We start from the raw sequence: 72,089 nt of genomic DNA, 5'->3' as shown, positions 1-72,089 counted from the left end.
GGAATTCCACAAGTGTGTACGAGTCAGAAAAAGAAGTCAAATGGAAGTAGTTGTGAAACTGCTCCATCTACTTTTATCATCCACATGGAAAAATGCACAAAAAGAATAGTAGGCATACACTGTAAATATTAAGTCCTAAACTTGTCTGTTTTTCATAGTTTTTAAGGATGTGCACATTCAGAAGGTACTCCATTCTATGGAAGTACTGTCTCTTTTAAAGTTGGAATGTGTTGTTTTTTTTTTTTTGTTTTTTTTTTTTAACCACAAGAAAAAGTACAGTTTCCCAGGTTTTTACTGGAAAAGTTTTCTTGGGAAAATATTCATTTCCAAAGCGTTGTTTTTACACTTTCGGTTCACTGGTCATATGACTCTTAAAATGCTTTAATAGTGTTTTTACTCCATGAATGTTTCCAATAATTTAATCCATTCTATTTCCTACAGTATCTCCTTTTAAGGACAAGTATATCAATAATGCTTCTGACTTTCTGTAATCCAAATAATTTCTTTTTTAGATTTTCTTCTCAGTTGGGACATTCAACACAAGACTAATTGTTTATTCCTTCATCTCAGAGTTTTCTGAAAATGGTGCTGCACAATAAAACCCAATCAATAACCCAGTAAACATTAGAGACACGGAGAATTTTGCACAACATTTTAAGTTCCTACAACTTTCTTTTCTAATGAGGTTAGTAATCATCTGCTACATTTTCCAAGACAAAAACTTTATACATATGTTTTGTGTACAACACCTGCCCTACAGAGATTTTTTTTGTATTTATTTTACTAAAATGAGAGTTCTGTGTTCTGTGACAGGCTGTAAAAGCATACCCATAATCAAATGTTATTACGTATGGCTCTCAATAAAGACCCTAAAAGTATCTATTTATAACAGTAAACTATTGAAAAACCTTAGCATTTTTAATAAGGTTGCAGAAATCTTTATCAAAAACTGCATGTGGTCTTCAATGCAGAGTAGATAAATTGTTCAGCTCAATTGTTCCAAAACTTCTGTGCTTTTTTGCTACAATCAGCCCTCTGTATTTTTCAACTACTATTGGAATTCAGGAGCTAATACACTTTATGGTTTTGCAGACTGCTTTGGGAACTACTAGTTCATCACTTCAAAATTTAATTCCTCCTATCTACACAAAGACAAAAATCAGGCCTCCTTTGCTGTCTTTTCTGATGCTCCATTTATAGTATAAGCTACCAAAATAGCTTTAACATGTCTGTTGTACTTGGTCCTTATTTAGAACGTTCTGACTGTAAATTGTTGTCAATTGTTAAATTTAATAAGAGTGATATCTAGTCATGTCAAATAAGATCTGGTCTTTTTTGTGCAAGGTACAAGAGTGCCATTAAGCAGTCTTTCTGCTGATGAGTTCGCAAAGTGTGGGAGTGATGTAGAGATGCAGTGACTCATGTGATATCAGTCAAAAGGCCAGCTTCAGAACCAGCGACAAAAGCAAGTTTCTCGAAGCCAAGACCAGGCTCATTGTACTTTTCTGCTTCCACATCACATTGAAACACAACTGTAGTCTAACTAGAAACATCTGGCTTTAAAGCAGCATTTGCAATTATTGATACTTAAACTAAAGATACATTCTAAGATGGTCAAAGAAAATTTTGGTAGGCCTATCACCTATTGTCCTCACAAAGGTCCTTTGCTTAATACCGAGTGAGGGAAGTGGTGAAGCTGCTTCTTAGCTGTTTATAAAGGAAACCAGAAGATACTTTGATAAGATGCTATCTTCTTTCCTTCCTCTCACTGTATTCACTGTTCAACGGGGGAATTTTAGCTTTTGTTCCCTGTCCTATACAGTAGTCAAAGGCTCTAAAGGGGGGACCTCTCTAGCCCACAAGATGAGACCAACACTCCTTAATTCTCTTGTTCTTTGTAAGATTAGAGATACTTTAGTGACATATCCAATATCTATCTGATGAAAATTGTTACCAGAACGTTTCAATATCAATCTCCCTCTCTTTCTCTGTAAATAAGTTACAGATAGAAGCCAACTGACAGCACTTGACAACATGGAGCACTGTGCCAGAACACAAACCAATAAAGTTTCCTCTTGAATGTGACAAAACGCTTATTTTAAGCATACTGAGACAATGAAGTGCTGATTAATAAGTAGCATGTTCTTGTATGACACTTATGAGTGTGTAGTGTTCTGCTAAACATAGAAGATGCTGAAGGTATGCAATCACAAGTACAAAACCTGCTCCACACAGCTGTACTGAAAGTTAGCTCTGAACACACATTAATTCCAGTAACAGTGTATCTTCAGCTATGTGCAGGATTGACCCACTGTCACTGACATATTCTTAAGAACTTACTAAGAATAAATGCATGTGTAAGGTTTCTCAGACATACCTACATGGTCTGCAGTCATGTCTTTGACTGCTGCCTTATCTGGGTACAAATGAGTGTATTGATTATTCAGGGACTGCTGCTGAGTGATTACTTCAGATTTAGCTAGAAATTATGAGGCTCTATTAGCATCATATCACACGTAATTGCACGTTAATACAATGTTCTGTAGAAATTAACATGGAGAGAGCTGAAAATAATACTCACCCACAGAGTCTAAAAATAAGCAGCAAAACTTCCCCTCCTCGCTTCTTTCTGATGCTTGTTTCCCCTCAGGTGATAGCAAAATTCTCCTTTCCGGCTCTCCTGAAATGCATCATGTGCTCTGGGTCACAGACAGTTCTGAGAAACCTTGTTTATGCAGGCTTACACTTTTGGGATGTACTGTGTGATGCAAATTAAGGGTCTTTTTATTAGACCAAAATAACCAACAGAACACACCGCTGTAACATGACCTCCAAGAAACACATTTAAGTACACATAAATAAGAAGCATAGGCACAAGAGTGGTATGCACTAATTACAGTAAACGTGGTGTTTTCAGCTGCACTACCATGAAGAAATATACTACTTTAGAGTATTTTTGGTGTGACAGAGTCTGTTTAGTTCAGACCTACACCTCAGCCCATTTCAGACTTCTAAAAAAAAAACCAAAAACAATTAACGTACCAGAAGCTTATTGAATATTGATTGTTTCAGGCAATCCAATGTAATGTTTTTTTTTATACAAACATAGTAATTTTGAGAACAAAGGATTTTTAAAATCAGCAAAAAGGATACTCATTTTGGAGGAGCAGAAACTATTTGCAGTCCCTACTGAGTGGACAAGCTTTCCCACAGGATGACAAATGGAGAAGAGTCCAGATGAAAGTGTATGATGATGAGTAGTAAAAATCCTACAGAGTTTGGGGGTAATTGATACCTTTGTAGTATTGATATGTCCTCAGGCATATACTTTATGAACTACATTCTTCAAAAACACCTTATGAGGCAAATATAATGAGCTTCCATCCCACAAAAATAAAAAGTAGCGTCATAGGTGTAAGCACAGATGGAGCTGGTTCTAGAAGGGGGATGAAAAAGCTGAAGATCTGGGATCATGCTCCAGACTCGCTACTTCTGTGGTATTTAATTTAGAGCTTTTGCTGGAGGGAGGGGAGAAGAATCAATTTTTCATTACACATTATGCATATATGCATGCAGTCCCTGACATAAAGCTTTCCCAACCTGGTCTAAGACCTACCTCAGTGCACGCAGTAAAACTCCTCATGCCTACAGGACTGAAGCAGAACTCCATGGTGATGATTTTCTGCATGGAGGGCACACCGCACCCCATAGGAAGAATGTCACGCTGCCAGATGCATGCTCCATTACATTCTTCTAGTCCTGAAGGAAAAACACTTTACGTTCAGCATATATAATATTCCTGTTAATGTGAGACAGGAGACTGGCAATACGCCACTAACAGAGCCAAGAGATGGAAAAAACAGTGAGCTAGTAGAGCCTCCCAATCTGAAGCAGACAGACCTATTGTAAGTTGTCTCCATCCTAGGGGCTGGATGGTCCAGGCTGATTTATGAGCACAATATTTACAACTAACACACATGAAATACATTATGGGTAGAAATAAATCTCCTAACATGCAGAGAGAACAGTTAAGATAAAAGAATGCATATGGTAAACTAGGTGAATGTTTGTCATTAGAAGTGTGGTACTAAAGCCAGAGCACGTCTTTGGGGCAAAGGATACTGTACGTTTGCACTAATGTTTATCAATACTTGGGAAGACATGAGATGTTAGGCAGACTTCTCCTTTTTATTTTTTTTTTTCCTGGTGAATTCAAAGCTGATGAAAGGCACTGTGTTGAAAGCCTCTAGGAGTAAAACGCTGCATTAAAGGAAGGTTAGCCTTCTGCCTAATCAAAGACCCAGAGAAAAACAGGCCAGAATTCAGGTCCCAGGTCTTGTGTTATCTCAGGCAATATCCTTAATTTCTGTGCACCTGTTTTCCACCTCATAAACAGGTATAAGTACGAAAGAGGATAAGAATGGACTACTTTGAGACCGAAAGGGATCCCCGTAATTAAGTACTCTGGCTTACTGCATCACACTTGAGGCAGTAGAAGTTCCTTGACTTAATTTCTAAATGAAATCATTATTGATGTGTAAGCTCGTCAGAAAAATGACCATCCCTTACTATATAATGCAACTATAAAATGGGGATGTCAATCCTAGTTTCATTATAACTATAAAAAAAAAAAAAAAAAAAAAACAACAACTCCCAAAAGAACTGATGACAATTTCCTGCTGATCTCTGCTGTCTTTTGAACCTTGTACAGCAGACTTCTTCAAGCAGGCTCCCTAAATCTTTCTTGGTTTTAGGAGGAATGTGAGACAGTTCTGTCACTTGAAGTCACCTATGTTTGGCATTTCTGCCTACAAAGCTCCATTTATGATAGATCTTACATCATCATGTCCAGCCAATCCAATTGGGCCCAAAGAGTTGCCTGTAATGCCCTGGATTCAGCTCTTTCTTTAACACTATGGCTTAACAGAGCCAAATTTTTTGCACCGCTTCATGATGTTGATTCTTGCCCAGTAGGGTTTCAGAGAAGCTAACCAGCTCACTTTATGCATGTTAGAGAACAGCCACAGAGAGCTGTGAAGCTGCTACTCTTCCTCACAATCAACCTTCAATGTTACCTTCTAATACAATAGCTAATTACAATACGGCGGGACTTATTAATGAAGAACAGGATAATAATGGAAGCACTTGTACAAAACAGTAGTTATTCTGCTAACTAAACACACCTCCTGTCCTAAAGCAGCATTGTGACCTGTTGTTGCACCTACTCCACATCCTCTTGCACAGAACTTTCCACTGATTAAAAAGAAGCTGTCAAATTTACACCAGATCAGCACAGATTAATTGAAGGAATGGCAAAGCAGATTTGGGGAGCAGGAGATGTCAGCTGGGGAAAATTCTCCAAAAGCAGCCTAACTCTAAGCTTACTCATGAAAGGAACAGTAGCATGAAGCTCCGGTTTGACAGCAACATTGCTTGGATGTGACAGGAATGCATCATCTTCTGCTGTTTTCTTTTTTCTTTTTTTACTGGAAGTAGTCTAAATGGTTTTGATTTACAGATGCTAGGAGCTGCAATGTGACAGCAAAGGCAAAAACCTACTTTAACATCTTTAACTAGGTGTCACAGTCCTGTTAGTACAAGATATAATCCAAGCAGAATGACCTTTCACATTGACAATGGCACAAGATAGTTTCAGTTCACTGGGCATAAAACAATGTAAATAACCCAAGCTCAGGTCAGCCTGAGTCTGATACAATTAAATAAGTGACATCTGGAAACGGGAAACTATAGCTCTACTGTATTGTCCTGTCAGGTCTTCTAAATGAGTCCCAGTTCGTATTTCTTTTATCGAGTCAAGCTCTAATGAAGGAGATGAGAACAAGTATGAAAAAGGACAGAATTTAGGAAGAGGAGGGGGGACATCCTATGTATTTCCAAGAGCTTTCTGTAATGCAGCATAACTACCACAACTCCAGATTGCAATCAAAGTACACTCTGCTCAGTGAGAATATTCATGGATTGCATTCTTGGTTTGGATTATACCTGCAGATTTAATAGATTCGCTTTCTAAAACACTACCTAGTACTTCAGAAAAAAAAATAAATCACAGAACTAACTAAACCTATTATCCACATTTGTTTAAGCAAGAAATATTCTTCCGTTCAATTACACATTCTCTTTAAAGCTTATTTTATACACCATCCCAGTTATGGATACCAGCACACCACATTAACTAGCACTGGCATTTTTGCCCCACTGTTTTGTGGTTTCATGCCTGTAAAAGAAGACATGTGATCTTCTGTAATTACTACTGCTATTACTTATGGATTTTTTTTTTTTTGTGTGTGTGGAGCCCTTAAGTACATTGATTTCAGATGAAGGAATGATGCAGAGCAAACAGGAAGAATCCAAAGTGCTATAGGCTACAATACTGCAAGACACACTTAAAAAAGAAAGATAGAAATGCGAAGACCTCAAGCCATTTTTGATCCTAAATTCAGAGCCGAAGTCCTTTAAAGTGTGGGGTGATTATACAACTCCCTCAACAGAATTCGAGGCTGGGCCACAGAATCCAGGGCTTCATGCCATCAAACCTAATCTTTGTTTGAGATCTGAAACATTCTCTCCAACAGTTTTCAGTCACATTGCAAAATTGTAGAGGAAGATGAAAGGCAGATTCTCCCCGCCTCTCTTACACTAACCCCAGGGCCTAAAACATCAGGACTTGATTTAACCAGACACACACTGGGCCAGAAAAATGATGAGTGATACCAGGACATGACTGAGACACAGAAGACTTCATCTGATTCACAGTTTTCCAATACAGTCATTGGATCTTCTCAGAACCTTGGGCAGATTGTGCCCAAATTAGCCAGCCAAAAAGCATCCCCTCGCTGGCCAAAACAACAGCAGAGTCAGCAGTCTCCGTCAGTCAAAAATATTTCTTCACAGGGGAGAAGCATGCTCGTTACTAAATAAACAGCAACTTCACAGCTTCAAAAGGGCAACAAACATCTCAAGAAGCTCAGCCCTCGTGGGCCTTCTCCCTCACCAAGCCACTATTGACAAAAAGGCCTCTGGGCTGCCAGCTCAGCAGCCAAACGCTCCCCAGAGTTTCTCCTCCACCAAATTTACTGTCCCACCGTGTACTGCATAAAAGCTGGGCCAGGTGAAGTCTGCTGGTTCCCAAACTGGCTTCTTAAACTTCTGTTGAACCAAGAATAGGATAAATCTCCACAGGAAAATTAAGCGGGGAGATTATAACCCTTACAGCCTGACATCTGCCAACCATTCTCCATGAAGGAGGCATGCGTTCCAATGTCTGGAAATCAATACCTAATTAATTCTTTATCCAAGGTAACACGGCACAGATTACAGCTGCTAGCTCCCTTGGTTTCTGTCTGCATAGGAAAAATAAGAGTTTTATTTCTGAGAAACAAGGAAGAAGATATAATGGTTTGTTCTAGTGACACCGTTCCTTTCCTTCTTTGTTCCTTCATGTCAGTACGGCTCCTCAATAATTGGGTCTGATCTAAGGAAGAACTGAGTGTTTGAGCTATAGTCCAAGACATTTCTTCCCTGATCTCCCTCTGCTTCAATTCCCCAAACAAAAAATGAGGTCACTGAGTGACTTTTCCATATAAGCTGTGCAACCTGCCTTGTTCATAAACTCTTTGCATTCTACATGGTGTCTACATGTAAACTGCATTGCACTGAGGCAACAATCTCAGCCTGAGACACCCAATTTAATCTTAACACAAATTAAAGTGGTCATGTCACAGAATTATCTATTTGTTTACAACTGCAGTAGTGTAACAAGAGTGCCATTGTTACTTTGGGGGGTAGTTGTGCAAGCTTCTTGTCAATTTGGTTCAGGCTGTCTAAACCGAAGCCACACGACTCTTACCATCTTTAGCCGTGGACGGTAACGATGACTGCATGCACCATTTTCTGTACGTTTACTTTAGGCCATCAGCCAAGAGCAAAGCAGCCTTCCTTCAGCACACCTCCTGCAAAGAGGACACAGGAAGAAAAATGAACAAAGAAAAATAAAAGGGAAAAAAAAACACAACATCATTTGCAACATCTTTTCGTGCAATAGTAACAGGCTTTTGGTGCCATCATCAGCCATGGCATTTCATTCACACAAAACACTTGTGGGCACATCACATATGCTTTTCCACTCAACGTATTTTTAAATGTTTCCCAGGCAACTGTTTCAATACAATATGCCTCCTTGGCAACCCGGTACCCACAAATGCCATGCCACTCTCCCTCTTTTTAGGTCTTCTCATCTTGGCATATAAAAATCCAGTGGCTCGATTTTCAATGTGCAGCCACCCAGCTACTGATCTGTCCTTACACGTGAAAAGGGAAGGCTGAATGGAAAAGATGAGCAGTGCTCTCGACTCTGGACATTATCATATGCAAGCTCTGGTAAGCTACCAGAGGAAGCGGGTTTCAAAGCTTCTAACTGAAAAGACTATGTCACCTACCACTAAAATTAGGGAGAGCTTACAAAACCATCTCCATTCATCTGACTTTCTCTGGAACACCACCGAGCCTTCTCAAAGTGAAACTGCGTGTCATCTTTGGTCTCGTGACCATGCCAGAGGAAGTATTACACAGCATTCGTAATTCTGTGGCTTGAATTGTAATATAACAATGAAAATAATCACATTTTTCCATTTCACTACAGCTAGAGAAATATGACTGAGTTACTCTTTCCAGTGCTACATTTGCTGCTGCTCAGCTGTATAGGATATAACCCTGGCAAGTCCTTTGGCTGCAGAAGCTTTCACCAATGCTCTACATACATACTTCAGTCTCCCTTATAATATCTTTAGGGACATTTTCATTTACAGCATTTGGCAGAATGGACACACTGATTCTTGAGTAAAGCCACAGAATATTTGACAAGAACAAAAAACTGCCAACATACACTCCTAAACCAAGCATGGGTTAGACATAGGAATCAGAACACAACAATGTTCAGTTTTCTAGCAAAGCACAATTTATCCTTAACATTCTCCTCTGATCCTGGAGCTATCACTACAGAACCAAAAATATTTTAGAAGGACCAAAACTATCTGATACCATCAGTCACTATAAAAAAGACTTTTAATAAAACTGCATATGCTTTAGCCTCAAAGTAGCACATTAAAAATATATATTTATATACATATATACATATATTTATATACAGTTCACACATGCAATTACATCAGGCTCTGAGAGAAACCCAGCAGAAACTATGGCATCTCTTCTTCATTGATTACTCCATAACAACAGCTGAAAATTACAATTTTTCCAGGCTATAAAATGCCTAACACTCCAAATTCTACACCGGCAGCAAAAATCTCATCCCTGTCTGTGAGTTGTTGTATCTGTAATAGAGACCCTGCATTACCAGGCTTTCTAATTCTTCCCAAATGCAGGAGCTCTCATTCAATGTTGCAGCTGTTGGGTAGGAAATCAGAAATAGCAGAAGGCGGATTAGTTGATAATGTACCAGTTCTTCCCCAGCAAATGCTGCCACCTGCGTTTTACACTCTCCTCTTTCCCTCAACCCAGGAAAAGATCACTTGGTTTGTTTGGCAGGCAATTTATAGGCTTTAATGATTGTGGAATTGCAAAAGGATTAGAATTTGTTATAATAGCCCCTTCTTCCTGAGAGCAAAAGTTAAAACTGAGGCCCAATTTACAGCAAAAACCAGGGAACATGTAAGCAAAGATTAAGCGTGTGCAGCTTGATGAGACTCTACAGGGAGTAGATAACTACACATGCTGGCACTCCATTTACAAGGAAATCCCTAAAGATAATCTGCAGAAGCATTCTAGCCTCCAAAAGCTCAAATCCTTTGACCATTGGCTAAAATCCAGTCATGGCTGCTGATGATAAAGCCGACTCTTTGCATTTTTATGAGAAGTTTTTTCTAAGATTACAAAACATTAGCATTATTAAATTTAGCAATACCCAAAATCAAGTGAGAAGCAATAGGATTTCCATGTCAGCAGAAGAAACTATAGAAATGATCTTGTCCAACATGGCAGAACCAAGAACAGGTCCTATTCTACACTTCACCTTCCTGCTACAGTAAGTACATTTTTAATTCTGAAAAGATGCAGAGTAAAAATACTTAGTACAGATAATGGGTAGACATTTCTAGAATGCTAGTTTAAAATCTACAGTAGTTACATCAACAAACAGAACAAGAATGACAACATTCACTAATGTGCTTGCCTTCAAAGGCTGCAATAGGTATGTATTAAACAGACAACAATTAAAAAATCTTACTGTACCACGGTTTTGATTAAATCCACCAATAATAAAAAACTACAAGCTACAGTTGCTACGGATGCAGGTTTGTTTTGTTTTGTTGTTTTTTTTTTTTTTTTTTGCTTTTGCTTTTACAGTCATGGGCTACAATAATAATTTTCACTGTTCTTTTTATGATATTCTTTCACTTGTGGCCCTTTTTGTACAATAACTGACTTTTTTAGTCTTATCCATAATAGAGCTTTTGCAAATGTTATAATGCATGAGTCACAGTACTAACAGTAACACACTGCAACACCTTCAGCATGAAAAACAGACAACACTTCAGATGTCTCTTTTTGGAAAAGTCACATCTAACAGCACAAACCTGTTAGTACAACGTATGAGTTAGGAGCAGAGGCCATCAAACTAGCATGCACGGGGTCGTAAGATGTATAAAACACTAACACAAACATCTCAGGAGCAAAAGAAGAAACCCTGTGGCTTGAGCAATCCTTAACACAGATAAATACACCTAGAAATATGTACAAATGCCTGCACAAACTAGCTCAGTAAAAATAAATAAATAAATAAATAAAATTTAAAGCAAGGTTTCCATATTATTTGCTGCCGCCAAGTGGCGATTATCAGTGGTGTGACATAAATTACAACACAGTCACAAAGGCCATCAAGTAAAAGCAAAACAAAACACTTCTTGTTTTGTCTTCTTCAATTAGCATCTGCTGTGGTGAAATCAGAGCTGAACTCTCCCTCTGGTATGGAAAAGGAACATGGCCTTATCTGGGCTTCAGAAGTTTTACAAAAAAAAGAGTGCTGTGTACCTGTTCCCCCCTACAAGGGCCTATTATCAGAGAAATTGGGATGTTTATTTCCTCATACAATTATTCTCATAACGATTATGAAGAATTTTATCAGCGGTTACTTTCTGACCCTTTTACCTGTTGGGGAATGGGGGAAGGCGCTGACAGACTACTCCCTGCCGGCTGCATTCCGGAAGGCTCCAGCCTGCTTAGTGCGTCTATCAGCTTCAAAAACTACCAGTTATGGCTCAGCTCTTACACGTGTTGTATTTCAAGTCATCCAGCGACATTCCTGCCAGGAAAGATAAGCAGCGTCACTTCTCCTGAGGGAACTAGACCAGAGACGCATTCCCAATCTACTTTACTTTTTGAATTAGCATATTTTGGCTTCAGCCACGTACCAACAGCTCTTTGGTGTCGGCACAACAATTATTTGCTGGTGAGGAGCACCGCCGATCCCACAGCCATTTTGTGGGGCTCGTCCCAAACCCCATTTTCCTCATCCCCGCCAGGCCTGAGCACGCTGCCTTCGCGGACTGGCCTCGTCCAGCACCCCCCATCTCCAAAACGCTACTCCCGTATAAAACTTAAGGACTAAACCCAACACTAAGGAGTCAGACAAGCACCTAGCAGCTACTAGGAGCCGAGCCGCCCGCTTGTCCCCTCAGGACGGGCCCCATGGCGGATCGTGAGCGCTGCGAGGGGAGCGCTAAGGCGGTGCCTTCCCGCCCAGCACCGCCCCCTGACGGAGCGCGGAGGCCGGGCCGCGGCCATGGCTGAGGAAGGAGCCACCAAACTGCGCCTGAAGCCCAGGAAGGCGCCGGCAGCCTGCAGCCGGGAGCCCAGCCCTGGCTTGGAGCCCCCCCGGCGGCGCCAGTGAGTCCGGGCGGGACGGGGAAAGGGCTCCTCAGGAGCGGGGGGGGCGGGGGGCGCGGAGCAGCGGGGCAGCGGGGCCGCCTCAGCCTCCCGTCCCCGGCCGAGGGTCGAGCACGGCCGCGCCCTCAGAGCACGCCGTGGTCGTGCCGCCAGCACGTTGCTGGGAGCGTAAAAAGTTACTTCGTAAAACGCCGTCCGAAGCGTCCTGAAGAAATTTAAGTCGATTGCACTTCGTTAAAGTGCGCTGGGGTCCTGCGCCTTCTGCACGTTTCTTGGCACCAAGCAGCACCCCCAAGTATGGAGCCTGCGAGGAATGCTCGCTTATAAAAAACAATTTATGTATTTTTTCTTCAGAATAAGACTCACAGGGACCAGAAATAAATTGTTTTATTTATTTATTTTCCAGCCCTCTAGTAACGGAGGGTTGAGAAAAGGAGTGAAGAGGTTCACTCCTTTTAGGGTTCAGGTCTTGTTCCAGCCTGTTAGGATGAGCAAGTGTTCAGTCAGCTTCACCCCTCCTAAAAACAGGCTTCAAAAGGCTGCTCTCTCCTCTCTTTGATGGCTTGTAATAATTGTCTGTGGTTTCTTCATTGTGCAGCATCATTCCTGGACTGTGACCCACGAAAACGCAGCGGTTGAAGTGAGAACACTGGAACTAGAATTCTCACATTGACAACCCATCCCTCTTTTCAGATTGGCTTTTATACAGCATTACTAACATAAAAACCCTTTTATTCTTGCTTTATAGTTAATCCTTTCTAATGCCTTCCTAGGAAGGATTAGATCAAGTTGTTTAGAAAGCTAATCAGTAATTTCAGAGTGCCACATGGGAATGACCAAGCACGCACAGGAACCAGCACAGTTTCCTTCCTTACTGTGAACACTCCATGATTTCTGTGCTCAGCAGGTGTCAAGCTCAGTCTCTGAGAAGAAAACGCCATGCCTACGCTTAACTATTTCACTTGGAAGTAAAGACTAATAAATGCCTGTATCTCCTTTGTTATAAGTAGAAAGCAAGATGTTCTTTTTAAAAACTGAGTGATTCTGAAAGCTGTAATGCTTATGTAAGTCATGGTAGACTATAAAATGAGTTGATGGGCTAAATTATTTGTGTTCTAGAAAAATCGTGCTGTAGGCTAGACAGAGGTTCCCTTGGTAAACAAATGATATAATAAACAGCTTTTTTTTTCCTCTACAGGGAGCCTTGGCTCTCTTTTTGATTGAAAAGTCTGCATTTGTGCACTTACTCTTACTGACAAATACTTTTTATGCACCTCTTGGTGGTTTGACATGTTAAAGTTGTCAAATATAATACTCATTTTAGCACATATAGTGCTACTTGATCAAGAGAAAATAGGTAAGAATGGAAATGTGTTATGCAAATGGAAGAGTTACACCAATTTGCAGTCATAAAAACCCTAACATTGTGCTAAGCCATTAACAAAAGGGATCACCACACTTAGCCATTGAGTTGGGCTGGAACTGGTTAGTACACCATCAGCTATTGGAAATGTAATTTTAAAACTTCTGCCTTGATAAAGCAATATTTAGGAATAGCTATATCTTAAGAAACCTCAGAGTTACTTGAGGGGTAAGTCAAAATAATTAAAAGGCAAACTAATAGCAATGAGAAGTATTTCCTTCTCTCTTTCTCACCCCCAAACTATTGGATTCTCACTCTTCACAGGGCATTGGCTGACAGAAGTTCCTGGTTTGAAAAAGATGATTTAAGTGAGTGTGAAAAAACATGGATTTTGCTTCTGAAGAACATAAGTCAAGATTTACAGTGCACAAGTTGGCAAGCAGTGTCCAGTTTTCCAGAGTTGTTTGGAAAGGCAGAGGTAGTGTGCTGTATCCTTCTTGTCCTCACTTTGTGTAGTGCTTAAAATGCCGGACAGTGAATGCTGTTAAGAGGGGAAACAACAACCTGAAATTGCCTTTAAATAGATGTTGGTTGACAGCTCTTTGGCCTCTACATATTGTAGTGTGACTGAGCCTTATGTGGCATGTAGCATAAGGACAACTTGCTGGGCTTTTTTTTTTTTTTTTTTTCCTACAGTATGGCAAAGTTTAGCACTTCAGAATGTTTTTCTGGAGAGGTTACCTGTGTAAGTATAAGCATTAGCACCTGCCTAAAGGAATGAAACTGGAAAAAGCAAACTGTAACAGAGAGGTTAATCATACCGTGATGACCTTTACAGTGCTCTGATATCGTTAGGCAGTATTATAACACAAAATACAGCCCTTCTGAAGTAGATTTTTTTTCCTCTGAACAACAGCAGGTGGTTGTTCTTGTTGTTTTTTTTTTGTTTTTTTTTTTTTAATATCCTTAGCCTCTGAAAGACATACTAAAAGTATGCTATTCATGTTTAATTGGTGGGAATAGTTCAGAAATGTTAAGGAAAGACGCACATTGCATACATTTCAGAAAGTTAATTGTTTTGCAAGTGCTGAAGATGCATGTAAATAAGATGCTTATTGCTTCGATGTAGTTTAGCTTTCCCTGTAGTGTTTGTAATATGTCCAGCCTCGGTTTTAATCTATGGATTTAACTGCATTTGTTCTGAAGACATTCTGTTTATACATCACAGAGCTCTGAGAAAGAGAGTCTACAAAAAACAGAAGTCTTTAAAATTGGAATGAAAGACTTTGAATGGGTATCTTTTCCATCTTTTTGCAAAGAGGAATTTTTTAAAACCGGTCTTAGCTCCCCTCAGCTATCAGAGAGCCAAATTGACTGTTTACCTGATGAACGGGGCCAAGCAGATGAACTGAAAAGTCTACCTTCTACAGCTGAGAAAACAGGCTGTGTAACTGCTACAGATCAGGCCAAAAACACGGTTGGGGAGGACACACAAGGTACCTCAAAAATGGCTATAAATCTTAAATCAAGTAAAGTCACTCAGCATAATACTTCTGCGTGCCACTTGATGTTGTCGGAAAGCGCTGCAAAAGCTCTAAACTTTCAGCAGCACTGCAGAGGGAGTGTACAGAACAGCAAGGAAAACAGGAAACAGGATGAGAGACAGCATCAAGCACAAATGCATCAAAGCAGTATTTCATTTGGTAAGGCCAAGACTGTGCCCACAGAGAAGACGTCACCTCTTGTGAGCACACCTGGAACTGAAAGCTACAAGGAGAAGACTGCAAACCAGAGCGAAGGCTCTTTAACTCTCAGCAGCTGTCCAATGTGTCAGATTCAGTTTAGTGGAATGTAAGTCTGCTATTATTTTTGAGTAACTTGAGAGTATATGAAAAACAATGCTTTTGGTTGCATTCTCTCTATATAAAGTAATGAAAATAAAGTAGGTGAAACACTGAAATATTTTTGAATGGCAGAATTGCCTACTTCCAATTCAGTTTAGAAGTTCATGATTACTAAATTGTGTTGCTTCAAAGAGAAAGCGAAATTTGAGCTACACATTGCTAGTATATCTAAAATTAGGTATTTAAACTACTTAGTACAGAAAACCTTTTTTTGTGAAATTTGTATCCTAATCCATAAATTGTTCCAAAGCAGCATTCTTGTTACTTAAAAGTTGACTTCACAGCTAGATGGATTCACCTCTTCCAGGTAACAATCTCTTCAAGATCCAGGCTTCATTGTTACAGCTGCACTGGTACCTGTTCAGTAAGTACTTGGGTGCTTTTGGACGAGCAACTGTACTCTGAATTTTAGATGTAGCTTTCTAGGTCTGGGAAGGTTAGAAGAAATCTGATTTTCCTTATGGAAGCCCTGATTATTACAATGAAATGACTTCAGTCCTCCATTGCAGTCAGACTACCTCTGTTTAAAAAAATCCTCCCAGACATTGAACATGTATTCTATGATATGAATTACATTGTCTCTGGAAGTGATACCCCTTAGTAGTGTTTAGGTTGTCACAGTTGCTGAAAACTAACATGGTTTTTAAAAGAACCTTTAATACGGTTGAACAAGGAGACAATGATAGCTTCGTTAATATTTACAAAATTGTGATCATTGTGTCAAGAGATTTAGGCAGAAAAGCTAAACTTAGTTCCTGTCTTCATATTGAGTTCTCTGCTACTGGCTACTCTGTACTGATCAGGATTACATTTTATACAATCCGCTTTACAAAAGGCTGTTGGCAGTGGGGCAGGTCACTTAGTCCCAAAAATAGCCCTCCAGAGGAAATAAGGCAGACAGGAGAAAGCATCCTGCCTCTTGCAGGAACCTCTGTTTGATGGCCTCAGGTTAGAAAATTAAGGACGGGTTTTCTCTCCTATATCAGTTGCCTAATGTTTTGTCTTAGATCATAAATGTCTACACTGACAACTGATACTGAGATCACCAAGAACAGGAAATTGCATGCAGATGCAACGATCCTTAAAATCAGTATGCACGTATAAGTCTCAGTGTACAGCACACCAAAAATAGACTTACTTGTCCCGAGCATAGCGTGCACGCATGGTCTTCTAGTAAATTCCATTAGCAAGCTATCTAGCAGCAGGTAATAGCAACTACAAGAGGCTGGGGCAGGCTGTAATGCTTCCAAGCATAGGAGTGATTTATCCACCAAGCTGGTAAAACGATGCTGTGACTACACAGGAAATGAGAGCAGAGGTGAGAAGTTGCATAAATAAAAGGATTTGACTTTGTGTCTCACTGCAGAAATCCTCTGTATCTGCAGGATGTCGCAATTGGACATTGACAGTCATCTCGCTAGATGCCTGTCTGAAAGTGCCGATGATATCATGTGGTAAAGCCAGAAGGATGAAGAGCAAATGCACAAGCTGAAGATGAACCTTTCTCAAAAGCAAAGGAAAAAAGTTTGTCAAGGAAACAGGTTCTTGTCTCAAACTTCTTGAAGGGTCAGAAATTGGTAACTGAAAGGAAGGTCAAGTGCCACACAGCATGGGCCATGTATAGGGTGTGATTTTTTTCCTTTCTGGAGGAACACCACTAAATTTGTAACCTGACTTTGTAGGTTTCTAAGTCAGTATCCATGTGATTAACATAACTACAGCAGAGTAACCAGGCCCTACTAGTTTCATAGTAGTGAAATGCAGTTAGATTTTAACATGCTCAGACAAGATGGCTGTTCCGGGAGGTCTCCCCCCACCTTATAACCTGTCATTGTTTCAGAATAAACAAGCTGAGAATTTGTTAAGTCAAGAAGGTATCGCAGAAGACTCATCCACTGTTTTGGTAACTTTCTCATAGTAGCAGGTAAGCATTTTGTAAGCTTGAGAAGAAGTAACCTCTATGAAGGAGAATGACATTTAGTGACAGCTTCCTAACACCAAAGAGAAAAGGTTCCCGCAACTGAAGTTACCTGTTTACTGAACAGGGTAATTCATTAATTGTTCAGGCAGTATACCACAGCTCAAGTGACAGCCTTACAAGTTCAAATTAATTTCTTTTGACAAAGGGCTGTATGCAAGAATAGTACAGTTGTGCCTGTTTCAGAGATTTTGTTTACAACTTCATTCACAAAGTGAAGAAGAACACAACAAACTTCACTATTGAATGGGTTTTGTGTCTCAACAAATGCGAGTCTTGGACCTCAAAAGCCTGCGGTTCAGATGTAATCCAAATATGTAGAATAAACAGAATATAGTATCAACATACAGGAAGAATCCTAGAGCTGTTTTGTTTTTAATTTACAATAGGGTCTCATTAAAAAGTGAGAGTAGGACATAGCTCAGGTAGCTGATAAATAATAACAGTCTAGTAACTTTTCATTAAAGTCTTTAATAGATGTGCAATATAAATGATCTTAGCTGTTATGGATTAGAATACCATCTTCTGCACAAATAAAACTGGTCAGCAAAGATCCCAACTAATTAATCATACAAAACTACAAGAACATATTTACTGTTTTACAATCATTAAATTAGCTAGAATTTTCATTTACTATTTCAAATAAGACAACTATATATCATAACCAGATCCATTTGTAATATATTAGGATTTTTTTCAAACCACACATTTAATTACATCCTTCATTTTCTTTTATTTATAAAACAAGTACTTTATATAAAAAAATTTCCCCTTCATTATGAACAGAACATTATTCATACACTTGCACATGAGCAACCAAACTTGTATCCAGCAAACTATTTGGCAACACAGCAACATTGTAAATGCCTGTAAATTTTTAAATAAATCAAGTATTCTTTACAATGTTTGTTTAGCAAATGTGTCTGTTCTTCCTTCCCTCCCTACCAAAATGATCTGGCCAACTAGAAACAAGGTTTAAAAAAGAAAAATAAAAACAACCAAGCTGCATTTTTAATATTTCCATTTAAAGTTCTATGCTCCAGCACATCAAAGGACAGCTTAATCTGTCATATTTCCATTTATGAGCTGCCTGCAGTCACTCTAACTTCTTTTTTTTAATCAGTTGTATAATTAGGGGAGTTGAAACAAAGAAAAATTATTCAGGGTAAATAAAGCAGTTGCCATGGAGAAGGAAAAAATAATTTAAAAGTGTCAGATTACAATTAAAAGGTAAATATTGCCATTTTTCTATTAATAAAGTATCTAAAGTTCAGGCATTTGAGGCAAGTTCTTCTCACTCGTAAATTATTTAATGCTGATTAAAGCACATCTTGCTTAATATAAAAAGCTACAGTCCAATGGAGAGAAACCCACAACTTAGACCTGATGGGATTAATAAAACTAAATAACCACACTTCTGCATAACTGTGGCTAATGAGGGGATACAAAATGTAGATTGTTAATCAATGGTTAATTGAAAATTTTAAACAATGTTTTGGCAGTCTCGTCCTAGCACCTCATGACTTGGATGCGAATCCGAAAGATGTCATGTTCAGCACCTAATGCAATGCTGTACCCTGAGAAAACCATATGTTAATATAAAGAAAGTGAAAGTGTTGAAAGTGTTGCAACTTATCCTGCAAGTTACACCAGATTAGGTGAGATGACATGGCACAGGGTTTCTCATTTTTTGCTTTCCACATTTTTATCCTCTGTCTACAACCCACAACATACAGGTAACCAAAAACCCAGCAAGAAGAAATACTGCCTCTGCTGTTACTACCTGCAGAGGCAGGTAAATCTTCACAAGCATCTGAAGTTTTAGATAGCAATGCGAACTTACTAGTCCTCAAATGTAGTGACATGAGTTTTTCCAAGCTGATAAATTAACCTTTTTGATGTAATGAACTCTTTATCCCTACCTCCCACACCCCACCACCCCTATGGTTTCCACAAGAAGGGGTTCGATAGTTATCTTTCACTTACCCAAGTTCTTAGGTATATACCTTTTTGTTCCATTAAAAAAGTTACTACTTTGATGCAAACCATTTTACCAAAACATCCCATTCTTTTATGTAGAATGATTAGTTATTAATATACACTGAGTAATTGTAAGCAGACAGTTTATCGTAAGTAGGAGGTGTGCTTTATCAGGAAATTGTATTTTTTATTATGGTTATTCTAGATTTACTATTTAACCTTTAAGGCTATGCTTCGTTATGCTTTTGCTCTATTTCTGAATATTTGTACTGTTGATAAAAACACTTTCCAAAAATCTAATATACAACTCAATATCACTGTAGGTGTAGGGACTGCTTTAAGTGTTTTCAGAAATCCTTTGTGTGCAAATGTAGTTTTCTTCAAATCCACACATTTTGGTAAATTTGGAGTTTCAAACAGATTGTGAAATTGATACTGGAAATTCTAAATTGGAATTAATATTGCTGAGTCACTGCGTTTCAAATTCTATAAAGAAGCAAAGGAACATTAGGTTGCAGCTGTGAACCGTATGTTTCATACGTAAATGGTTACTGGAATATTAACAAGCAGAACTTACCAGGTTTAAGAATGTTCCGAATATGTAACAATTCTTCAATGCAGTTTATCCATTTAGGCACTTAAATCTTGTACCCAAATTTACATTTTGATTGCTAATAAAACACAACTCCTTTTAAATACATCTGAGACGTTTAGACAGGTACCACTTGTGAAAAAAGGCATCAAAAATAAGCTTCAACACCACCGTAATATATTTTATTCTTCAGGATGTTACACTCTAATATTCTTCAATTGGTAGCTCATTGCATCAAATGTTTGTAGAAAGTTCGCAGTTCTCAAAGTTGTTCAGAATCTCCTCCCCAAGGGATGCAATGAATGTTTCAATCCTTCATGAAATAGGCACAAAATGCAAATTCCTTCATTAATGAAGCCAGTTGTGTCAGTGCCCAGAACGTAAGAATAACTTAAGTGGCGGAAGACACCCACCAAAATCATTATTCTCTTCTTTGATTTTCAGCAGCAATTTTTTTTTTTAAATCATTGGTCTCCATCCAAAATCTTACAGTTCCCCAGCCTCGCATGCATATACTGTAGTTAAGGATAAAGTTAAAGGTCATTCATATTGTCTACAACGAAGATGGCATTCCTTCATACTGTTTCTTCTGTTGACAGCAACAATGGATTGATGTATTCAAACCCTTCAAATTCTGACTGATCTATTCGTTTTATTATATCTCTGAAAAACAAATAAAAATACCAATTTAGTTTAGTCTTGCTGCACCAATTTCAGAATCCTGAGGTCTTAGATTTCTAATAAATGCAAAATTTGCTTTAATTCATTTTACTTCTGTATCTAAATGGGCAGCAAAAAGTTTCATTGTACTTTTGACAGAATTACACCACACACTAAATGCTTCACAGACAAATGACATCAACAAGAGTGCTTTCTTTCTCAATTTTCCCTGTACTGCACAGAGCTTTCCTTTGTTTTTCCAGCTCCAAACTTTCCAACCTTAAACACTTCAGTAACCCCCCAAAACTGTCTGCAGTTATTCTGCTGGAGTTGGAGTATATTCTACAGGGCAAGCGAAGTCTCCTGTCTAACTACCAAACCATAGTCTCTCATATTCCATCTGCTATCTGAAGCAACTTTCCTCCTGTGCACAGGAATGGCTCCTCAGCCTTCAAATTCCTTTAACAGAGCATACTTCTTCCTGGAAATTTTTTCCACACCACATTTCAAGAGGACATTTCTATAAGATTTTTCTGCTATCTCAGGTTCACTGAGACATGAGAAACTGTGTCAATTGTTTCTCTACTCAGGACAAATTTAAGCTGCCCAGGTTAGGAATCCAATTTTTGTGTCTTCATCCAGTGCCAAGCACACGCTCAACAAGAAATCAATACAGTGTTCTGATCACCTAATAGATTACGAGGCAGTCTAATATATAAAAAGTGTGGGAGGTTATGCAAGACACATAGAATTCTTCAAGAATTTTGAAGTGAATTTGGTTCCTTTCACTTGACTGTGTTTCTAAATCTAGGTACGTATTTAGGAATTACAAAGAGGAAGCTAATTTCATAACTTCTAAGTTCTTAATATACAATTGTATTTAGGGAAAAAAACATACTCATCATCTGGGGTTAGCTGCACAGGTTCGCTGGTAAACTGCGTATCAAAGTTGTCCAAACCATAATCATCTGTGATCTGAGGCTGAAATGGAGGGGTTGCTTGCTTCTTTTCCAGCTAAGAGAAAATATAATGAGGAAAGGAAAGAAAAATTTAAACGTTAAGCATTTAGTAGATCTAAAAACAGACATATACATTGGCACTAGAGTGCATGCACAGATAAGCCACTGAGGTTATTTTTAATATTGGTAGAAAATATAAACAAACTAGTAAGACTTAAGAGTAATAGATTTTGACATTACATGTTATATGCTTACCTGTTTACCCTATTGCTATATTTTCAATACAAAACAACCCTTGAAAAATAGTAAGAAATTAATAAAACTAAGACTACAGAAAAACTGTTTCCCAAGTCTTTCACCATATAAATTAAAAGAAGACATTGTTGCTATACAACTTCAGCTTCACGCTTAAAATCAAAAATATATTCCAGAAGCTTTCCAGTCAAGCCAAGATGCCTTCCCAGAATATAATTAATTTTTCTCTTTTGTAAGCTCCTCTAAAGCTGCCTCTTGTAAAAGCAGTCTCTTAGATTAGAAGTTGCATTTAAATCAACCTGTCAAGTCAATATAACCAGGCCTAATGTTAGATGCAGCACTGAACAAAACCAGTAAGCAGAATTTACTAACATCACATCAACGGCTAGCCACGTGGCTAAGCAGTCATTAAAAGCAAGTCACACCAACCAACACAATAGCTTGAACAGCCCAGAGGCTTATTCTGCAATTAAAATATAACTATGAGGGTATTTACAGATAATATTTCCTGCTACAGGAACTAGAAACCAGTATTTATCTTCCATACCAGCAATAGTCAATTAAAAAAATGGTTCTGACTCAAATAATGCTGTTCTAATAATTAAGAACCTTTTCTCATTTGCTGTAACAGTAGCATGTTCAACAGTAGGTTTTTTTTTGTTTTGTTTTGTTTTAGTAGTTTTCTAATTAAGGCAACCCCCTGCTATCCTCCACTTATCAGAATGCTCTTATCATGGGTTTGAGTGACACAGGAGCTGACGACAGTTTAAATGTCATTTGTTGAAATCTCGATACACAGCACTTCCAACAAAATAAATAAAAATGGAGGAAACAACTCCACCTGGTTTAGCTTTCTTTCAACCGGCCAGTGTTCCAGTGGAATACCACCACAGATTGGGGTTCTGACTTTGGGAAGCTGGCAGAAGCCCATGCAACTGATCCAGCTGAGATACTGATTCACAAAACCAGTCAGTAATCACATCCAGGATGTTGTATGACCAGATTCATTCTTGCCAGCTAAATCACGTTTTGCCTCAAATGCAAAGGAATACCACCATATTTTCTATGTTACTTCTATTGTATTGTAATATTTCAACTAGGAGACTTAGAGTATAAAGCATCTTGAATTACACTAAATAGATTTTATAGGATTGCCTATGAATTATTCTAATAGATTTGTATACTTCTCAGGTTTTTCTTGAAGTTGTTACACAGCACTTACATTTGTGAGCAGAATTTTCTTCATCATGACTTGAAATTTCACACTGTGCTCTCTGAGCTACACTCTGAGCTTTATAGCTACATTCTTTGTGCTTTCAGAGTTGTTTGAAGTGATCCTATGAAACACTACAGGCTTCCCATGTACACCACAGTTAACAGTAGTTTTCCCATTTAATGTTACTGAATGAAATTTGAATTCTAAGAACAAGGGAAATCAATGGGTAAGTAAATTCAGGCTTCTGGTACTAACAGTTCTGTTTGCTGCTATTAAAAGGCTACCAGACTCGATCATTATTCTGATTTGCTAGGGCCTATGTGGTATATACACTTTGGGTTAGCTGGCCACTGGAGGTCACCGTTCCTCTAGTGAAATACCAGATAGAAAAAATCAACATTCGTAATTCCCTTTGGAAGAGACCTAATGACACTAATGGAAAATTGAAAAACCACAATTTGTTCTCATGCAACACATCCTCAGTGACAACAGTATTAAATGACAAAGTAAAAAGACTATCTTAATATATGGGTTTGTATGGAGATTGAAATTTAAGTTTGGTTTTCCTGTTTTCATGTATGTTTCACTAAACATACATTTAAAATTGGAATACTTCAGGCTATTAAGCCAACTAGGGCATGCCTTTTGTTGGAAAAGCAGCAGGTAGTCTTCCTTCCTATTTCACCATTTTTTTGAAATACTAAATGCTAGGAAGCATTTAGTAACAATTGCAACTCTTTCAATTGCAACTCTTTTTTTTTTTTTTTTTTTTCCCCCCAACAGCTTTTGGTGTCTGCTCATGCAAAAGCAATGCCCAACTTTCTGATATTAGTTACCGTGAATTTGCCAGAAAAATGGGATGGATTTTAAAGAAAGGGTGGGTCTGCAGTTTGTACTGTCTGCATTTGCCTGCACTGATTAAAGCTGAACTGCAGCTACACACTGAACATGCCTTTTTCTTCTGAGATTTGAAAAATTCAACACGCTTGAGTGTTCCATTCACTGTCTGGACTACAGCCAGTAATTTCCAGCCTTTTTCTACACTTGAGCCAAATATGGTAAAGTAAAGCAAAAACGTTCTTAAGTAAATGAGGAATTTCAACACAGACTTGGGTTAAAACTTCGTATTTGGATATCTGTGTCACTCAGTTACACTACTTGCTTCGGTATATCACAAGTACTGACTTTCCGCTGTGAGAAACGTAATATTTTCATGGTGACATTTTCATCTTCTTTGGCCCCAGTAAGACAACACCACAACTCCACAAGTGACCTACAACAGTCTGTTCAGAGTACAGGAAATTCAGTAATGGATTTACAAGTCATGATGGTTGTTTGCTATCGTTGAGAATTAATAAGTTATGCAGCTAGATCAGTTGCTAGTTTCTGAGATGAGAAAGGAAATGTAGATACTATTTCCAAACAAGAAATACTTAAGTAAAGTAGAAGTCAGACAATGAACACCAATATAGTTGGTGCTCTGCATTTAAAAATAGAGGTCCATAAATAATTCAGCCATTTAAGCTTTCTTCTCTAGCTTAGTACAGTGTACTCAAGACTGAAATACTCCCACACAGATATTTAATGCTGCAGTACAAGGAGTTAGCACAATATATTTACTTTTCTTCCTGAGGAACAGCATTTGTGTGCAATTAGTAGGCTAATCTAACCAACCTAATATTGCTGATATCTCATAAATGAAAATGAGAATAGTAATTGGGTCCTTAAGACTTGCATCTTCTGCAACTCTGCAGAACATTAGACTAGAAATTTAAGACTAAAAGGCAAAACTTGCGATTTAAAAATGTAAGTGTACAAGTATGGGAATGCTGTGGACTATATTGAGCAAGAAGGAAAACGTATGCCTGATGAAGTGCAACACATCTGCAAAGAGCAAATAATGAATTAACCTGGAAGTCTTACTATCTGAGCAGAGAATACATTTATCCTGTATTCAAATTTGTAGTAGCACAGATTTGAAACTAATTCTAAAATTTACATTCAATTAAAAAAAAAAAAAACAAAAAAAAACCACAAAAATCCAAAGCTATAATTTAACTTAAGAACAGATAAGCATGATGTAAGTGATAAGTAGATACCACTGACCAAAATAGGTCCTTATATTACTAACACGTTAGGAAGCATGGTTTTAGGCCAGGACATCTCATCATGCTTGGCACCAAATAAACAGCAAAAACGTGATCAAACAAAAATTCTCGCTCTTGTGTTTAAGACAACACTGGTGAGTACAAATGAGGATAGAAAAAAATTGTGAATCTATACCAGGCCATGAATCTCAGTACATTAGCATCCCATCCTGTATCAGGTCTTAGAAAGCATCATGAAACTAGTTTAAGACAGACAAAATCTGTTCCCTCCAAACAAGAATAGCAACATGAAAGAAAGAGCAAACTGATTTTCTAAAAATTGCTGTAAGGCATTAATACCGTCATTATGAGTCAGACGTAGGTACGTGTTAACATTTCAACAGCAAGGCGCTCAACTAGATGTTAAACATCAAACTGTTTATTTGTTACACTTAGTAACCATGGCTTAGTAGTACTTCTTCCATTATGTAATCTATAAACAACATAAAAAAGGCACTAGGATAAGAACAGCCTGTGTACTGAAACAATCAGAAAGGTTGTTTTGGTGTTTCTCTGACTGCCATCAAGCCATCCTATACACAGAGTGAGTAATCTAAAATGTTCTTAGCTGTGTCACGTACATCTACATGACCAGCACCTAAAACAACATTTATGGTGTATGGATTCACTTTACTATTCCTTATTTTTTTTCCGTGCAACTCAAGTTCCACTCAATTTTTTAAATCAATTTTAAGCTAATTTCCTTCTTCTTCACCTTATAAAGATACAAATAACTTTTAAAGTCAAGTCTTCTCTACTCATCATCTGCTTTTCAAAAAACAATTCTGATTTAAAATGTTATCCAAATGTTTAGTTTTACCCTCAATACATTTCCCAACATTAGAAATTTAGCTTACGTTTTTTCTGACATTTTAGATCAACCTGAGCAACATTGTCATAATAATCTCGCAAAACAGTACAGACAACTACCTTTTTTTTTTAGATACATACTTAATACCAAGGTTTTCTGCCAAAAAAAGGTAAAAAAAAAAATCACAATTCAAGTTAAATTAGCATAAGTGTTGACCAAGCAGCAGTTTCAATTTAGACGTTCTTACACAAATAAACAAAATAAAAATCCAAGTCTTCTATATTAAAAAAAAAAAACACCCTACAAAACAGAAACCCTGCAGCAGACGATGTTTATGCCTTACCACAAGCTATAGCAAGTTGCGTTATACACCACTAGAAATAAAAATCAAGAGAAGTCTGATAGAATTAAAGACACCCTCATAAACATGGTAGAAATAGCTTTGTAAACAGCAGGTATTTAAAAAAAATGGCTCCTAATGTAGTGACTATCTTCTCTGAAGAGCGTTAACAATGAATGTCTGAACAGGCCTCAAAGTAAAAATGTAATCATGCAGTTCTCTCTCCTCTGAACTTCTTTCATGTTATTACAGGCACTGTTGCTTGCCTGTTTCTACATTTCCTGCAGACTTCCAAGGACCAGCAAACACCATACACATATATTTTCATTCTTCAGCTAGGTATTAAAAATGCAATGCTGGCAAGGAAGTATTCCTGGCTTGTTTTGCTTTGTTACTTTTATTGACATTTCAGCAATGTCATTTCCCTGGTGATTTTCTATGAAAACAGAAGTAGGCACAATTACAAAGAAACAGAAGTTTTTATAAAGCTAGTTTTAATATGTTTTTATGCCTGTAAAAGCACTGAAATGCACATCGTCTACTCCATCATAAGCTAAACACTTCTCTAACAACTATACCAAAGAAAACCTGAAATTATCAGATAATCATTTTAAAGAGCCACAATGCTTTCAAACCACTTTTTTTTTTTTTAAATGTACATCAAGTAGGATACAAACGCTTTCTCTATGTGAAGTACCTCCTCTCCCACAGCTGCATACAGACTGGTTTCATGGCTCGGTTAAATACTATCCTTCCCTCCCTTCAAGGCTGTGGTTCCACCAATGCTTCAATGTTTTTTGAAGTATTCTCTAAAATTCATCATGTATTTTAAAAATGATACGAACAAGTTTTAACCATTCTTCAAGTTTGGAAAGAAGCCAAATCTCTAGTTGGGGAAAAAGAAAGCCAAAAAAAAAAAGCCAAAAAGCCTGTTTGCATTACCTTACATCACCTGAAGAAATGAAAATAGTTTTACATGTATCAATCTGAAATACTTCTTGATTAGTGCTTCTAATGGGGTTGCTACATATATAAAAAGAAACTACAGAAAGTGTTCCTTTTGAATATGTATAAGCAGAAGTAATTATTTTTACCAGATCCCAGTCTATGCTGCGGAAAAACGTATGAGACTTGATATCAGAAAATCCTGTTTGTGGCTGACAACCAAGCCTTTCTTTGGGATCCTGCAAAAACAAAAACAAAAACTAATGTTACATACTGAGTCAGTTACAGCCGTTTTTTTTTGTCAAAAGCTCATCTACACAACTCAAGCATGTCCCAACAGTAAATAAAATAATGCAAGAAGACGCACATATTATGGCTACCAAGTAATTTCATTCTTTTTTCTTATTCTTTGATGATGTTTTATGACAGTTCATTTTAAACATGGTATTTTACAACTCAATATAACAAGATTTATTTAAGAATTCATAATTAATATCCTTCTCTCCTTTAAAATTATGCTTCTATGGATTTCAATCAATTTACTTAAATGAGTAATAAGCATTTCAGAGACAAGTTTATAAACATCTAGAACAGTTTTTAGCTAGGCGTGGGCTTTCAAAACAAGTCTATAACGTGGAATTTTTCAGTAATTTAGCAACTAAGATGTGGCATGTTGTTCTTTTAAACATACAGGATGCCAAGGTTTTATAGATTTTCTTAATAGTAAGCAGATTAACTTCTTAACCATATTCCTTTCAACAGGAAGCTCTGACTTCCAGATATTAGATGCTAAAAATAAGAGAATGTTATTTACCTTGTTTAAAAATCCTTTTAACACATGGGAGGCCTTGACAGAAAGAAACCTTGGAATCCGGATTGGCTTCTCAAGAATAACTGTTATAGATTTAAAAACAGCAATACTTTTTGTTTGTTTGTTTTATGATATTGACCATGATTTTAACACAAACATTATACTGTTTTAAAATGTTACCATTTGGAAAATGAGAAGATATCATAATTATTTAAAATAATGCAAAAAAAAGGAGCTACAATAACACAAGGACTATTGCACCAAAACTTCAAGATTTCCTAAAAGAAATGTTTTCTTATCTTTTTCTGTTCTTTTTAGTACGAACAGGGAATAGAACATCTTTAGATTCACTAGCATATGACAAAGTATACTTCTAAACAATACTTCAGTTGATATTAAACTCATCAAGAAGATTGTAGTAGAGTGTTATGCAACTGCAACAGTAACTAGCTTAAAGAACAGTTCTGCATTTTAGGGGAATAGGCAACTCTACAGTTGTTAAGCTTTAGAAGTTTCAATTGTAATAAGCATTGAAGCATTACTAGTCTTGTTTAGAGAGCTTCATATCACTATTCCAGAAGGGTACAACTGATTAACAAACAGTTATACTAATTCCCTAAGTAAAAGAAAAGTTATATGGATCCAAACTATAGCTTGGTAAGGTTCTTTCTCAAGAGATCCTCCTATCCTCTCACATAGCATTGAATTTTTATTCTTGGACTGTAGAGTGCCTTTGAACAAAGATGCCATTCCATGCAACTTCTGTTGGTTATTTCTACACTCTGAGCATTCTTTGTCTGCAGCAGGCTTCCTAATTCCAGGCTGCTTTATCTCAGTTCAACAAAATTAATTTCTGGAATGAAGAACTGAAAATATTGGAGCCCTTTACATATAGTAGGTCTGCAGGGAGCCATGACATAAGAGAAAAAGAAAACAAGACAGTTCTAAGTGTTTTACTGCAACTGATAACTTCCATTGTTCCTCCCCCAAGAGAATTCGTGGGGAAGGATAAAAGACTGTACCTTGGAAGAGGTAATCTTCAGTGTTCATGTCTGGATTGTCAGTAATGATATCAAATGGAGACCTTCCTGCCATCATTTCAAACATCAACACACCAAGAGCCCACCAATCCACACTGAACCCTGTAAATATTTAAAGAGAAGATTTTCAGCCAGGACTCCTTGAATTTCATTGTTCTCTCAATATGAAGATTAATGGCCTGTTTCTGCAGAGTACTGAAATTCTCTACTGTCACTGAAGCCACAGAAATACTGAACAGCATCACTGGATAAGACTTGACAGTTCTCAGAATTTGGACAGCAGAGGCAACCTGTATAGGATTTTGTAGGCATCTGCCAGAGAGCAGTCGTCCACTGTGTTTAAGCTGGAAATTTGTGTTTTATTTTTTTAAAGGAGGTTGAACATTCTCGAATTTTGTAACAGTACACAGCTCAACCTGCTGATTAGATCAGTTCACAACTAACACTGGTTAAAAGACTAGTTTTGATTCTGCATAAGCAATGAATTTTGACACAGCATTCTATAACTTCACCTGGGGGACAAGAGCAGCTGGGATGTAAACTACATCAAGGAATGGGCTTGGTTTTGATACAGTATCATTGAATTATTCTTTTCCAGGGAAAGTAGGATTAAAAGAAGCTGAAATGAATGACTACAGGAGAAAAAATACTTTTTCATTTCAAAAAAAAATTAGACTGCGCAACATTCATATTTTCTCAAAATATACTAACAACAGTAGTATTTGAATCAACCTAGAACCAGAACTTAAATTTCTGCTCGATTATAACTCCAATGTCAAATTGTTCAGTCCTTGCTTACCATATTCTTCTCCTCTTAGGATCTCTGGTGCAATATAATTTGGTGTTCCACAGAAAGTGCTTGTAGTGTCACCAGGGCCCAATCCTTCCTACATACACAAAACAGTTAAAAAATAAATTAAAAGTTGACCTCTATTTGTCACATAGGAAACAAAATAGAAATTTAACTGAGCCAACAAGGTCAACTTCTTATGTCCTCAAAAATGACCCACATAAAACACAAAAAGGAAAAATTACAAATGTGGTCCTATTCTTGTCATTTTTCAGAGTAAAGTTGCTATTCCACAACTAAATTCAGGCTTCAGTAACACTGGTGATAAGCAAAAGGTAATTTCTGCCAGTTTCTTTTAGTATCGTTGAGTACTGTATTGGACTTAGAAGCTTGAACAGAGATATACTGAATTACAGAGAGAGACAAGAGAAATGTAAGAAAAATCCTACCTTGCACATGCCATAATCTGTTAATTTGATATGACCCTCTGCATCCAGAAGAACATTGTCTAGTTTTAAGTCTCTGTAGATTATGCCTCTTTCGTGTAGAAAGTTCAGAGCAATACAAATTTCAGCAGCATAAAACCTGAAGTTGAAAAGGAGAAAATCACATTAACAGAGATTGTACACACAGCAAGTGCAAAGAAAAAAAGATCTGCTCTTAAAACAAGAGCTTACAGCCAGCTTTTCTCTATGAACAGGATACTGAAAAGCAGCTACTTTTATTTGCAAGGCCATTGAACTCATTTTAAAATGTTCCTTACAATAAGGCAAATTATTTTAATTCTATTAATGAAGAAAATATTCTGTATCTCACCTATTTTTCAGAAAAATCTGTAACGACACACAAGAACCATATTTTCAGCTTAAGACAAGACTTTACGCAGTGCATTATAGCAAGCCAGGTTTTTCTTCCTTCTATCACCAAATATATTAATTCAACATATGATCAAAAGAATTAAAATAGCTACATCATCTACCAACCTATCAAAGAAGTGTTAACTAGATATGAAGCAGTAAGCAAAAATAAATGGGAATAACTTGCTAATTATGAAATGCTTTCTTAACTTAAGAAGTATGTATCTTTTTTTTTTTTTTTTTTTTTTTTTTTTTTTTTTTTTAAAAGTTAACATTTCTCCCCATGGCACAACATTCTAAGCTTTAAAAACAACCTTTCATTCTTCCTTTGCTATTCATCTTCTTTTATAGAATAAAGTTTTGAAAGCATTTCATACAACATTAAACAACACAGGAAAACCACTACAGCTGGTCTAATAAAATACCTTGCATGTTCTTCAGGAAGTTTTCTTTGCCGTTGCATATGAAACATAAGATCTCCCCCATTTACATACTCTATGACAAGAAATAATCTGAAAGTATATAATACAGTTAATGGCTTCCAGTGAAATTCTCAATAGGAAAAAAAATATTTGTACTCTTCCAATTCAAGCCATTTTCAACTTCCACTCTTGAATTAGTCACTCATATTTCTCAGAAACTATTTAAGAAGGGAAAAATATTTATTTAATCCACGTTACGTAGGATCACATCCTTTATTTAAATGCAAATAAAAATGGTGAATTCAGACTAAATGGAAAGAGGCAGCTGCATTCAACAGTTTGGTGTTAACAGATATACACAAATTGTTCTCCTACTATAACTTGTTTTCTTTGGACCAACTAACACAATCTGATGTCGATGAACTTATGCGCTTGAAAACAGTTTCTTGCTTCTCTGTTTCTTTAGTGTAGGACACGACAGCTATAACCAAACCAAATTCAAGACACTGTGAACCGATTCTGCCACCTTCCGTAGATTCGGGTATTATAAAACTCACATAGCAGCTGTTTTACCCATATATCAATGATCAAGGTTTATAAAACAAAATTTCATATCTTTCTTACCGACTTGTTGTTTGAAAGCATGAATGTAAACCAACTAGGAATGGGTTACTGGATGCCTGTTCAAACACATGTTTCTCTGTCTGTACCCAATCAATATCCTGAAATAGAATAATTGAACAATCAGAACTTCTGCTAGATAACCAGTGTGGGTATTCCCAGAAATTGTGAACATCTATTCTCCCTTATATAGTGTCAGTGCTATGATATTCTTAAGAAAGATAAAAATCCCTTGATCTGGAAGATAGGAAACAATTTAATTCAATTATATATTAAATTATATAAGTTCCTTAACCATTTAGAAAAGGCTCTGCACAAAATTCACCTAATTCCTGTCAAGAATAGTTTCACTGTAGTGAGATATTGTATGAAGGAAAGCAAAGTTCAACCACAGGACAACCAGCCTGGCTGAGCAACTGAAGTCTCAAAGGGAATCAAGAAGTGTCTCCATCAAAACCAGATCTAATTGGTTTTGTGCTGAGACACTCCTGAACATAGAGCACCGCAGAATGGTAAATACAAGTGCCAATATGAACCTCAAATTCAATTTTGAATAAAACAATGCGTCCACTTTGGTTTTAATGAATGAGCATCTCCTAAAGAGACTTCAAAGGAAACTCAGTTTTGTACATACGTGCAGTACACTAGTATGTGCTGCCTGCTCACTGCAGACCAGTTATCCCATCCCCTGCATATACCCACCATGGCATGTTCCAGGCCTATGGCACTGCAGGTGATTGAAGCCTTCCTTCTTTCTTTGCTGGGATTTGTTTCTACCCATTCTATTCCACCCCTGACTGTTTTTGTTCTTTTTGTAACTTACGCATTTGAGTGTGCTGGTTTTTATAATCAACAGATTTTTGATGATAATCAAGATGTGCAGCACCGATTTGCATAGACTTGTTTTTTTTAAACAAGCCAGTTAAAACCTTACTGACCTTAAATGGTAGCAACATAACTTTTAAACCTACGGCAAAGAACACTCCAAAGTGCTGTGCACATACACACTGTAACTGTAGAACAGTTTGAGTTCCCAGTCTGAAATACAAATACTTTGCATATAAATTATATAAATTTGTCTGCCTTTGAAAACATTTTTTTCATTCTAAATCAAGTGCCCGAATTCTACCCCATTCATCTCCTCTCACAGATTATCACACTCAAGTTGGCACATTCGTCATGTGCATTCTACTAAAATTAAGATTTTTTTAATTAGAATAAGGGATATTTCTCTCAAATTTCATCCTGATGTTAGAGTTTATGCAGTTGATGATGCATTCAAAACCTACTAGAACTTCTATTGCACAAATGCCATCTAAAAACTTCAGCTTATTTTTTTTTTTTAATAGTATTAAGCTTTTAAAATATGTAATGGAACACAATTAGCAGCCTTTTACCTCATCATCATGGACCAATTCTTTTTTCACTACTTTCATAGCATAAATTTGATCATTCTTTTTTAATCGAACTAAAAGAACTTTGGCATAGCTTCCGCGTCCAATAACTCTGATTAAATCGAAGTCCTGTAGTCCAAGCCCCTGAGAAATCTTAATTCCATCCATTCCATCAATGACTGGTTTGATATCCTGTATAAAAAAGGAAACAAACTGACGCTAGAAACAGATGCTTTTATAACAAGTAGCTATTACAGCAGAGGTCTTTAATCACTGGACAGAACACGCTAACTTCACATGCTGTTCTCACTGCCACACTGATTTTAATGGTCAATTATAACCGACTTATTTAGAAATGTTTTGTTGGTATTGCTTTTGCTCTTATTAGTAGCTACTGTGCTCTTCGAAGTTCTAATTTGTTCAATGAATTCTTCAAATATTCCCTACTGGAAAACAGAAGGCAATGCCTTTAGAAATGGGGTCTTAGTCATTCTTGACCTGTAAGCATGTAGAATTACACTTTCAACTGAGCAAAGAGCATCTTCCGTATTCTGACACAGATACTGCAGTACAAATTAATGAAAGCTAAAGAGAAGACATAAAACAGTAATTTGCTAAAGAATATACCCATCTTGGTTTCAGTTTAGAAAACTGTCTAAGATTTACTATGGTAATTTGAAAATTTTAAATAGGTGCCTGTGAACATACAGAAAGAAATACTAATTTCTCAAAAGTGAGGATTTGCAGAAAATATTCAATGATGAAGAATGTTGTTTTAAAATTCCTTATTGATTTTAAATGACAAATTTAATTCCAACAAATAGTTAAGATAATGTGAGCATGAGACTGAAAAGCAAGAAGTTCAATTAGACAAATACACTATGCATTTGCACTTTCCTTATTCTACCAGGGTATACAATGCTTTGACATACTTCTATGGCCTATTTTTATCTGACCTCAAACTACAGTACTTGTAGACAGATCAGCGTTCTGCTGAACTAAGGAAAGTATTTATATAAAGAATCTTGATCTAGGATTGACTGCTATTAGAAGAGATTGGTCTGAGCCTGAAGATTCCAGTCAACAAAGCTACCAGAATACCACATCCTCTTCGCAGGACACCTTAAATCATTTCAGCAAAGCTCAAAAGCAATATGTAAAAGTCAGAAGAGCATTCAGGTCAGCTGAATAAACAACACATATCCATATTTAAACACTAACAGTATCTACCTGAGCGGAAGTCAGTAACTTCAGATAGCAATTAAAATTCTGATGTATTTTAAATTTCTATCTGTCAATCCATGAATTTGAGACAAATCCTAAATGCACACGACTGAAAATAAGGCAGTCGCTTAACCAAGAGCAGGAACTATTCGAGTGTAAATTAATAATAGTGACAAGCATTGTATTGGAGGTAGAGACAAGGTGCAGGCTTGTTTAAGAGTAGGATAACTAAGTGCTAGCATTCTGCAGAATGCATTTATCTCAAATATGCCAGAAGCATTTTTAGAAGCAGCTTCTTGAAACCCTTTAGAATTTAAGTGTGTTGGAATCAAACTGCTCTAAAGGAATAATGCTCTTTGTATGCAGAGGTTGTGTCAGAACCTCTACAAAAGCTGAAAAACAGAGCTCAGGTCTGTTATTTTTCTTGTACTTCCAAAGGAGCTCTCCATAAATTATTAGAGACAGCTAGATAGTTAAGGTACTATCAGATTGAACCAATTTTCATAATGTTAGCCTGCAGAAGTAGCCTTAGGGTGATAAGGGGTATACATCAATTAGAGAGGGCAGATAAGATGAAATGTCAATGCCACCATATGTTGCAAGAACCAATAAAGTCAAAAACCTGTTAAATCAATGTTGTTTCAGCATGAATGAAGAGAAAAAACATCTCTCACATTATGACTGAGATAAGAAGAGCTGTTTACAGAAAAAATCTGAAAATCCAAAAATACTTTAGAGATTATTTTCAGAAAAAAACAGGCCTCTCATGGTAGCAGAAAAAATAGGACAAATAACTAATTACTTCATAGAAGGTCTGTGACTAAGAGTGCGTAAAAGTGAATTACAAAAGTAATTTTAAAAACATACCTCAGAGTCATCTTTAATGCTGTCATGTTTCCTGTTTGAAGGAATGTAAGGAACTGCAAAATCAAACAAAAGTAGTGTAATTAAGGCCTTCATTAGAAGTCATTACAAAACTGTTAAATGGAAAGATGATTTAGTGGTTTGGGGTTAGTAGTTTGCTAGTCCAAAGTAAACTTTCAAAAAAAAATCAGGTAAATTGGAAACTGGGCCTCCTATACTAACTTTTTTGGTATAGGATCCAGTCCATCAGACCATACTTGCTAATAAAGAGAGCCCAGCCTAGATGAGAGTTTAACTCCTGCAATACTGAACATAAAAAAGGCAACTACAAACTCAAAGATCTCATCCTCTGAACTAATTACTTAAGGATGTCACAGGAGGCAAAGTTACCAACTTGATGAACTTGAATAGTGCTCCGATGTTGACAGATTTCTGGACTATGCTATCGTCACAGTACAAGTGAGGAAGCGCATGAATTCCATCTTTAAACATCCTTTTTACCAGGAAAATACTCACTTCCATCAGCTTCTTCTGAAGGGAGGTCAACTTCATCATTTTTATCATCTAACTGAGGTTCCTGGGAAGGCATGACCGAATCCTTGTAAAACATAAAGCATACAGGAAAAAATGTCAATTTACGCAGTCCCTTTTAAGTCATCACGTCTTATCACATAACTGCAATATAACAAGAACCTTACATTTGTAGCTTCTGAAAGCTGGATTTTGTAGGAAGTACTCCAGAATATTAACACTTTGTAACACATTATCAGACCCATCTACCAAAAAGCATAAATGTTATTTCAACTGTTCTTTGTAACTACTGGAGATGCTTAGCTGTCTTCTAAAAGTGAGATTAGTACATTTTATTGCAAAGTTCAAACTTTAATTGTATTAAAGAATGTTTCATGGGGAACTGCAACAGAGTAAACATACTTCAATGATGTTACATACTCAATTTAGAGCACTAGCCACATTCCTTTCCTGTTTAAAAAAAACAGGAATCGTTACTCATTGTGCAAAGGTATTGAATAACTTGGTAAATACAACAGTATCAAGCAATTTTATAATACGTTTGGATCCTGGTCTCATCCGCAACTCGTGATGAGTCATGTATGATTATTCCAGTAGGTGCAGCAACACGCATGAATTGTGAAGAATCTAGTAGTGTCAAGGCAAGTCATATATAAACCCAATTTTTTCTACACTGGTGTTAACTTCTAGTTAACAAAATGATGATGCAAGAATCAGTGAAATACTAGTTAAAGTCTGGTATGAGTACATAGAAGAGCTGAAGTTTAGGAACACAATTTAATATTTAAAATATGGGAAAGATACTGGAGTTGCTGCTATGATAGAGACGAAGAAAACAGGATTGGAGAAACAAATGGAAAAACATCAGAGGTGCAAAAACCACACGAGTGCCTTGGTGCTTAAAATACGGTAAAATAAGCTAAGAGAAGCAACCACTAAGATTGTCAGTAACTCTTTATCTGTAAAATAAAATTTCCACTGGAGAAGTGAAGTCAAACTCAACCTTGCTCATAGTCATATCACAGGTTTTCTTCTCAGTTTGTCCATACTACTCACTGACTAAAGGCCTATACTTCACAGACACTTTGATAACTGAAAATCAAATACTGCCCAGCGTTATAAATCTTCAACTGTACAGGATATGTATCTGGAATAAGCAAAACAGAACACAACCAAACATCTTAGTTTTAGACAGAAATCAAACTTACCATATGCCTCTTGCAGGTCAGTGGAACAAGTATATGACAACGTTTATGGACCAACAATTTGCAGTTGATACACTTGTAACCTTGCCTTCCGAGACCCCATATCCTTTCACTGCACTGGCCACAGTATGCTCTCTAAAAGCCAGAACACATATCATCAATTTCAGTTATCAATTCCCTTCTGTAGGCTGGTAGTTAGCTGGCAGAAAGAACCCACCCTACAACAATCCATCCTATTCACCCCCTAGAAATATTCAATAACAATTATTTTGGAATACCCAGGATTTCATAAATAACTGAAGATTACACCTCATGCTTAGAATTGAGCTAAAATACACTTTTTTTTTTTTAACTGAATGTTAAGAAAACAAATGTCTCAAGCAGATGGAATACATCACAACCTAACATTTGCAAATCGTTCTTAGACAATAAGTCTATTCTGAACTACAGATACTGACAGAGGTTACCCAAACAAAATCGACAGGAATTTGCACACGAGTACACAAAAAGCAGCCAAACTGACTACTTTCAAGAACACTAGCACAACATATGAGTCTCCGCAAATTAAATTATGAAGACTGTTCTACATATGCACCTATCCACTTTTGACAATGGTAGAACATCAGTAGAAACTTTGAAAAACATAAATTAAAAATCTTATCTATCAAGTGTGATTTAAAGCCTCTGCACACTGCATTATTTAATATCAGAAATATATGGCCGTTTTTCTTCGTGCAGGGAAATCGCATCTGAATAAATTAAACCCAAATGAGGACAAAGGAAGAAGTCAGACATTCTGCTGTTGACTTTAACAAGGCACTTCTTGAAATCATTTTTCCAGTGTATGTGTGCTGTGGTCATTTTTTCTACGTTACCCAAACTGCCAAACAGATTCTTTTATGCCAAGAAGCCGCCTAGTCACAGTTCTCTTTCTACACACGGCGCACAGATTGCCAAAAGATGTGCTCAGTGTTCACTATCTGCAAATTTTCCCTGGTAGTTCTGACAGGCAAAGGAGGCTGCCTATCACTGCAAGCTGCACAAGCAGTCCTGCGCTCATCCCCCATGCCAGGCTTCAAGCTCTGCAACTGTCTGAAAGCCACAGAACAGTGAAAGTCTGTTCCTCCGAGCAAGCAGCAGTTAGTGTGGTTATTCAGATCCTCAGACTAATGAATCATACAGTGTCCTGCCCAGAAGTGTTCAACAGCTACGAATCCTTACTGGTAGTATTTTAAAAAATAATGCAAGATTGGACTTATTTTTTTGAAATGTTTTTTTGTATTGACTTTCTCATATTTTGGTAGCTGTAGAAAACCAAACGTAGCTACATTCCAGTCAGCTATACAGCTAGTTCTTGACAGGGAAAAATCCAAACTACGCTATCCAGGCCAAAACAAACATAAAAACCATACTGCGTACGAGAGAGCAAGCCTTGGGTATCTGTAGCCACTTCTTTCCATTTCAAAACTCCTGCTCCACAAGACTACCTTCAGTATTCTTACAAACATTTGGCAGCAGTAACATGAAGGCTAAATAAAATGTTTAGGGCCTGGAGAAAGCATGCAAGACAATCTCATTTACTTCAGTCAAATGCAGGAAAGCAAGAAAAAAATGGACAAAGGGGCAGCGTTCAAATTCCATGAGTAATACAGGTACCCCTCGTGTCTCCCCAAAATGCATACAAACACAGAAGTAAGAGTTAACCCTTATGTTATGCTCAACAGGAATATACTGAACAATATCAAGGCTTAGATTCTTGAACGTGTTCATTTACCTGAATTAACCAAAGTGGTTTTAAAAAGTATTTTGAAAAAGGAACAAATCCATAATGTAATACTGCAGTCTTAAAAAAGTCAATGTGAAAATCTAGTGTCTAATTCAGTAATGCTTACATATATGACTAATTTATTATTAATCTGTGCATTTTCATGTCGTGTCAGCTCATGTCAACTTTATTTCTAGCTTCAGTTGGATTTTGTTTGTATGGTTTTATGATTTCATTTCTACAGAGACAGTTACAAAGTCTTGTTTAGGGCTGTTAGCAAATAAGCATGCTAATGAGGTTTCAAAATCTTCACTTGTTTATTCACCATTAGCCTAATCCCCATAAAAACTTATTCATATTAATAACACTGGATTCTTAATGTGGCAGATATGTATTCACAATGCTTCAAGGAAATGTTTTATGAGCATCTTGAAGTATGGAATGTTTCATACAATAAATTAAAAAAATAGCCTGTACACCACATTACGTAACTGCTTGTTATAATTCAGATAAATAACTTGTTTTTCCACATATCCAGTGATACTGAAGGGGCTTTTCCTTCTTTTAAAATGCAGTTTTGGGATGGGGAGCATTAAAAAAAAAAAATATTCCATCCAGGCAGTAGTAAGGATTTCATAAAAGAAATGTTACTGCTGATTCAAAAAGTTAACTCACCTCACTGTACTCAGTTTTGTACCGAATTCCCAAAAGTGTACATTACATTTGTATATGTGCTGCAATACTTTGACATAATGGGCTAAGCCAAGGAGGAGCCTCAGCCTTAAAGCTACATTCACTTGCTTATGTGGATTAAGTCAGATTCTTAATGCAGCTGTATTTTAGATCACACACAGGAAGTTTTTTCTTAATTAGATTACATAATACTTCAGATTCAAAACAGTTAAAGGCTACAGCTCTTAGCATTAATTTCAAGAATAAAAAAAGCACTGAAGGTAAAAGATTATGCTGCAATCAAGCAGCACGATCACAAAGGGTGGAGACGAGAAAAGCTGATCTAAGCACATCAGTTTAAAAATTCAAAAAAACAGTTATTAGAGACTTTAAATCTGATTAGCGGAAAATGTATTTAAAGACCAAGTTGTATGATTTTTATGACCCGAATAACACTGCACAGACCACAACTAACATTAATAACCATCCAGCTTTTCCTCTCTTTTCACCACTCAAACACAGAAGAGCACGGACTGAGAAAACAATTACCACAGAACATTACTGAAACCCAACATTTTATACAACAGTACTCACTCTGTTAAAACGTTTGGCTTGAAACAAATGCCCATTCACTCTGTACAGCTTCCTCCATCTTCTGGCTCCACGTCGGTAGATTGATTCTAAGAAAGAAATTAAAAAGGTATAAAGCAGCAGCATGGTTACACAGTGACAGCAGACACACTACATTAAGCAAGTTGTGACTAAAAACAATCTTGCTTTTCTAAATATCAACGCACAGCTAAAATCCCTGATTTATTTATTTTTTTTAATTTTTTTAAGGCAGCCTTAAATGAGAGCTCCTGCAGGATGTGCTTTCACCATTGCCTCTCCCTTTTCTCTATCCCTGTCTTTTTCCTCACATGATCGTAATCTTGTTAGTTTCTTGGCTGCTTGCTGTTCAAGCTCAGGTGAGAAGGACAGATAACAGATAGTTAAAGAAACAGCTTCCTCTGGTAAAATTAGTGTCAACACAAACACTAAGGGTGTTTGGTGCTAATTAGGCTTTAGCTATACAGTATTGAATATAATACTAATTTGGAGAGTTACATTACTTGACCTCAATTTCATCTTTGTTAGCAAACATTACCCCAAAATATTTCTTCTGTTATGGAAGCAGCACAAGTAGAAGACTGCAATTATTTCTAATATAGTCTAAACATGACAAGAAATCATTTAAGCTGTTGCAGACAGATTTTTCAGGAAGCCATGCAAGATGCATAGCATCTACTCCAAATGTATTTGTTGTCACTTTTCACATATATATGAGCAACATTTGAGTGGCTAATTAGAGAATTTGATATTAAATACTAAGTGTTGAAAAATTCATCATGCAGCACCAGTCCTGCATGCAGCTGTAATGGTGACACAGCCAGTCCCTGGCACACAACCAGCACCATGGCTTCCCATAGCAGGCAACCTCGGGGGTACTGGCTGCAGTGGGAACACGGGTAGGTAGAGGTGGGTGGTGAGCTAGGCAGAAGAGTCAGAAGTCATGTTAGAATGGGCAATACAGTCCTGCTACAAAAAATAGTAACAAAACTAAAGAAAAAAAGTCACATTCGGCATGATTTCCATTGCTGAATAATTAGTTCTAATGACACCTACTAAAGGATTCAAATTTATGAGCTTGAGGTTTACTGTAACACAAAGTTAAAAAGCTATTCTTGACAGTGGGACACTCACGACATCTTAAACATTTCCAAGAATATGCATCTCGCAGTGGTTTTACTGGTAATATCACATTGCTTGCAAAAGAAAAATGAAAAACTAGAATACTTCTTATTTAGCTATCATTATTTTCTCACTATCCTCAATAGCATGATGAGAAAGATTTTCCAACACAAAGGTTTAACTGTGTGCCTTTTAAAATGTGAATCATTTATACTAGTTATAATGCAACTTAAAACAGTTGGCAACTTGTACAAAATATATTTCATACACTTCATACAGAAAAATTAGGACGTAATACAGTTTCATAGGGAATGGAGAACTAAGCACCTTAGGAAGCATAACTCCCTCTGAGAAGGTAGCAGCAAAATGCACACTTTCATGACACCTTGTGAATGGCAACATACGTGCTGTATGTCCTACATAGGTCTGCTGGTTCTGCGGATGAAAACGATTCCGTTTCCTAATGTGGTTCTATTAGGATCATCTTACATTGACCTTATTTCTCCTGTCATCCTAACAAGGTCTATTAAATTGCCTTGTACTTCTCTTTAAGAAGTGTTTTAACTTCTCTGAAGGAATCTCCATCAGTTGAACAGTTTGTTTGTTTAACCTAGAGTCTAATACTTGTTCTTAAAGCTGTCCTTTAATCGGTCTCATACAAGTGAAACGATATTGAATACTCAACATGGCACATAGGGAAATATGCAATGTTAACTAAAATGCCTGACAATATAGCAAAGAACACGTAACAGGAAAGATTTGATAAGACCTCATTGGTAACACCTCAACACGGAGCAGCGTGTAAAGAATGAATTTATAACCCTCAGAAATTAACATAAAACCATCTTTACCTCTCATGTGTTGTTTCTGCCTTTCAAGTTCTAAATACTTACATTTTAAATATTTTAACATTTGACTGTAAAAACTTAAGGGTAATGCAGGAGAAATTATTGATTAAAAGTTATTTTCACTTCATATTGAGCCAGCTACAGTCATAGGCTATGGACGTGCCATGTGTGAACATTGACTGTAACAGTGGTCAGAATTTAAATATTCCTTCATTGTCCTTCGCAAGCAAGACACAGAAGTATGGAAGATTGTTATCCCCCAAATGTGGGAATGTTCATACATAACTATTCACATGTGCAAATGTTTACTTGGCAAGTTTGAAACAGACATTGCACTAATAAATTGATTGTTAACCATTTGAAAACAATGAGAAGATGAAAGGCTGCCTGACACAGCATTAGCAAACACATGGCTACTAGAATAGGGGTGTCTCGATTGATATGCTCATTTGACCCAGAAAGCTCTTCAGAATCTGCCAAATATAAACTTTCCTTAAAGCAAGCAAACATAACCCTGCTTTCACAAGTGCAACAAAAATTTAAGTGAGAGCCTTGCAACGCTATTGTGAAGTTTTTGCTTAAGCACATGCTTTGAAGAATAAACTCCACTCTCAATAAAACAAAACAAACAAAAAAGCATAGGTGGAATTATTGCTAGCACATTTCAAACAAAACTTCGAAACTTTAGCTCCATTTATTCAGAAAAATCAAACCTAATTCAACAGTGCTTTGTGAAATACTACTTACTCTTCATATTTAATTACAAATCTTCCTGATTAAACTGTGAAATATGCCATACACAAACATCAATGAAAAACTGTTCCACCAATTGTAGGATGACTTTTCACCAAGAGGTAGAAAACTTCAAAGATTTTTTTTCCCAAAATAGCTAATTGATTCATTAGACAAAGCACCATATGGAGACAACCTAATACATCTGTGTTCTGAACAGTAGCTTATCACTGACATGAGGAATACTAAGTGACTGGTAAGTTAACAAGCAGCTCACGCTGATGAAGTCTGTAAATAAAGGAGCAAGTCACCTCCTTAATTACTGCTAAATATTAAATCAAAGTCATGATTTTATAATATCCTTAGGAGGCAACAGTCTAACAGACGCTGAACTTAACACATCTTAGCTTTAAAAAGTAGGAACCAAAAAGGAGTGTTTCTTTACCGTACTTACATACTGAAGAGGACTATTTTTTTCATTTGTATTATATTATTGAATGCCTAAAACAATCAACCAGCTGCCTATATGTAAATACACAAAAATTGCAGATATAAATTGATGAGTGAATTAACAAGTCTATTGTTCAGACTTCAATGAAGACTAACTCATCTACGGAAGATACTCCCCTGTTCAAGAACAACCCCACCACAACTTACCAGAAAGGGTGTGAACCTTGCCTTTGAAAAATGGAACTTGGTAAAGAAGAGAAATAGAAGAGCAATTGTTTTTCAAGTGGCAATATACTTTCCCAGCACTGGAGAACAAAAAGAACTTAAAAGACGGGTCCAACCTCCCCCCAGGCCTGAAATATTATTTTTCCATCCAAAGAAGTTTGGCAAACCTTGTACTTTCCAGAATATGTGAGAATTCATCAGCTGTCTGAAAAGCGTGCTTTACAACAACGAATGGCAGTAAGACAACCACAAAAATTTTATTTCCTCTGCGTTTGGATTTTACAAATGCTTTCTGCAATTCCAAAGTCTGCTTTTATGTGAACAAACCATAATGAAATCTTTTACCATACTAAGCAAAGAGATAATTTGCTATTGCTGCAAATCACTTCTCAGAGATTAATGCAAGTTGTTTACAGGCCAATTACATTGCCTGCCAGCTGGACAGTATGAGAATGCCCAGTTTTTGTTTTGTTCTTTTAATGTTTTGCTGAGCAGACAAGTGAGCATTCTTTCAAAACCAACTCAGGAATTGCAACCAGGAAATGGATACTGGTATTTTGGAAGGTCTCTGAATTACATGAAAGGTTAACATACAGAGAAAATTACATATAAAGATAAGTACATTTTGGGAAAGCGAACTCTAGAGAACTTGGATAGTGCATTGCTCTAACATCTGTTACGTAGTATTTCCCAAGCAGTGGAACAAAACTGCTTTCTAAAGCACGTAACAGACATACATTGTAGGGTGTAGTAATAGGCCTTTCTTATTATTATGACTGAACTGCTACATACAATTGACATTCTTTTTCAGAAGCTAGAGAAGAAAATATCCGTAACAATGCAAGCATCAACTGCTTTCACCTCTTGCAGTTATTAAAATGGTCAGAAGATGGCATTTTATTTATTTTATTTAAAACTGACTAGCATTTGGGAATCAACAGCATCCCCATTATACTTTTCAACAGACACCAAGATTAACCTTTATGGAGAGGAAAAAAACAAGCACAATTAGGACAGGAATAATGAGAAAGAAAAAAAGCAAGCGTGCTATGTGGAGTATCAGCAGAGAACCAACGGGGGGGACCACAACCCACCTCAGACCTGCCATTTGTTGCAACACAGCCAGAACACTTTCTGAATACCCTACTCCCCACTGGCTTCAAAGAGGTCAGCCGACTCCCATTTCAGGATTGCTGGATGCAAAACCTGTCCTCCATACACACTGATTTGTCAGGCGTGAGCTCTTGGTTGCTCATATTCATACCCTTCTGTTAAAATGGCTCCGTGCCATCACAAGGTGATAAACCAGATTTAATAAGATATTGGCATCCAATAAAAGCAGAGCTAACATCTCATTTCTAAAAAGCTGCACTTCTGCTGTGTTCTCCTTTAGATCAATCACACCTGTTAATGCCTTATCCTCTTTCTTGGTCTAAGAAAAAGACCAACCTCATTTTAAAAGCTCATCTGAATGGTTATTAGAAAATCAGGATTGCCTCGTCACTAAAAAATACTGACTGTATTCAAAATATATGAGAAAATTAGGAATCTAAAAACTGTTTTCAAGAACACAGGTTTTCAATTTCAAACAAAAAAATAGAAATACCTTACATTCACAGAAATACCAGAAATAAAATGGTCATCGCATACAAAAGTTTCCCTTAAAAGGTCCCTTAACTTGTGACCGACAGAAGGACTGATCAACCAAAAATATCATGCCTGCGGCCTGAGACACACTTCAGAGGCACCCTGTATGGAAGGCAGTGACACATCCTGCCTGAAAAAGACAGCTATCAAATGACCAGAAGACATCGAAGGAGTTGACTTGACTTTCTTTGCTCAAGAGATTCTATCAGCCTTCTAACTTGGGCACCTTATCTAATTTGGAGACATCTAAACATTCAGTAGAAAACAGTTTACAGCACTACTTCTTGAAAACTGTAACCCTACAACTATCACAGCCAACACGTATGTGAGATAGCTTGGCATGTTTCTGGAAATAGACAAAAATAAACTTTAAAATCCCATAGTCAGATATAACAAAAAAGACATTTTTAAATAGTCCAAACTGCCTTACCATCAAGTATAAGAACTGTAATTTTGGTTACGATGCTAAGTGCAATAGGAAGCATCACAGCTAAAGCAGCCTGGCTTAGGTATGATTTGGGCAATGCACAGAAACAGCTAATCATAGCTTGAACCTCATGCAAAACTCAACATCACCTTCAGCAAGGCACAACTGCACAATTTAGCATATCTACATAACATTCAAAAGTTTGATTCTTCTTATTAGAGACTGCTGGGCACTCAAGAGAATTCTTAAATACATCTGTAGTGTTACCAAAATGGATACATCTGGGATTAAAGAAGGATCAGAGTAGTATTCTCCTAATCACTGGCAGAGAAATTGTAGCAAGTTTGGGTGATCAACTTACTTCCATACTGAATTCTAGAACATCAACTGTGAAATTAATCACAGAACTTGCATACAGTTCTCTTTACTTGTGAGACTAACCATTTATTAACTAGTTGTTAAGAACTGTTACGAATCTGACTTGGTGGTTAACAGCCCAGTTTACTCATTAATATCTATTCAAAACAAAAATGTTTGACATTAACTTAAAAAAAAAAAAAACGGAAGAACACTGAACCAGTACTTAAATGATTTAATTTGCCTTAGTGTTGAATTACATCAAAATCCAGTTTGTTAAAGCGCAGCCAGCTAAGACTTGGTCAGATCAAACTTCCATCTAGTCTTCATTATCTTAAACAGCAAATTATAACATACCTATTGAAAGGGCTGAAGGGAAAAAACAAAGTTAACTGTTGATAAGCCTCCCAGACCACCTTTTACGAGATTTCATTTTTATAATCCTTACAGGTAATGGTTAATTGATTTCTCAGTGGAGTACCTGACTTTTAAATTACCTGTATTTCATTGGCTATCTTTTTCTAAGTTAATAGATGTTATTTCTTAAGTTTTCTTCTAATGTACATCAAATTACTCGATTTGACTTCAAGTGATAGACATCCACACCTATTCAATTACATCATCAATGAAAAATGCAAGCCTACTCAAAAAACCCACCAGCTATTCAAAATGAATTTCACATATTTCAAATCGATAAGGCTTGTATAAGGTAGCCTCCCCGATGCCCTTGAAGCCATTACTTGATTCCCACACTCAGTGTTAAGAAATACTTTGAGTTAGGCTGTTTTCCTTCACAGCATGATCCCATTACTTCAGCTTATGATCCATTCTAAACACAGCTCCATTTCCATTCCAAATGTTTACATTATTCCAGTATTAGCAGAATGGCAGCAGCTCAGTTTAGGTGTTACTTCATAAAGGAGTACTTTATCTCTTCTAATAAATCAGACTGAATGCATTTCTCTGGGTATAATATTAGCAGATTCAATTGGAAGGAATTCAGGAGCGTGCAGTATCTCAGTATGACAGGATACTATTACCTTGCAGCAGGATTAACATTCCATATCTCACTTTCCAGCCCAATAGATACGACCCATCAGTATCTCAGAGCACCTCATTCTGCTTTGTGTTAGGAGGAAAGCTGAAATTAACAAGAATCCACATTTGTCCACTTATGTCATGAGTTCTGGAAGTTGTGCTCGATTCTTGTCATCCAACAGAAAAGTCTCACCTCAGAGATTCTCCCATCCATACTTGCGCTCCCCTTCTAAGTGTATTATTTAGTAACTAAATAAGAAAAACCTGAATAATTTCAGAAGTTCAGCAGACCTGGTATACTCTAGATTAAATAATTATACACTAATAGCAAATTGAATCAGTCTACCAACATATTTTATGATGCAGAGAACTACCTTTTCCCAAGAAAGCAGCTATCCATCCCAGAGCTTCTCATAGTTACAGGGGAAAAAATGCAAATGATACCATCTTATGTACCTGTCCTCTCATCTGCTCTGTTAATGGAACGTTACAGCATTCTACATGTCAAAGAAAGCATGGTTAAATCTTTCAAGTTAATGATAGTATTTGTCTTTGAGCTTTCGGAAGGAGCCTTTCCATTCACCCCACAGAGGAAAGGAAGATAATTACACTAGATCTGCAAAGTTTACATGCTGCTTCCCACCTAAAACCCTTCTGATCTCTATTGTGTTCCCCATGATCTCTGTGTATACTATGAGAACTGCTGTGTAAAATCATTATAGTTATTTTTTCTAACAAGTTTGAAGTAACTTTGAGATAACCTGCAGTTCTATTGTTAAAATTGCACCTTGAAATTAATGGAGCAGGTCCAATGGTTCTATTCTGTAAGAACAGTTTTGGTTTCTGTAAGATCAGGTTTTTACTTCCATAAGATCAGGTTTATCACTGCCTGGGTTTTCCCTTTCTTTGCAATCCCTATGGGTAAGAATGATTTTTATAAGAACCAAAAATCTAAAGTACAGGAAATCCTGTACCAGTCACGGGGTATCTGCACCTGCTTTACTTAAAGCAAGAGATGATAACCTGAATTACGGAGGAGTTGTATGACAGTATTATCATCATGTTATTGTAAAAGTACAGAACCATATTAAAATCAAGGTTTTGATTTCAAGTATTTTCTGGTTGACCTTTAAGTACATCCCCAGCTAATAAACAAAGGAAAGCACTTACAGGAGAATAAGTAGTGGAACTTCAGAACTACAGATCAGGTGCTTTCTGGTCACTATTGAGCATCCCAGTTTTTCCTTTTTTACTACCCAAGTCACTACCTTCCCCCTGTGGTTTAAGGACTGAACTGCACAGGCTGTTCAGCACTTAACTCTTGCACTGACAGCGATGATTAGGACTCTCTAATGTCTCTTCTGAAAACCACCCTTTCAGCAGGCCCTAAAGTAGTTGCTATCTCCTTATTTACTTCAGAAGACTTACACTCCACCTAGATTTGAACTGACAGCAAGTCTGCAGTGGTTAGCCAACCACTATCATTACTTATTCTTACAAAGCTTTACACCTGAAGTACTCTCCATTTCAAATCAGCAGGACCTGAAGTTTCCCCTCACAAAACCTTAGTTCTCACAAAACTCAAAATTCCAGAGAAATGCTGAAGAGCCCATTTATCTGCTGTGCAAGCCTCTGGGGCTATTTGTGGCTCAGTTAAAAAATGTTAAAAGACATAACTTGTATAGAGAATGTGATTTTAAAAAATATTAGAGAGCCCCAAGTAGAAAACCACCCTCCTAACCTTGAGCATATCCTGTAAGAAGGTTACACGTTAAATGGTTCTTTCACGCTACCAAAACAGAAGGGCCTAACAAAGGTTTAACAGTTTTGCCCATGTCCACTGATTGCAACAAGAAACGCACAAAAACCCTTATCCCCTTTTCAATTTAGTTGCCCCAAATGCCTGTCCACCAAAAGCAGATTCTCCAGCTTATGAGAGAAGCATGTAGATTGAGGTCTGAGAGGTAACCCTGGGGGCTGCAGCCAGACATCACATGTCAGGCAAGTTTTCTAAAAGCAAGTGACATCTCCCTTGTATGTCAACAACCTGAGAAACAGCTAATAGAGGAGGGGATGAAATAAATAAAAGGAATACAAGGTATTTGTTGCAACACCTTAAAGACTAGCTCACGTATTTGTTATTCTACTGTATAGTTTATGAAGTGGTATACAAACATCTGCTAAGGCGTCTGATATTTTCAAGTCAGGGAAGACATCAAAACCCACAAACTGATGCATGCTCTGTAATTTCTTACTTAAATTATCCAAAAGCAGGCCTATCTTTTTATTCATCATTGGACATTTCAGAGCTGAGAAAGAGGTTGGAATTACTTTAGAATGAAAAATATTAAGTGATTCTAAACAATACAGATCATTAGCTACAACTCTGTATTCAGTGACTTACCCTGTCTCATGATCTGTACGTGTATTTTTCAAATACACCGTATATGAAAAAAACAAGTGGCACACAGAGAATGGAGGGAGAGATTTCAGGTATTCTTGAGAAACTATGACACAGCTATTTTCAATTCCTAGGCAATAATATAGCTTACATTAAAAATATTACAAAATTCTCCTCTGTCAGTTCAATTACTGAAAACCAGGAGGGGGTTACAAGCAGTTTCAAAATCGACTAATTACCCAGTGCAATCCAAGCTGTGTCTTCAGAATACTCTCTATGGTCGCTATAGTTCCTTTCTTCATTGGGGAATGAAATTGCTTCACGTGCTCTGAATAATCTAATCCCTGCTGCCAATACAGTAACAAATGAAGGGGAAAAACCTGCCTTATGAGCTAGAAAAATATTTACAGGCCACACTACTCTAGCAAGAAGCCTTTTGGAACTAGCTGTAGTGCTAGACAGAATATAAAGCAGAAAGCAAGTATCCATACTTAAAATAAAATAAGTCAGGACAATAACTAGGTTAGTACAATACCTTTACTCAACCCTACAATGAAATTTTCAAGAAAGGTGGCATGGGAAAAACATGAAGTCCGAACACCTAATGCTAAAATATTATTCAGCTAAAGAGCATAAGAGACATTCACAACACAATGTAATCATTACAAAAAAGAAAGGCCAGCAAGATCAGCCAGGAGTATAAGATAACAACACTAGTCTACCGTCATACTAATGCTCTAAGTACTTGTACATTAAAACATTCGTTCTGTTTCATGAAATGATTTAAAGGTTCCGTACTCTGCATTCTTGTATTACATGAAAGCCACAACAAAACAATCATAACATTTAACACTAGCCACCCAAATCAAAGATATTTTCAATATTAAATACCCACATTTTGTTCCGAAGTAAAAATACAGAGGTATACTAACACAGTATATTCTGGTTAAAATACTAGAGACTAAGTGAAGCCTTATTCAAAACAAGCATTTCACAATTAAAAAATCCACTAAATACAATTCAGCAAAAAGGCCTTAGCAAACGATGCTTCTAAAAGCATTCATCATTAGATCAGCAATCTTAAAATAAACAGGCCCTGAACACATACCATCAGGGTTTTTTGGATACATTTCTTTCATTAATCTCCCTTAGCAGCAGCAGCAGCAGCATCACTCACTCTTCTGTCCTTTTCCTCCCAAAATACACACCCCAGGAAGGAGGCTTTTCACTGCAATTTTATCAGCATTTCGGAGAGGTCTCGCCGCCACATCCCTACGCACAGGAGGCTGCAGGAATCTCTGCATTTGTAACATCTATGGCTGCAAAGGAGACTGGTAGGCAAAGCAACTATATCATACCCAAAACGCTGACTTCTATTATCTACCACACCACACGTACACACACACTGCATCAATGGCCTCAATTCACGACAACAATCACGATGATACACCAAATCTATGCACAAGGCATGCATTACTCACTGGGTTTTATTCTTCAGCTTCTTCAGCATGGAATTCTTTCTCCTCTACAATGCAGTAGGTATGAAATGAAACATTTTCCCTTTATTCCACTGATGCCGCTGTTTGAATACCATTAGATACCAAGGACAATAGGCAGGATCAGTTCGAACATTAAGCACAAATATTTAATGGAAGACTGGTTACCCTCGTCTCTCCCTTTCACATCTCTGCCTCATGTATCCAGGCACGGGTGGTACTGGCTCCCTTGGGAGGCTGTAGCTAGCAGCTGAGGCACAAACTAAAACATGGCATGGATGTCAAGGAGCTGATGTCACAAAAACAAGTATTTCTCTGATAAAATGGGCAATTCTGGCAGGGAAGTCTTACAAATCAATAGGAATTGTTCAGCTCAACATGCTTTGTTATACAACGCGCTGCAGCAGCGAGAGGAATACATCAGAGCAAGATCTGTCAGGGTAAATAAGCAGAGACAACAATAATTAACAAAACTGCCAATCAGGCATCATGCTTTGTATCAGGGTATCAGGAAGGCTCTCACTTAGGAGCACATACAAGAAACACAGAGCCACTTCCCAACAGCCTTGTTTAATATTGATTCCAAATTAATTGCTCATCTACACTTAAAAAATAAAAATATTTTAATGCACTCAACTGGCCTAGAAGTCTCCCATCTTTATCAGGAAACATCGCGACAAAGTGCCTGAGGCTCCAAGCCAGCAGACGCAAGGCACACCTACAAGAGGTCAAATTCAGCATCTGGGAAGGAATGTGAGAGGTTTTGGAAAGCCTGCCACCTCACCCACACAGCAGGGCTGCCATGCCAGTTTGGGGTGTGTTAACTGCCCTGCTGAAGGTACAGGGACTGCTTCTCCAGCAGCAGCTGCGCATCTATAGGAGGAGCTGAGTCTACAGGGGGAAAAGTGCAAAAATTCAGGAGCAGGAGGAATACAAAGATGATGTAAATCAGCCTGGAGAATCTGTGCAAGTTCGATTTTGCAGATGGCATTGCATTAATAAAAACTGAGCTTCTTCAAGTGCAAAAAGAACTTCTTACACCACATGACTAAAATTTAAATGCTATTTGCATTCCTTATTTTATTAATGATTCCGTGCATTTCTTTCAAGCTTCACTGGCTGGCACAATCTCAAAGCCACATCGGTTTCACAAAGTTCTTGGACAGATAGCAATTATATTATTAGATTTCAATATAAATGCAAAACACTCAGTACATATTTCTGCACTCTTACTCCAAAAGATTACTGTTCTGAAGACAGAGAGAAAAACCTTACAATTCCACAGAAATTCACCGCTAAATATTTCCAATTCAGAAGACTGCATGCAACTATAGTTACTCCATGACCTAATGTGAACAGGCCCGAGCAATATATTGCTAATTAAATAATTGAGCAGTTTGATAGTGCTGTTTAAAAATTTCATTTCAAACTGTCTGCAGTTCTGTAACAAACTGTAAGCCCATACTTACAGACTGCTAATTTAAGCAGAAGCCCGTTTGGGATAGAGTGACTAATTAACTGCTTAGTTGCCTCTGGAAGTAACTTGAGACCAACTTAGAAGCTCCTTGTATAGCAAAGGGAAGAAGCTCTAGAAAAGGATTTGTTATGAATGTAACTATAATGATAAAGCTGATAAAACAAGATTTAGAGAAATACTGGCGAATTTCTATTTCTGGCGTATTTTAGTCCTGTTAACTTCATACTTTAGGCATACAACACAAACAATTAAGCTTCTGGGTATTTTTGGTGCACAAGAAGTTCTACTCAGTTAATCTGCTTGCCTTGCGTGTCCTTTAAGTAAGCAATATCCCCAATATCAGCAGCATCTCAATACAGTCTAAGTGTATGCATGCATGTGACAAGCAATAATGCTGAATGCATTAGTGTATGCTAAATTAGCACTGATGCAATTTAATAGCTCTGTTGTAAAGCAATTTGAAAATAGTAACAACCAGGCCACGGTACCAGATTTCCATCCAGGTTCCATGGATGCAAGCAGGCAATATGCACTGACTGAATTTATCTATTAAATGAAAAACCCAACCACAAATCACATATAGAGCACATCCTACTGAACAGGTGTTTTAAACAATCAAAGGATGAATCAACATGACCTGCAAAACCCTACAGACGGAACACTCAGGTCACCTGAACCACCTTCAACAATGTATTTCTGTGGTTCATCTGGTGGTTTGGGATAACTACAACATCTATAAAACAACATGAAAAACTTTTGTACTAGAATATCCACACCTGTAATGATACCATTAAATTGCAGAGAACTTCACATTGACACGATTTGCACAGATATCCCTTCAAGCAGCAGCCTTCCCCTTTCCACTCCTTTCCCTCCAGTTTGTATATTCTACCTGTCAGCATTTCACATGAGTTTTGTGTTTTTGCAAGTAATTCTACTTGGAACAAGCACCAGTCTAGACTGGTACAAGGTAAGTCTTTCCTCCTTCTGTCATTAACCAGCTGTAGTAACTGAAGCAGAGCTGGAATCAGCTGGTTCTTTCAGTTCTTATATTGGGAACATGGAATAGCATGGATGCCCACGAACTCACTCCCTACTGTTTTCATCCAACAAAAGCAAATTAGAAAAATAAGACAAAATGAATGGGCTTAATACATTGGGAAACAGCCCTAAACACTGGGGTGATGTTGGTTTGTTCTATTCATAGCTGTGGAGTTTGGGTGGAAAAGGGGAAAGGACAGCACCCCAAAGTCAGAAATTTAAGTGAAATCAGCTCTTACATCTTCACTGAAAGGCAGCTGTTTCACAGAACACAGCATGGAGACTTACAATGGAATATTAATACTTGTCGTTACCTGTGGCATCAAAACCTGCCCAAGACCACAGGCATTCTAAGGCTACGTAATCTCTAAGTCTATTGCTTTGTTTTACTGTAACACTGACAGAAGTCAAAGGCACCCAAGGTATTGAATTACCCAAAGATCTGAAAACATCATTACCAAAATAGGATACAGGACAAGTAACAAAACACAGGGAGGGAAAACCTTACTACTGCTAACATTATCTTCTGTAGACAGAGCAGTTTGTTTTTTGCCTGCCTATGCAAATCTGTCACCTTTCCAGTCAAGACTGGGTTTATTCTGAGACCTGAAGGTGTGACAGTCTGAAGTAGTGCTCCTTTTACAAAATTCACATCAAGAATGTATTTAAACCTACAGAGCTAAGACCGTACTTGACAGAATGATCATGAAGCTTAAGCCTGAAAATATTTCCCCATATTTTCAACCTGTTACTCTTAATTGGAAAGTGACAGCATGGTGAAACCTACACATTTTCAACATACAGTAAAATGTAACAAGTCCTCCTTTCAGTTTTAACTCATGAACCAACAAGTATTGAAATTAAGTTGTATTTGCCTGCTCACTCAGTAGAAATACATTATGTGATGTAACAAAGGGGACCAGTTACCAATTCTCTTGTTGAAACCTGAGCAAAATTAATAGAAAACCACTGAGCTACTATTTTGACAGGTACAAAAAAGTACACAAAAATATTAAACAATGCACTAACACCACAGATATATAGAAAACCATGTATTATAAACAGCTACACACAAGCTTGGCAGGTTCACCCTAAAGACCGCTGGGAAGACCACAGATACCTTTTTTTCCTTCTGAAAAGAAATGAAATGTCTTTTAAAAAGTATTTCTTTAATATTTCTGACCAGTGTAAAAAAAGTCTATTTTCTCTGATTAGCTTAATAAGGATTCCAAATTTTGTATTGCACATTTACTCCTTTCTACCAGGTAAGACACCTATAATTATCTAGTCACAACTTGAAACTTTGATACATTAATAAGCCTTTTCTATAAAAGGCTGTAGTTCACTCTTCTTCAGTACATCACTTCCTTTTCCTGCAAGTAAAAAAAAAAAAAATATATAGGCAAAAGCAAGGACCATATTCGAATCCTGACCTCTTTTCCTGCCAGTGTACCAGCAACCAGAAGCCATTATTAATCCTCAAGAATATTAAAATACTACAGTATTGATATACATCATTTCTCTATTGAGATACATATTAAATAATTGACTATTTTATATTCTACTGAAGCACAAAACTGATATACACGTACACAAAGCCAGTTTATGAAAATCTTTCAATGTATTTCTTTTCTATATGACTGCAAAAATGCAAGCTAGACATCGATAGCATTCTAGTACTCACTGTCTTCTCCTGGACAAGGCATGCCTGGTTTCTCCGGAATACTTGGGAAAACTAAAACAAAAAACACAATTCTTAACGAAAACTTAACAGTACTCAGCCATACTACCATTTCTTCGATTCTTGAATACATTTACTCAAAAACTGAAGTTTTCGGAAGCCATTAAATAATTCTGCTTGAGAAGAAGTAATCAAGACTAGTGCCCGCACTAACAAGATCTTATACTTGAGTACAGCATCAACAAGTCAGTGCAGTTTAGCACTGTATGCCCACTGCATTGTTTCAGCTTTGAACTCCACACCCAAAGTAACACTTCCATCTTACAACATCTAAGAACGGGGTACCAGCTACATACAGAAAAATGGGATTTGTCAGCCTAACAAGTCATTCCAAATTGACATTTACAAAACCATTAGTTTTATCAAGCAATGTACACAAGGTTCTCAAACTGGATAATACTTGCCATGAATTATCAGCCCTTCATCCCTGTTTTGACAATACAAACGGAAGGCTTCTTCCAGTTCCATCTGAGATGAGATAGTACATGGGTCACCTAAGGAAAAAAACAATCCATCAGTAAATTTATGACTGAAATATTGAGAATTTCAGTTAGTAAGACATGTATCAGCCTTCAAAGTTGTGGATGGGATACAGATATGCCAATGTTAATGTGGAAATAACAAAATTAATAGTCTCTAAACTTTTCATGGTTTGTGTGGACATTTTCAGGAAAATTGGTTTGTGGTTCTTAACTTGCATTTAGTAGAAAAGCTAATAGAAAAAAATCATGAGATCTGCTTAGTCACAACAAATCCTATCATCAAAAAAATACTTCATTTAAAGTAATATCTTCTTAGTGAGCTATGCAATTGAATGCATTTCATTATTTTTGAAAACCTTGGTACAATACTTTGTGAGCAAAGGTCTGGTTCTAAGCTTAGTTTATTTCAATTATTTCAATTGCTCTTAACAGCTGTCACAGCTGAAAAACCTCTAGGATCCATAGATCCAAGTGGAAGAAGTGCATAATTGGCTGCACTTACTAAGTCATTCTTCAATCCTATCCAGCACCTATGCAAAGGTTTTTGTTGAAGTTTCCATCTTCCCTGAAGTCAATCCTTGCGAACTTATCTGAAAGAGCTGCATTTTAAAATCCTTAACATATGTATTCAAAACCCACTGAAACTGTTTAGAGATTTTTAAACAGGTCAGAAAATTATGTTTACATGTACATAGGGAAAAGTGTAAACATTCGCAAATACCTGTTTTCAAAATATGCTCTCACTATCCCATAGTTTCTTTTGAAAAGCAGTCATAGGGATTAAGCATGGATATCTGTTTCTTTTCTTCCCCTCTTTTGAAATTATCTGGTAGGCATTGTCAGCACAGGAAAGCCCCACAGATTTGAAACATTTGTCTTTTTGTGGAAGAAAACATCTGTACTTCCATCCAACTGCATAGCAAACCTCCCATACTGCACCATTTGTTATAATACTTGCTTTTTCAAACCTCCAGCAATATCTTCTATGCATCTTCAGACAAAGGAATGCATGTTAGTTTGTCATCATAATGTTATGTATGCCAGCTATCTTTACCATGGCAAGAAGAACAAGTGTCTTCCCGACAGCGTATGGCTTTCTGACCAGCCCTATTAAGTGAGAGCACTAGGTAGTGCATGTAAACTCATTTCAGATAGTCCTTTTGAAATTTTTTGATTTTTATTTTTTGGCTAACTTGTCATACCTGATTAGATACTCACTGCTTTTACGTCTTGAAGTGGCTGACAATGAGCTCGTACTTTAGGAATAGGAGAAACATCAGCACTGCCAGTTTGCTGGTGCTTACATCATTAACATCTTGTGATGCCTATTTTGATTAGAACTGGATGATAGAATTCGTAAATCCACTTAACCAGGCACACAAACCACAATATATCACAATGCACTGGAAGTGACCAAACAAATGAGGAGCACTACTGTGAACTCCAACACTGTGGAACACCCACTTCTCTCCTCAGCATACCTTGCCTACCCAAAGTGACACTGACCATCTGGCAAGCAAGGGCACCAGTGTTCATCTAGGTATTAAATACAAGTTAAGCTTATGTTTTTATCTTTAAGTATAAAAAGAAGTCCTATTATTTTCTTCCTGCATACCTATGGATCATACTAAACACCCCCAGGGTGTGTTCAGCCCACCCAGGAGACCACTGTACTTGGCAGTCTGAATACAGTAATAATGCAGGGTGACAGACAATAGAATGATTTGTGCTGCCAGTCAGCAATCCATATTCCTTACAAGTTTATGGGATATTATTATGGATGGCTTATTCCTAGTACAAACTTTTTTGATCTTGTCAAAAATACCACAGAAATGCTAAAAAAAAAAAAAAAAAAAAAAAAAGTTCCTCACAAAACCAAAGATCCAAAAAAAAAAAAAAAAGAATTTAAGTATTCTTTATCCATTAAGCCATCAGCAATTCTGTTTGCTTTAAGTTATTTCAAAGAGAACATCTGTTCCTGCAATCAGTCAAATGAATTTAAATTACACATGGATGTATAAACACTCATTGATACACAAAAATAGGATTACTCTTAAAACCTGTGACAATTGAGGGCAGCCAAAACAGTAGATTGACTAAAATTTAACAGCCAAAATGAGAAGTTTGAGAGGGTTGCACAGGTACATATTTAACCAAGACTATAAGGAGATGATTACTGAACAGCAACTAAAAAAAGAAAATTTGTTGTTTTAATCTAAGTAAACCTCCAGAAGCAGACATTGAAACCAAGAAACAGTTACAGTAATCATGTCTCATTTCCCCAATTCAAGGCTTGAAGTTTTCTGTCCTACTTAAGTCTTCCTTTTATCATGCAGTTCAAATAGCTAATGCAATTTAATTACCAAGTGCATGCAATATAAGTACTCTGTGGGCACTTCTCAATCAGGTTACTTTTTATTAGACTACCATACACAGCAATGAAACAGTATTAGGAAACTGATAAGAATGGATGCCTCTTTATTGATGATTAGATGATGAAATTGAGAGTGAAGAACAAAATGAAAAATTTATACTTTTCCTTAGCATCTTAAAAGGACTGAATTTTCTTTGAGTACAGGCTTGCTGCTTCCTCATAATCATTATGAAATTCTGTTCACCCACCAGAATGCACTACTTAGCTAATAGCGCAGTATATGCTATTTTACTTCTGTTAATAAGAGTAATTTTAAAAAGCGTTAGCCAAATCAATTTAGTATTTTCTTTTTACCTTTCTTCACTCCAAGAGTTCTGCTGCAGACTGCAGCTTTGGTAAGTTGGAGCAGGAAAACAACCAAACACTAGCACACTTGTATAATTGTATGGTAAACGTTCACAACCCACAAATCAAAAGTTCTGCCCATCATGAATTACGGCTGAACCACACTTCTAGCAAACGATAAGCAGATAAGTTCTAAAGAAACTTATGAATAAAGCAAAAAAAAAAAAAGTAGCAAAGGCACACAATGTCAAGCATCTCCATGTCACTCCTACTCACAGCAACCAGAAGGCTCTAACTAACTTAAGGCTGTAGAGAAGTGCCACATTTTGCAGCAAGAAGAAATATTCAAAGTCATCATGATGACATTTCAGAGCCTACAGAAAGGTTAAAGAAAAAGTGTTTCTCACATACAGCTACTTGTGGAAGAAGACTAATGATAAACTGTGTTACACAGTAGGATAATTTGGAACAATGAGATCTGACATCAGCCTTTCCTTTCCTGCAGGAAGAGAGTAAGCAGCCAAGACTTACACTAATCATTTTTACAGGACTTTATGAACCCCCTGTTGCACAAAAATTCACTGTTTTTCCCCACACAAAATTCTCCCCCCAGTTTTCTTTTTCTGGACATGACTTACCTGAGATACACCAGACATTTTCTCCCCTCCACCAGTGGAAACAACGTGTTTCTGATAAATTCAAGTCCCTTTATTTCATGCTTGGTCATTGTGTTTAAATAAACAGGATATTAACAACCAATTGAATAGAACGCTCAACATCTATCTACTCTCTAATGCTCAAATAGGCTACATCAGACCATTAATATAATCAACACTACCATCAGGGACAACAACAGAGCTGCCAGGGACAACAACCCACAGAAAACGAAATCATGTCACCACTGGAATTCTTAACGCTTACCTTACCTCACACAAAATACAAAAATTCTGAGTATAAAACAGCCTCCTGATGTACCATCTGCAGTACTTCTCAAAAGCAACTTATTCTAGAGGCAAATCATAATTCAGAACGTACAAAAGCCTGTCATACTGAACGCTGACAGTTAAAGATACAAAAAAGTCAGCTTGCTGAACTGAGACTATTGAGGGGTACGAAGCCCATGAAATTCCAAATGAACACATACTGAATACATGCTGAATGCAATGTATGTACTAGTAAAATACTGAAGTTCTACAGAGCCTCCACTTTGTAGAGCTGAATTCAAATGGAATACAACCTTGATGTTTTGAGACTTTTATCCAAGATTCCTCCTTTATAAGACAGGGTTATGTCCCGTGGCATTTATAAATTAATTGACCACACAACAGGAATGGCTTTTAAGTTGTTTCAATGCCTCTCTGTACCATAACATTCAAAAAATGAGAATTATTAAAGATTTCAGTACAATACCTTCATCATCAATCCACTTCAGGGTGATTGGCTGCTCCTGTTGTAAATTACACATCTCATGCACTTCATCACAAAGTTCATCATAGCTGATTGATGCATCCAGGTTTGTTATCAGGATGTCCCTGCATGAGATGAAACCATAAGCTTCTGTCAGAAAAAGCCGCATACTTAATGTTCCATCTTTAATGCACGTTGACTTCAGCAAGTTCAGTTCCCTTATACTATAACTATCCACGTCTAAAGTATAGTAAGACACAGATTTCAAAAAAAAATAAAATTGATCTTGGCACTCATTCCATTCAGAAATAAAATTTCAATTACTGCAAAATTTTTTTAAAAATAAGTGAAACTCTGCAGCAAGACCCCACCACACCATCTACATTACAAACTTCAACTGAAGCTGAAATTATATTAATCAGCCTCAAACTATTAAGGTTGTGATAACAGAGAGCAGTCATTCTACATATAAATTAACAAACCCCAGATTGTACTAAGTAACAGCTAAAATATGCTAAACATCTATAGCTGATACGAATTACCAATGAGATTTATTCAAATGATTGATGATATCCGTGCATTCTTGAGACTGTTTAATCTTAATGCCTGTGTAGTCTCATGAGACAATCATGGCACAGATGAACAAAAATCATTCACTGTTTAACTCTTAAAAAATCTCACAAGATGCTTTTGTTGTCAGGTAGCTGAAACTGGGCACTATAAAGTAACATGAAGAACTAATGACCAGCAAGCTGTATGTACAGGCAAGTTACATTAAGAGCATTCCTCATATTGTTTGATTGCACTACCATTTAGAACCAAGGTAATGCACATGAGATAGCACATGAGATATTGCGCTACTGCTGTTTAAATGAAGTGATTTCAAGTAAGTACAAACAAGCAAGACAAACTGAGTAACTGAAACAACACAGTGAGGAATACACAAGCTTACTTTCCTTTGCAACCTATTTATAGAGTAATTTATACTGTGCTGTGGTATGAAGTGCCACACCCAGAAACATGAATACCTGCAAGCCTAGGACTCCACATGGCTTTTTTTTTTTTTTTTTTTTTTTTTTTTTTTACAACTTCCTCATGCTTAGATTTTTAAGCTGGATTTCTAACTTACTACATACTGTCACTTACTAACAAGTCCTGTTTTACTTTTTGAAATGTGCCATTAACTCCTATTATAAATTCTTTTAGCAGCTACCAGAATAAACTTGTCCCCTAACCTGAAATTGTCCAGCATCAGTGACATCTTGCAGTTTATCGAATTTGTTTCAAGATGTGCAGTATTTGAACAGAGATACTGTGACAACCAGTTTTACCGTGTGTTAACGCCAAAAACAGTGAGCTCTTACTGAGTCACAGACACTTGATCAATAGATTAAAGTCAACATTCAGTGGTTATGGAACCTTTGTTTTCTAGGTTCACAGAGTTACTCTGCCTCAAGAATAGCATTAAACAAGCAAACACCAGAGGGAGATGACTACAGTGACACCAAAAATGAATAAATAAATAAAAAGGAAACCACTGACTATAGTGGTTGCAGGAGGTACACTATTACAGTAGTTTATCCTAATAAACCTTGCAATTATTACACCTGAATTGCAATGAGACCAGTGTTATCACCTCCTCCATTTTTGAACAGACAAACTTTAAACAAACACCTTTCCCTTTATACAACCACTGTTTGTCACCAGCAAACTGTCTCAAATTGTTTATGCTAAGTTCTATTTATGTTTACAGTGCCTTCCCCTATAGAGCTAAGGCAACACTCCTCTTGTTGTTTCCCAGAAGCATGTATATCTATGCATCTCAGCAACATGTCACTTTTTAAAATGAAATTGCAAGTTTTTGCATTTTATTAAGACATGAGTTTTGACATGAATTCTCTCCACTAAAAGCTTACCTAATTTGTTTTTACAAAAGATGACATGAAAATTCAACCTACACTTAAATGAATTGTAAATTAACAGACTGTTGGACTTTCAGTTTACTGGTGGCATACCAAAGACAAAAGTCAACTGACTAGACATACGGAAAGAACTTGTCAGTAGCACTGCCAGAAATTGAAGGCAGTGGAAATAATAAATGCATTATGCTTTTCCATACTACTATCATTATAGAACAAGTATTTACCAAGTGACTTGCATGTGTACATTGTTCCACTTTTGGCTTGACACAGAAGAGGCCAAAATCTATATTGAAAATTGCTCTCGAATTCTAACCTCAGGACCCCACATTACTTGACACTGATCTGGTAAATTATTTTGTTTAATCAAGAAAGCACTTCGTTTTCAATGAAATTTGGTGGACTGACTTCCATAATTATATTTAATTATAGAGCTGTTTTCTATACCACAGCACTAAAAACCACAGTATCAACATTTGTTTAATAGGAAAGTATCAGAAAAGATTACTTAGCCTACTGCTATCATGTGCAATATCTAACTCCTCAAATACCTTAAACTTTGGCTTTAGACTTAGACAGGCATCAAAGTAACATCAACTTAAAGTCCTCAGAGTGGCAGCAAATTAATTAGATAAAATTTGTCTTTCAGACATATTTAATGGTGAAATAATACAAAAAAGGCTTCCTGAGTCTGCCAGCAACCGACTGAAGTCATAAGAAGCAGGGCTTATTTATTGCCTTAAATCAGAGTTGCCAAAATAAGCATTGTGAAGATAACGGAAGCAGATGTGTTAACATCTCACTGCCCTTCACGTAGCATTAGTCTAAACACTGCAAAGGAGGGGAAAACAGTTATTAAAAAAAAAAAAAAAGGAAGTCTAACAGAGTTCACAAGTTACAGATACAGGCTAACAGCTTACTTTGGGTATTTATTCATAGCAGAAAAGCAAAGGTTTTTTAATCTTTGGATTTTTAATTTATATTTTTTAATCACTTTTTATAACTGGAACTTCAAGAAGCTTGGATAGGTTCACCTGAATTTACTCAACATGAGATCTAACAAGATTTCTTTAATTTCTCATTTACCTACATAATTCCAATAACCCTTCTTTTTAAAGTTTCTAAAAAAAAAAAAAAAAGGAAAGATAAGCAAAATCAATAGCACCCACTTACTGTTTGAAGTATTACATCTTTACCCACAAAAAACCTCCTCTCATTTTCTAAGACAGGAACTGCTCTGAATTAAAAAAACATCTAGCAAACCCCACTGGAAAAGGAATCTGGTATTAAACACTCTACATTTTGACCCAAGGAGCTACTTTAGTCTCCATCGGCCTTCAGCAGTAAGCTGTAAATGTAGAAATTGTTACGTAACATGTATTACGTTCGATCACAGACAACTACTCCACAATAAAGATAATAACTGCATCTGGATGCAAGAGATGGATACATCTGTGGCCACAAACATTGCAATGAAGCAGAAATCATTAACCTATCAGCCCACAATAACTGCATGCCATTCTTGCACATCTTCCCCCTTTTGAGACCGAAGAATAAACTACCAACTCTTTCCTAAGTCAGTTGTTGCAGGAGTCCGAAGGATTTTTAGTGGTTGGGTTTACCTATCTGACATTAATTACAAATGCATCAACGCCCTGGTTACTTTACCACAAGATCAGACTATGGACTTGTCTCCTGTGTGTGTCAAAATCGGGCAAGACACAACACGCAGGCTTACCCACTGTAGTGCGTTTTCACTCTGATGAAGTCTTTGTTCAAATCAATTTTGGAGCCCATTTTGCTAGGCATGGTCTGTACCGAGCAGCCGAGGCGAAGTTAGGAGCGCAGAGAAGCGTAACTGCAATCCCGAAAAGCTTCAACACCAACTTCTCCCCCAGGTGATTCCCAGCCCAGCTGCAGGGGGAAGCAGGACACAGATGAGCACGCTCACCACCAAACCGGAGCACCGTGCCGAACTTTACAAACCCCAGCAGCTTTGGGTACAAAGCCAAAAAAGTAACATAAAACCCCACGAGACTCCCGATTTCCAGTTAAGTTCAACGAGACGAGTTAACGACGCAACGCGCGCTTAAGTTTTAAGGAAACATCCCAAGCGTTTTAAACTTTTTTTTTTTTTTTTTTTTCCCTGAAGGATATTTTCAATCCAAGCATCCGACAGCTCGTGCCTGGTACGAGTCGCTCCCGTAAACCCCCCGGGTGTCCCCCTCAGCTCTGCCCCTTCCCCCTGCCTGCGCCGCCGGGGGTCCGTCCGTCTGTCTGTCCGTCTGTCGGTCTGTCTGTCTGTCCGTCCGTCCCGCCCCCTCCCCCCCCCCAAAAAAAAAAAAAAAAAAGCTCCGGGGCTCCCCCAGGCCGAAGCTGCTCCAAGTCCCGGCAGAAGTTCGGGCCGAGCTCCCTCCTCCCTCCCGCCCACCGTCCCCTCAGGATCGGGCCCCCCTCAGCCGCGGCCCCGCCCCGCCGCCGCCACTGCTGGCAACGGCGCCCCCGCGCCGAACATGGCGGCATAGGCGGGCCGGTACACGCAGCCAATAAGAAACCTCCTGCTCCACCTGCCAGCCAATAGCAAGCCCCAACTCACGTGGAGCCAATCCCCGAAAGGATACAGTCTACCTGCGGCCAATCGCGGGCCGAGAGCCGTTACCTGGCGGAGCAGGAGCTTCCCGGCCAATCGAAAGCTAGAAAGGAAGCGGTAGGCGAACACCTGCAGCCAATCAGAGGAGCCAGCAGTAAGCGCACCCCTCCCGTGCGGGCGGCGGGCGAGCTGACAGGAGAGGCGGGAGGGCGGCTTTCGCTGTGCTCCGTTCCGCAGAGCTCCTCAGCGCTTCCGTTGACTCTCCTCACGGGGCAGCCCGACTCCTCTGGGACTCGCTCGACCCTTGCGGAGCTCTGCCGGGGGTTTCGTTCCCCGCCGGGCCTGTGGGAGGCTGGGCCGGCCCGGGGCGGTGCTGAGGAGAGGGGCGGCCGCGGGGAAGGCCCGCCCAGGGGCGGCCGCAGCGCGCTGGAGCTCCGGGAACTGAAGTCTCTGAAATGGTTAATGTCCTCTCTAGCTCGGGTTTATGAAGTGTTTTTTTATTTTTATTTCTTAAACTATACCGCGTTGGTGTTCGAAGCCCAGCCGTCCCTCACATACAGCAGGAGATGGGACTGTTCAGGGGAAGACATGGGGGAGCTGAACCTGCAGAGTTCCCTCCTGGGCATGCTGATTGTGCCGGCGAAACAGTCGCTGTGTGCCTTAAAACAATCTTCCGAGCGATTATTTAAGGAAAAAGTTTGCTCTGGGGCCTTCGCTGGCCTATTTATACCTGTTACTGGGCAATAGTAACACACCAAACTTCCAAAATAAGACAAACTGAGGTGTCTGAATTTGTGTAACAGCTGTGAGACTTTTTGACCACCTTCAGTTGTGCAGTCATAATCTGGATTTTGAAAATACAAAATACAAACAACAACAACAAAAAAACCCTGTTCTTAGTCTCCTGCCATTATTTTGTATTCACCTACATCAAGTTCCCTTTGAACACCACTTAGCATTTTCACAAGATATACGCGGGGTTTATGTGTGTGCATTTATATGAATGCTGCTTTCTGCTGTTGTTTCTACAGTCTTCCAAAATAAGCATAGTTCAGTGCTATTTTACTGCTTTAAGTAGCTGTAGAGTGGCAAAATTTATTCCCCTCAGTCTAGATGTATTCAGTGACACCAAGGAAATGCACCAGATGTCTTCATTTATCAATTTTTAACCTGAATGAATAGTGTATCCAGTGTTAATTTTAACTTAGTGGAAACTGTCAATGTGATTTCTTTTTTTCCTCTTTCTTGTTTCAGATTTCCTTTGCTTTAAATGGAAACTGATATGTACGATATGTCTACAAAGGTAATTTCAGAGCATGCTAGACTTTGATCTCCTTGTCATGTCAGTTTGATGACTTCAGCTTGTTGGACTGGGAGATAAAAGGTAGCAGAGTTCTTCAGAACTGCGATTTTGGCAGTTTGTGTGTTTTATTGTTTTTGTTTGTTTTTTTTCTTTTTCTCTAGCACAGCTTACCCAGGTTAAAATACTAGGTGCATTTTCAGTGCTTAAAGAAAGTATTTACCATATTTTTTTACATCTTGCAGGGATTTTGTAGCTGATCAACCTAGTACTAATGTTAATTTAAAAATCTCTTCTAGTTGCAAGACTACTTAAACACTTCAATTTTTTAGTAGATGCTTTCCACTTCTGGGTAGATGGCATTTTTTGGAGAGGATATCAGCTTTCCTCTGTTCATTAGCTAACAAGGTTGTAACTGGTTTGAAAATGCAACCATTGTATGATCATTGTTTTAGGCATATTGCTTTTAAAACACCATCTTCAGTTGGCCTAGAACTGTAAATCCTGAACGTACTCCTGAGCTTGTTTGTTTGCTATTTCAGGTGGCAGATCATTGCATTTTTATCTCCTACTGAATCATCCTCTGCTTAATAAAAAGTCTTAGTGTTGCTGTCCACTACACCCGAACTTGAACACCTGGTGATATCCTTATTAACACCGCTATTTGAAGGGTCTTACAGGTAATTTCATTTTATTTTATATTTATTTTATTTTATATTCGTTATTTCATTGTGCCAGTATATCTGACAGTAAATTTGAAGCCTGTATTTAATTAAGCATGTATGTCTGGATATTTCCAGCAGATGGCAAGATATGCCCTGGCAACTTGTCTGGGAAACACAGTTGAATACACAGTGCTTATAAGTGGTAGTTCTTTATTTTAATGTTATAGACTTTTAAGAACTGTTCTTTTAAAAATTAGCTTAAGGTGAATACAAATTATTTGAAGTTAATTATAGCATTACTCTAAAGCACTGTTTCAGGCATAGATATTTGCATTAATGACTATAAATCTCGCTCCACTACAAGGTTTTCCTATCCGTATTCTCCTTTTTAAAGTTTTAAGAAACACTTGCTGTTTAATGGCTTTAGAAACTCTTAGGCTAGGCAGTACAGCTGTTTTAGTGCCTCTAACAAGAATGGAGTGAATTTCCTTATAATGATCCGGTATTTTTTTTTTTTTACCTCAGTGTCTTGAAAGAAACAAGCTGCAGTTTCATAGGAAAGTTGTACAGCAGGGATATACACGTTCCTTTCTGTCTTGGGCCATTATTCAGAGAATATTTTGTCCTGCATATCTCTGCGTATATATATGCATAACTATATATGCAGATGTACATATATATATATATGTTTATGTATACGTAATTCCCTTTATTTTTCTACTCATATACTTACAAAATGAAGCACGTATACACCTCACTGAATCCACAGAATTAAATTAATTTATTCCAGGGATCACATAAAGAAAGTAAGGCCTTTTAACCTTTCCTGTAAAAGCAATAATATTCTAAAATCTCTCAGAGCATTTTCTCTACATGCACCACTTAAAAGAAACAACTATTTGTCAAATAACATTTATATACACTATAACCAGGAGGAAATGAGAATATTTCTGGGTTTAAAAGTTAACTAGTTTAGTGAACTCTGTAAAAATAATTTAATCTCTCAGACTTTACCAGTATTCTGTCACAAATAGGTACAAAACCTGGAGGAAAAATTAAAAATCTGCTTTTTTAAATTGTTTTCAGCTCACAGAGAACTATTTTCTCATCAAGCTGGACTCTGTGTAACCAAGAGACAAACATGAGTTTTCTCATCTTCTTCATTCATCCTGCCTAAAATCTGTAAATAACATGGTTTTAGAAGAAGTAATATGGTTTTGGAAGGTTGCTGTTGCATCTGAAATTTATTGCCTATATTGAAAGTTACTGTTTTTTAGCTCTTGTGCTATTATTTCCACTGTGCATTTGTGTCTTCCTGATCTATCGATAGATGCATTTGTCTAATGAAAATGCAATTCAAGCTGTACAGATAGCTCCAACCTTTCTTCACAAATAATCTCAGCAGTCCTTTTTTCACATTTTGATGTATAGACCTGTTTGAGTGCTTGTACTTTGCATTAACCCCTTGTTATTCTGCCAGCTGTGGCTGCTGCAGAAAGAAAGGAAAAAAGGGAGCATCCTAGTGCCTACTCATTCATATTGTTTGCTTTCTCTTGTATAAGTTGGAATTGTGAACATAAGTACAGATCAAAAAAAAAAAAAAAAAGTCTGTGAATCCAGACTACAACCAAAGGGGAAGAGATTTAAAGATGTTGGGTGTTCTGGCTGCATAAAAGAAAGTTTGGCCAATGTATAGCCATTAAAAGAATGTTTTTTCTTAGTAGAATGCATGCAGTAAGCCACGTTTCATAGTTCAGTAGGTGAAGGCTCATGCGGCTGGGCTAGTGAAGGAATACAGTGGCTTATTCTTGTGAGCACTACTTTTTGTCAACACAGGTAAAGAGATTTTCACGTTGAAATGATTTTTCTTCACTTTTAAGTCTTAACTATACATAAATTTAGAAAGTTTGTTTGATAACTGTTATCATCGTGTATCCCAGATCCTGAAGGGGAAAAAGCTCAGCTCTTGAACCCAGTGGGGACTCCTGAGTTGAATATTAAAGGAGAATTGCAGGTTTCTGAGAGAAACACTCCAGGTCTGCTGGATGCCTTGTGAGTGGGAGGCAAAGGCGCTGTTTAACTGGAAGCATAACATGAATTCATAATCCTGTGTTAGGAGGCTCTTGGTTTACTATTACTGCCAGTTGATCTACCTCATCTCCAGAGCATTATCTCTGATTTACAGAAAGCTGCTTTTGAAAGAAATATATCAATTTAGAAACGAAGATCAAAGGATACATATTTGTTATGGTTCGTTTTATTTCACAGGTGATAAATTCAGGAGAGCCAAACACACTGTCTGTGTAGTTTGGGGGCTATTAGTGCTCTGTTGGTTTACATCTGCCATTTCTACTGGGTATAAGAAACAAGGAGAAGAAGCTGTCTGAGTTAATTCTGATAGTTAAATGAACACATAAAGTTGTGCAATTAATTAGCAAGTGACTCAGCTAGGTCCTTCAGTGCTTAAATGACTAAAACTATTGGGAATGATCCGACTATTAAATGTCCTTAAAGAATCATTGCTCTATGTGGACTCCTCGTATATTAGACGATGTACAAAGTTCTTATAAATTTAGACAAAGACCCAGAGTTGTAGGGTTTTAAACCTGATGACTGGGTGGCAGGACTTGTGGGTTTTTCTACGTTAGCTTTGCTGAAATTAGTTTTTATTGTTTTTTGTTTGTTTTTTTTTTTTAATGGCTCCATCCACAAGTACTTGTATATTGCTCACAAGGTTGACAAAAAAAAAAATCCCTCTCCTTTTCTCTCCCATAAATATTTGAATGTAGACATAGTTATGATAAATAGTTCTTAAAGACAGTTATTGAAAAAAAGAATAGGCCAATTGATACGACTTTTACCTTAATAAAAGGAGAAGACAGTTGTCCCATTTTTACTTGAACTAGTGACTTAAGATCATCAGATATTTTAGGATCTGTCAGCTTTCCAAGGTTTTAAAGATTTATAGGGATTAGAACTGATGATTTCAGACTATGAACAAAACAACAGATAAAAGGAAAGGGAAAGCTATTATCTTCAAACATACGTGAAATGTGCGTAACCAGTTCTGTGTCACTCTAGAATGAAAATGCATCTCCACAGAATTTATTTGACAAATCAAACCAGCAGCATATGCAGACATGCGGATTTCTCTTCTGCCTACTTACTTTCTTTTTCCCAGGAAAGGGACAAGCTATTCTTTCTATTGAAATAATGGCATTGAAATCACTGAATCCACTGGGAGCAAGTATGGGCCAAATGCCTCTGAGTTTGGATTAAAAAATATATAAGGTGAATCATTAATATGTTTTAACATACTCTGGAGTAAAGAATATATCCTACATACCATCAGAAATCACCATGGTAGTTCCTTACTGATTTCCTTGCTGGGTTGCATATTAGTGGTTTTCTAGCCTATGCTAAAATAGAGAAAATGAATAATGTTTTAAGACTATTTTAAGACAACACGTCCTTTATTTTTTTTTTTTTTTTTAATGGAAGATAGAAGCACCCAGAAGCTAATTTACTTTTGTTGGCACCACATTAGCCTGGAGGATAAAGGAGAATTCTATGGGTAGCCCAAGCTATGCACATTTAAAAACACAAAACTAAACCTCTATGCTTCTGTGTTTATTTTTCCAGGATATTTAAGCAACCTGTCCTGTGAAACCACATTTTTTTTCCCCATTTTCCTTTTGTGTATGTACATCAGCAGACAATACACTGGAAACCATAGAGAATCCTTTCTTCTTGCTGCATAACCTGATCCTAATCCTTTAGAAAGCAATGATTCCACTTCTGAAAGGTAACAGTGAAAGAAACTGGAGAAGAAAGGAAACAGATGTTTCTGCAACTGAAGACACATAACTGGCACTTCAGAGGATGGGAAAAAATGTGAAAATTTTAAACAAAAAAAGACAACCCCGGGGATCAAGTTTTCACCTTGGTTTCTCGAGTATCCTGATATTATTGCTTTCCCTGGACTGGACTTAATTACGCTTTTCTAAATTCTCATTATTCTCAGCTAGCATTGAGTTTGAATGAAACTCAGGCATTCTTAGTTCAAAATATTGCAAATCCTGAAAGCGCCCGATGAGTCCTTCACTAAGTGTAAACAGAAACACCACTGGAGGCAATCTGAAAATACTCATAACCAACATATTAAATGTTTTTTTCTTTATAAATATAGGTTCCATTTTAAAATACTATGTGCACTGTAGTTTATAAACAATATGTAGAATCTTCCTGGCTTTTACATGTAGAATCTCATCTGTGTATGTATATTAGCTGCACACACACCCTGGAAAGATGAGGGTGGGATAACCCTAAATAGATGCCTATAAAAATGTGGTAAGTTTAAGAGGTACAGAAATAGATCTTTTGTGTTCAGCTAACGTAACAATAAAGGAAGAGCAGCCTGGATGGAGTATGGTGCCAGATGTTTTACAGATTACTTTGTATTTCATCACTCAATCTTTATTTAATCTTAAAAGACTGTGGTAGTTCTAATATTGGAACAGCCCAATGGCCTGTATGTTGGCTTGCTATGTCTGTGTCTGTTCCACACATCTCCCCCTTAAAGCTGGTCACCTTTTTTTATAGTTTAAAGAAAAACATCCTCCTCGCCCCCATCTGGTAACCCAATGCGTGAATATTAAGGGGTTTATGATATTTGTGGTAGCAAAGGTAATTCCCAGTGCTCTTGTTTTTTTTTCCAATTACTTATCCAGTAAGCAACTAACGCAAGCCTGTGATTGTTAGCAACTTACGTTACCCAGTGGCTATGTTAAAGGTGTTTGGGCCAAAATGATAATCTTTAGAAGAATTTATTTAGGAGCGTGGAGATTTTTTGAAGAATGCTGTAAACTGCCTTTTTGTCTTTATTGCATACACGTAGTTACCCAGTGTGCAGTGCAAGACAAAGAAATGGGAAGAGATTGTGTGTTTGCTTGGGAATGTGCTGGTCAATTTATGAAATTACTACAGTGTTGAATCTCTTTTATGTAATAATATTTGGATAATATTATTAGTCAGTCCCACACATTGGTTGATCCTAGATCTAGAATGATCAAAAGAGTTCTGAGATAGCTCAGTGATTAGGGCTATTTGGATGGCTTGCTTTGGACCAGTGTTTTGCTGAGCAGTGAACTCTGTTAACAGCTGATTAGTTCTCTTGGTGCTATATTTTCTGACAGACGGGGCTTGACTGTCTTCTCAGATTTGTTTTTACTGTGTATAAGTTAGTAGAAGGAATAACCACAATGTAAAGCTGGTGTAAGGAGAGAACAGATCCCTGATGCATTATGTAATGATGAGCTTAGGTCTTCAAATTAATTTTGTTTAAGACACTAGCTATACAGGCAGAAAGACAGTGTCATGCATTTCAGCTACCAAATCCATCCACATAGATACATTCATTGCCAAATTTTTATTCAGTCTTCATCAAGAGGAATTAGCTATATATGTTTGTAACATATATTGGACATGGAATTATTATTACATCAAACAAGCTTTCAACCACAGCAAGTGTTTTGAGCTACTGTAATAAAGAGGGCATGAGGGGAGTTCCTTAAGATTTTTTTTAAAAGGAAATAAGCTTTGTTATCTATTCCACCATGCAGAGAAATACGCAGGGGCTGCTGTTTTCCTCCTAATGGGGAAGTGCTTTCTTAGGTTAATGACTCTGAGTATTTAAAATCAGCAATCGTATTAAGTGTTTGGTTGTACCGACAGTAGAAGCCTCATTGAGTTAAATTGGTTTTGCTACATTATCTGTTGGATTAGCAAACCTGAGAAGAACTGATGTGAGAGCTTTAACTTGGATAAAAAGGCTTGCCTTTTTGCCCAGAAACAGGACAGACATATCTGTATATTGACCTTTTAATGGTGCTGTCACTGCAAACATTGCTTTCCAACAAATCAAGCAATGTCTTCTTCATCTTGTGCTTTCTGATTCTTTTCAACCTCTTGAGGCAGCAACAGCTATTTGTTGTAACATAAATACAGGAGTCTGCATAAGTGCCCCCCAGAAAGCACTCATGAATACAGAATGGTGCTTTCTTCTCTGTTGTCAAGGCCAAATTAGAGTTTTATGAACCCTTGGGCACTGAAAAGGCAAAGCTTCATTATGGGAT

General features: G+C 37.3%; 2 protein-coding genes and 1 long non-coding RNA gene across 5 annotated transcripts; 2 read left to right on the top strand and 1 right to left on the bottom strand.

Moving 5' to 3' along the window:
* Positions 1-11,812: 11,812 nt before the first annotated feature.
* Positions 11,813-17,361, top strand: FAAP20 (FA core complex associated protein 20; the record flags this gene model as incomplete). The annotated part of the gene is made up of 4 exons (XM_082776844.1): positions 11,813-11,916; positions 13,604-13,757; positions 14,508-15,130; positions 16,569-17,361. 4 exons carry the CDS (start codon positions 11,813-11,815, stop codon positions 16,639-16,641), a joined length of 954 nt encoding a protein of 317 aa, XP_082632970.1. The 3' UTR covers positions 16,642-17,361.
* A 2,527-nt stretch (positions 17,362-19,888) lies between these two features.
* On the bottom strand, positions 19,889-64,298 carry PRKCZ (protein kinase C zeta). 3 transcript variants are annotated; one of them, XM_082776908.1, is made up of 19 exons: positions 64,060-64,298; positions 63,139-63,314; positions 59,485-59,606; positions 55,278-55,367; positions 54,817-54,867; positions 39,857-39,942; positions 36,829-36,960; positions 35,606-35,687; positions 35,093-35,145; positions 33,005-33,193; positions 31,611-31,708; positions 30,990-31,076; positions 30,157-30,292; positions 29,717-29,804; positions 28,900-29,019; positions 27,881-27,960; positions 27,216-27,305; positions 21,292-21,407; positions 19,889-20,396 (listed from the first exon to the last, which is right to left on the bottom strand). In XM_082776908.1, the coding sequence occupies exons 2-19, from the start codon at positions 63,207-63,209 to the stop codon at positions 20,309-20,311; spliced, it is 1,779 nt and encodes a 592-aa protein (XP_082633034.1). In that variant the 5' UTR covers positions 63,210-63,314; positions 64,060-64,298; the 3' UTR covers positions 19,889-20,308. The 3 variants fall into 3 exon arrangements, with proteins under 3 accessions (XP_082633034.1, XP_082633036.1, XP_082633035.1); XM_082776910.1 differs by having other exon boundaries at positions 64,120-64,298; XM_082776909.1 differs by lacking the exon at positions 64,060-64,298 and adding an exon at positions 63,650-63,791.
* Positions 64,299-64,357: 59 nt separating this feature from the next.
* Positions 64,358-70,850, top strand: LOC309886245. Its single transcript, XR_014318905.1, has 4 exons — positions 64,358-64,448; positions 65,245-65,374; positions 65,833-65,970; positions 69,598-70,850. It is a non-coding gene; the product is annotated as an uncharacterized lncRNA (long non-coding RNA).
* The last annotated feature ends 1,239 nt before the right edge of the window (positions 70,851-72,089 follow it).

This window comes from Aythya marila (assembly GCF_965140915.1).
Source record: "Aythya marila genome assembly, chromosome: 21".
In the NCBI taxonomy this organism is placed as follows: domain Eukaryota; kingdom Metazoa; phylum Chordata; class Aves; order Anseriformes; family Anatidae; genus Aythya; species Aythya marila.
This window is presented reverse-complemented; position numbering and strand designations above follow the sequence as displayed.

Bases quoted from the DNA above. Each gene is read 5' to 3' on its own strand.
- PRKCZ (XM_082776908.1), bottom strand. From the start codon at position 63,209: ATGCCTAGCAAAATGGGCTCCAAAATTGATTTGAACAAAGACTTCATC. The intron at 29,020-29,716 runs GTAAGCAAGGAC...AAATATTTACAG, and splicing joins CCTAAGAGGAGAAGAATATG to GGTTCAGTGTGGATTGGTGG. The intron at 20,397-21,291 runs GTATGTTTTTTT...TTTGTTTTTCAG, and splicing joins CAGCTAACCCCAGATGATGA to AGATATAATAAAACGAATAG.